Below are 72,089 nucleotides of genomic sequence, written 5' to 3'. Positions count from 1 at the left end.
GGAGCTTGCTTAAAGTGATACAAATCCTTTTTAATGATGCACACCTTGTTTTCCTATCCTTTTTGAACGAACATGAGGCTGCACTACATACATTTCCTCATGCAAATCACCCTACCATTCGTAGCATTTATGCATTAATAGCTCATAATGGTTAAAATAAACTTTAGTTGGACATAAAGACTAAATTTTCGAATGGTGATTTGCATGAGGAAGTCTATGTGATGCAACGTCTTGGTTTTTCTCAAAAAGGGTAGGAAAACAAACATGTCCTAGATTAAAAAGGCATTGTATGGTTTGTAGCAAGCTCTATGTGCTTGGTATGAAAAGGTACATGCTTATTTAACTACACATGGTTCTCAAAGACTTTGCCTTGTGAGAAGTTTGAAACTTTTTGCACAGCATTGGGCTTACTCCACTTTGTGGATTGATCACATAACATTTGACACTTCCCTGCTAGTTCATGTTGGCAGCACTACTTCATGGGGGGATTTGTTACCATATTATGATAGTGATGTGTGTGAACCTACCTAAGACTACCTACGTACTTTTTTCCCTCACTAAGAGGTTTTTACCACTAGCTTGCATATATGCCTATCATTCTAGGGCAAGCCTTATCTTTGTACTAGCACACTCAATTATACTTTCCCATGTTGTGTGCTATTGAGATTTTCTTTTGTCTTCTCCAACATTGAGTTCATTCTTGCAGCCATTTTTCCAAAATCAATATCAATTTGTTCTTGTTAGGGCCAAGGAATACCTCATATGGTCATCATTTGCTGATTCTGAATCTTATTTGCAATCTGCTCCATGTTTCCTTCCTCATGGGTACAACCATTTTCATGCTTTTGTTTAAAAGACATGGCAAAAGTCATGAAACATTTTCTTAGCCTCGGATAAATGTTTAACAACTACTCAAGCTTATCTTGAGTGGAGAATTACTTTTATGACCCATTATTCAGCATTTTTACAACAAGAAACACTATGGGAGGTCTATTCTAGGTCGTTTTAATTGCAAAAAGGCTTACCAAAAACCTTAGAAAATCATCTAGTGTACTTTCAATTTTCCTAGACCCTTTTAGCATAGTGATAGTTTAGAGTTGACTTTTCCACTATTACAAGGTTAATTTTGGATAAACTATGATACTTTGACATCATTTTCTGTGAATAAACTTGATCTGAAATTGACTCCTACGACTCAATCTCAAGGCCTTAAACACCTCACCGGTGATAAGCTCTAGGGAGATTACGTAATAACTCAACTTAGAAAAGAGGAATACATGAGCACTAAGAAGTGATAAAACCTGTTCCATTGTTTATTAGCCAAGGAGACTTGTGCAAAAGAGAGAGAGAAGATGATTAGCCTTGAGAAGAGCATGGAGAATTTGCTTTAGATTGAGGATCATGTGGAGCTTCAAGAGCCAGGAAGGCAAAAGTACCCCTACTCTCTCCAATGCAGTCTCCCATAGAAAAACGAAAAAATCTCCCTTTTTGGTCCTAGAATTGAAAAACTATGAACATAAAAGTTGTTCATCTTGCCGTTTCTAGTACGATTTGTGATCCATATTTTCAAAAACAAATTATTTTTTTATTTGTTTAAAAAGCATTCACACTAAGTCCTTTGGATGCGGTTTTCTATATTTAGAACTAGTCCTTTTACCTTCTCTCTTGCATGGGAGGCTTGCGGACCATATTCCTTATTTCCACATAGATTTTGATTTGCATGTGTGAATAATAACACCTTGTCTCCCATTCCCACTTATAAAAAATTTAAACATTAAAGAAGAATGTGAGAGAACATATTTCAAAAGAGAGAATCTATATTCTTTAGTACAATTGCCATGGAATACATTGATGTAAACCCGCTAGGTTTTTGTGTGTAATTTATTGTAGGTATCTACAATGGTCAGGCTATCCGTTAATTGTGGCTCTTGCATCCATTTTACATCTTCAAAAGGATAATTTTTGAATTTAACTAAATTATTATGTAAACCTTACCATTACGTAGAATTTTGTCTTCATGGTGAAGGTTATGCTTAAATTGCAATATCTCCTTGGCCCTTTCAAATTTAAGAGAATCTTCTATTCCTGGCTCCTATGGTGGATCACCCTTATATGCTTTGACTAGACTTACAGGAATGCATTATGGATCGGGAAGCTTAAGTTGATAAGCCATTGCATTGATTGGCCTTTAATTTTGAAAAGGTCCATAATACCTATGTGCTAGTTTAGCATGGTACTTTTGATGACGTGTGCATCATGTTGCCAATTATTGCTGGTAGTGTGCCTTAAACTAGCTTTGGAAAATTTAAGGAGAACCCATTCATTTTCTTTGAGTTGGAGAGCTCATATATGCTTGTTAGTAGCAGCTTTATGCTTTTGTTGTGCTATGTATTTAACTTCTTTGAACTTAGCAAAAGCATCAAGTAAGTCATGACTATATTCATCAACAGCAAAAAAAAAATTCCCATGCATTTTTTATAATGGGGGAACCTTTTTTGCCTTCAATTACCTCAAAAGGTGTTTTACTCATAGAAGTATGATAAGTATTGTTATATGCATATTCTACTCAAGGAAAATATTTCTCCCATTGATTGCATTGTTCTACTTCTGTGACATAGGCTGGAGTTAACAATTTCACTTTGTCCATCCATTTGAGAGTGATAGGCCAAAGAAATTGAGCCTTGTTCAAAGTTTTTCAAAGAGTCCTTCGTAAATTATTGGTCATTATGGGATCCCTATTGGAAACAATACTTGTTGGCAAGCCATGATACTTGAGAGATGTAGTTGTGCCATATGTGGAGCTTTTGTAGTCTTTTTGATAGGGATAAACTAAGCTTGTTTGGTAAACATATCAATGACTGTCCATATTCTCGTGTCCTCGTGGATAGACTTTGGTAACCCAAAGATAAAATCCATAGGGATACTCTCCCATGGAGAATTGGGAATTGGAAGTGGCTGTAGCAAATCAAGTTTCTTTCCATGATCATATTTGATGTTTTAAATATAATGCATTGAGATAAATATTCTTGGATGTCCTTCTGTCAAAAATTTGGTAATACATAACCAAGAGCCATAAAGAAGGTAACTATCTTTAATCTTATTTGGTTTTTGTGTTCTCCCTAGAGCTAGGATTGACATAACATCTCAAAAATTTGGTTCAATAGCATACTCTACCATAGAGGTAAGATCATTTTGTCAGCGGCTACAAACAAAGCATTGCAACAAGGTCTTCATGATAGTGCATCAGCTACTTGAGTGTACTTGCTAGGAATGTGAGCCATATGAAAACAAAATTGTGAAAGAAAATGTCCCACCTCATGGTTGGTCAAATATCTTGGCTTATGCCATGAAGTACTTGAGGCTTTGATGATCCGTTTGTATGATGAAGGGCGTCCCAAGTAGATAATGCCTCCATGAATCCAAGGCATGTAAGACAGCTAAAAAAGAGCTTTTCCATAGATGCCAATGCTCATCTCATTAGAGTGCAATTGGTAACTCTCATATTCTATGGCATGCTCTTCTTGGAGAAGGACTGCTTTGAAGCAATTACCACAATCATCACAATGAACCTCAAATGGTTTAGAGAGGCTAGGTGTCACTAAAATAAGTTGAGACATGAGTATCCTTTTAAGTTTATCTAATGCTTCTTGCTCTTTATTAATACATACATATTTGATGTGCTTCTTGGTCAAATCATGTAATGGTCCTACTATAGCAGAGAGCTTTGCTTGGATCTTCTATAGTATGAGCACATTCCAATGAAACTTTATAGCTCACGTAGATTTCTTGGATCACCCCATACATTTATTATCTCAAGATTTTGTGGATCCATTTGGATTCCATCCTAGGAGATTATGTGACCTAGATATTGAATCTCTTGTAAGAATAGTTCACTCTTTTTGCAATTAATGTATAGCTTATTACCTCACAATCCTTGAAACACTACCTTGAGATGCTCTTCTTGTTCTTCCAAGGATTGAGAGTAGACTATGATATTAACAAAGTATACTCTTGCATAAGCCCTATGAAACACTACCTTGAGATGCTCTTTGTGTTCTTCCAAGGATTTAGAGTAGACTATGATATCAACAAAGAATATTCCAACATAAGCCCTATGTACACAGAAGATAAGTTTCATCATTTGATTGAATGTGGCTAGAGCATTTGTCTAGTCCAAAAAGGCATGACAAGTTAGTTATATAGCACAAAAGTTGTCTTGAAGGCTATCTTGTGAATATCTTCCAATATGATTTGTACTTGATGATAGCCACTTTTGAGGTCTATTCTACTAAAGTGGGTAGAACCTTGTAGCTTATCAAACAAATCCTCAATCCTTGGGACAAGAAATCTATTATATATTGTTAAATTATTTAACTCATGATAGTCTACACACATCCTATATGTACCATCCTTTTTGTGCATTAATAAAACAAGAGAACAAAATACAATGAAGAGCTAGGTCTTACCATCCCTTTTTGTATAAGCTCGTTAACTTGAATCATAATTTCCTCTTGTTGAGCTAGCAAGATTCAATAAAGAGGCTTATTAGGAGGCAATTATATCAATTTTGTGATCATCATCTGTCCTTTTAGGAGGAAACTCTCATGGGATGTCATCTATGATGAATTTAGCATGCTCATTTAGAAATGAATTAAGATCACTTTCTGCTTTTAATGAACCATGAGAACTGACGGAATTATTCATTGGAGCATCTTTGACAAATATCATATAAGTATGATGCAATTTTTTATTGAGTTGTCAAAGGAGTCATGAGATACGGTGGGGATAGTACACCCTTTTTCATTGAACGTAAGGCTGCCTTCGTCAAATTTCCTAAAAGGTTTATTAAATTTTAACATAAGGGCGGAGATATGACTCATCATAGTGCTCCTAGAAGACATCTTTGTTCTTTAATGGAGAGATTAGGAAATCCTCCTGATCCACATAATCTTGCACATGTAGCCTCAACTTTATAAACAATAAAGTGATTGGAGTCTCTGGGCTTTCAAAGGTTCCTTCTACTGGATGGAATTGTCCCATCTTATGAGCATGTATTCCCAATTTGATGCTAATCCCACAAATAGATGGCTGTGTGTGGAATTAGAATCAAATAGGATTAGTGCATCATACTCAAGCACTTTGCCCCATGTATAGCATAGAGGACTTCCAGGTGGTAAACCTTTCTCTTCTTGAGTTGTTTTACCATTGCAGCTCTAGGGGTTTCCTTCTTTTCATGCTTTTGAGGGCATGTGTGGTGAGAGTGACCATGTTGATTGCATTCAAACCATCGATTGTCTTTACAATAACGCTCTATATATTTAGGAGATAATCAATTTTTACCTTGGTATCTCAATTTGTCTTTGGGTTTGGATTTCTCCCTCTTTCCTCCAGCTTGTCTCTCCCATTCTTTGGCTTAGATGCAATCATAAGCCTAAGTACAAGATTAAATTGGTTGCTAAGGGGTCTAAGCAACCTAAGGGATTTGATTTTGATGAAATTTTATGTGGTCAAGATGACTACATTGTGTTTAGTACTTGGACTAGTAGCCATTGAGGACATGGAGATTTTCCAAATGGATGTGAAGACTACCTTTATTCATGGAGATCTTGAGGAGGATGTTTACATGAAGCAACCTGAAGGTTTTGATTAGCATAGTAGGGAGGAGCTTTATCATAAAATCTAATATCTAATACCTAACCAACCCAAATGATTTTCTCATATTAAATTGATCACTTAATGTGGGAGAATATACGGGAACAAGTGTTAAGATATAGACATGTGCTTATAGATCTATCTCAACACGGGGCCAATGGTAAAGGGGCCCAAATGAGAGATGGTCTATCAAAGAGCAAGGCTAACAAATGGAGCATAAGACCTTAGGGTTAGCTTCATTGAAGACCTCCAATAATGTGTGTAAAAGGCCTTTGACCTTAGGTAAGCTAGGGCTGAGCTTGAGGCGCGGGAACCCGACCCAGCTCGAGGTGCTTGTCATGCTTGATGACTAAGGTGTTTGAGGTCTTGGGACTGAGGCTTGGGATAGTTAAAGCTTTCTTCAAGTTTATGTTATGTTTGTGATGCATGAAGCTTTCCATCTTCATTGCATCACCTAGGTCACAAGGAACACAAAGATTGTATCGTAACAAGTCTCTCTTAATGGGAGAAATCATAATACAAATGCCTATTGGAGGGGGGACCGGCTCCACATAAATCCGGTCCTCAACTGTTGTCGTGTTCTCTAAATTCTCTCTCTTGCAAAAGTATTGTTCATGCCAAGTTAACTAATTGCTATGATTATGTTGCTATCTTCAATTATGTTCACCCGCTATGCTCACAAAGTCATTTCTCAAAAGTACTCTCATTAATTTACGCTACTCTCAAATTAAATAGGCCAATTCCATTACATTGGTATCAGAGCATTTGGTTTCTCTTTTCTTGCTTAAGAAGAGAGGTCCTTAAGTAGCCTATAAATGGTTGATGTTGTTAATTATATTAGGGTAAGTGGAACTGGGATCTATTATCAGTTTTGTTGAGCCCACTATGTGGGGGATGGTGCACACCTCGGGAGCTTTGGACTTAATAATGGAGTCTTTTTAGACTTGCCTACGGCTTTACCATTATTGAGCCATAAGAAGTCCGAAAGGAGCTAGCCCTCGGCAACTCAGCTATGTTAGACCTACTCCTCTACTCTCTATAATTAACCACTTCTAGCCGTGGGTGTAGATACTTAAGAGCCGATTTTCAAAGGCTAAGAGGAGTGGCAACTAAGGTTTTGAATTGCCAAAGCATACACTAAGTACATACATAAATTTTGTTAACATGGCTGACAATAATCAAGAGAGTAGAATGAACATTGATAGCTTTGATTTTGCACATGAAGGTGCTAATGATGATGCTCCCATGTTTGTGAATTATCTCGTCACTAGGTTGCAGCGAGCTATGGGCAACACTGCTTTGCAAGCCGAAGTTACTCGACAACTTCGTGCTTATGGAATTTCCCTTCCTCTCCAAGAGGAGAGAGAGCTTAGGAGGCCTCTTGAAGAGACCCCCAAAAAAAGACTCTCTCCCATTCGAGAGGAGGAATCCAAAGGGCAAGAAAGCAATGAAAGTTTAAGTTCCTCTGAAGATGTAGCTCCACGAAGACGGCGGTCTAGACGATCGCCCACTCCTCCCAAGAGGAAAAGATCAACACATAGTCCTTCTCCTCATCACTCTGAAAGGAAAGAGAGGAAACAAAGGAAGAAAAGGGCTAGGAAGAGGTCACCCTCTTCTCCTTCTTCTTCACCTTCCTCCTCTTCCGATGAAAGTTATGGCTATTCTCCTAGAGAATACAAGAGGGGAGGACATCACAAATCATTTCCTGCATGGCGAAGGTCACAAAAGCTAAAGAAGTTCAAGGAGGGAGGAAAGAGTATCTCTTTTCTCACCTATGATGACACCTTCGGTGCTACCGACAAAGTGTTGGCCTTCATCCAGAAATTTGATGTGGCCTTTGGAGATGAGGGCTTCACAGAGTCCTCCAAGCTACGCCATGTAGCTATGCACTTCCAAAAATCAGCTCGTCAATGGTGGGCTTGCCTTCATGGCAATGGGGAAGCCCCAAAGACATGGAAAACTCTACGAGTTTCCATCATGAAGCAATTCCTTGCAAGCGATGCAAAGGACAAAGTGCTTATCGAATGGTGCAGCTTGAAGCTCCTCTCCCATGAGTCTATCCACAAATATGTAGACAAGTTTTGGGATTTACATCTCAAGGCTACTGTCTTTCAAAAGATAGACTTTGCCGAGCAAAGGCAGCAATTCTGTGCGGGATTACCTGAAGAGATGGCCGAATACATCAACTCTCAACGGCTTGGTACTATTAGCGAAGTAATCCATCACACCATGGTTGCTTCATGCATCAATTTCCATCAAGGGGCTAGACGTAATGTCAAGCCCATGGAAAACAAAGACAAAAATGATGCAAAGGGGAAAACCAATGTTCAAAATACTTCCCAAGCCAATTCCAAAAACAACAACAATCGGTCCAAGGAGAAGGGAGTTTACAAAGGTAAAAACAAACTCTCTCTTGAAGAGCTTGAAGCTTTTCGCAAGGACCATAAGTGTTTCAAGTGTGGGGAGCAAGGACATGGCTATGGTTCTTGCCCCAGGAAGAATATTCGCAATGAGACTCCTAGGGCTTCCACCATCGAAGCTCCAAAAGAGGATGCTCATTGCAAAGGATCATCACTTTCCTATGCTTGGGGAAAGGTAAGAGAGCATGATGCCTTCATCTTGTTTGACCCTGGCTCTACTCTCAACTTCATATCAACGGAGTTGGCCACCAAGTTGGGCATTCAAGCTTTTGAGATGGGAGATATAGTAGTGGCTAATGCAGCTTTCAAGGGACAACAAGCCTCCGTTACTCCCTTGATTGGGAAGTTGAGGCTTCATGTCCAAAGCTATGTCGACAAAGAAGACTTCTTCATCTCTCCTCTCCAACATGAGGATGTTATCCTAGGGGCACCATGGTTTGATCGCATGGCTGCCAACATGAGTTCCCTGAAAGGAGAATCTACTTCACCTACAGGGAAAAGAACATGTATATAGATGCTAGTGAGCGTGGTCGCACTATTCCACTTGTAAATCCTCTTGCTTTTGATAAGTCAATGAAGAGCTCAATTTCTGCGTACATGATTTTTGTCAAAGAGTCTCTAAAAGATACTAATGTTTCATCAAATGTAAATGGTAGGAATCAAGAAGAGTTAGACTTGTCTAATTTTCTAAAAGGATTCCAAGATGTGTTCATCGATGATATCCCTATGGACTTACCTCCAAAATGAGGGGATGGTGACCATCGCATTGAGCTCCTTCCTGGAAGCTCACCACCTAACAAGCCTCCTTATCGAGTCTCGCAAGCTCAACAAGAGGAGATCATGAGGCAAGTACAAGAGCTGGTAGACAAAGGGATCTTTTGTTCTCCAGTCCTTTTAGTGCAAAAGAAAGATGGTACATACCGTATGTGTGTGGACTATCGAGCACTAAACCATATCACTATCAAAAACAAATTTTCCGTACCTCGAGTAGAAGATCTGTTTGATAAGCTACAAGCTCTACCTACTTCAGTAGGATTGACCTTAAGAGTGGCTATCATCAAATAAGGATAGTGGATGAAGATATCTTAAAGACCGCGTTTCGCACAACGTTTGGTCTTTATGAATATCTAGTCATGCCTTTTGGCTTGACTAATGTACCAGCTACGTTCAATCGTTTGATGGAGAAAATTTTTAGACCATACCGCAAATTCACTGGAGTGTTCTTTGATGATATCATCATCTAATCCAAGTCTTTGGAGGAACATAAGCAACATCTCCAAGTGATTTTTCAAGCATTGAGGGAGAACAAGCTTTTTCTCAACCAAAAGAAAAGCGAATTCTTCCTTCAAGAGATTCAATACCTAGGTCATATTATCTCTAAAGATGGTATCCAAATGGATCCATCAAAGTTAGAGGTAATAAAAGCATGGCCTAACCCAAGAAATCTACATGAGCTAAGAAGCTTTGTTGGTATGTGCGCATACTATAGACGCTTCATAGCAAAATTCTCTCAAGTAGCAGGACCACTACACGACTTAACTAAGAAGAACATTAAGTTTGTATGGACTGCTAAGGAGCAAAATGCTTTTGAAAATCTCAAAGAGAAGCTTACTTCCCAACCAATCCTCGTGCTTCTGGATCTCTCAAAGCCATTTGAGGTCCAATGTGATGCTTGTGGTGATTTCCTTGGAGCCGTTTTGCTTCAAGAAGGGCATGCCATAGCATATGAGAGCCGAAGGCTCAATATTGATGAGCGAGTTTTGGGCATTTATGAGAAAGAGCTTTTAGCTGTTCTACATGCCCTAGACACATGGAAGCACTACCTATTGGGGACTCCATTTATCCTACGAACCGACCACCAAAGTCTCAAGTATTTCATGACGCAAACCAAGCTTTCCGACAAACAAATGAGGTGGGCAAATTTTCTTTCGCAATTTAATTTCCATATTGCTCACATAGCTGGTAAGCACAATCAAGTGGCTGATGCAATTTCACGACGACCCAAAGTTAATGCGGTGTCTATAGCTACTCACAATGATCTATCCTCTATGATATATGAGTATGCTATTGACCCTGACTTTAGAGACATAATGTCAGCCCTTGCTTTGGGGAAGAAAGAGGGACCATTCACCTTGCATGATGGTTATCTTCTCCACGACAATAGGCTATGTGTTACCCATTCCCTTCATGAGAAAGTTATGTATGAATCCTATGCTCCTCCATATGCGGGGCATAGAGGTATTCAACCTACTCTCCGAGGAGTAGAGACATACTTCTATTGGCCTACCATGAAAGTGGACATACAAGAGTATGTTTCAAAATGTGTAGTATGCCAAAAGACCAAGTATGATAGAGGGAAGCAACTTGGATTACTCCAGCCATTTCCTATTCCAAATTCACCATGGGAGAGTATATCCATGGATTTCATCTTTGGATTACCCAAGTCTATCCATGGGAATACAGGAATATGGACAATAGTTGACAGGTATAGCAAGCAAGCATATTTTATTCCTTTAAAAAAGACTATTAAGGCACATCAAATGGCAACTCTCTTCATATCTCAGATTTTCAAGCACCATGGATTACCCACATCCATCGTGTCAGATAGAGATCCTAGAATGACAAGTAATTTTTGGAAAGGTCTCTTTGAAAATCTAGGAACAAGATTGAATTTCTCTTCGGCCTATCACCCACAAACGGATGGCCAAAGTGAGATAGCCAATCTTACGATACTCGATCTACTCAAAACTTATGTTACCGAAGTAGATCAACGCTCACAATGGGAAAAGTACATACCTCTTGTAGAGTATGCCTACAATAATACTGTACATACTTCTACGGGAAAAGCACCTTTTGAGATCATTGAGGGAAGACCTAAAAGTCCCTTGCTACTCAAAGTACATGGGAAGATCTTCGCCGCCGATGAGTATAGCCGTGACCTACAAGAATCTTTTCAAAAGATTAGGGAGGCTATATCCATCTCTCAACAAAGGCAAAAAGCTGCTGCTGATAAGCACAGAAGAGCCTTAATGTTCAAAGAAAATGATTGGGTCTTACTCAAGTTTCCTAAGGCTCGATTAAGGCAAACGACAGGCAAAAATCCTACGGGCCATCAAAAGTATTATGCTAAACTAGCAAAAAGATACTATGGTCCTTTCCAAATCTTGAAGCCCATCAATGAGACGGCTTATCAACTCAAGTTGCCCAACCATTGGCTCATACACAATGCCTTTCATGTAAGCCTACTTAAGCCCTACAAAGGAGAGCCACCAACTGAACCAATTATTGAAGACCCTCCCGAAGTTGAAGACCAAGAAGAGGTGCTACAACCCGAAGATGTCCTTCTGCATGAAGACAAGGTACTACGACATGGTAAGATTATCCGACGGTATCTTATTAAGTTCAAAAATTATACTTTTGAAGATGCTAGATGGATGCAAGGAATACAACTTAAGGATAATAAGAACGTCCTTGTCAATGCTTACAATGCTACATTAGAGTAAGCAAATGTACAAATTTATTTTAAATGACTCATGTTTTTGTCTTATAAGACTAGTCCTCTTTTTAATTGTGCACAAATTTAACTAGTATGCATGCTTAGAATCATGTTTGTGATGACGATGTCTCTCAAACACCAAGTAGAATTTGTCACTCTACTTTGGGAGAATGAAATGGACTAAAGAGCAGACATGCTTGCGGCAGCTATGTCTCCCAAGCACCAAATGGATTAGTCATCCATCTTGGAAAGATGTCGTAGGGTAAAAAGGGATCCTCTACCCGCTAAGTAAAATTGACTAATGACTAAGGCTTTATCTCTTCTACCTCATAGTCAAGGACGACTATGATTTCAAAAGAGAGGTAAATGTCATAAAATCTAATATCTAACCAACCCAAATGATTTTCTCATATTAAATTGATCACTTAATGTGGGAGAATAAACGGGAACAACTGTTAAGATATAGACATGTGCTTATAGATCTATCTCAACACGGGGCCAATGGTAAAGGGGCCCAAATGAGAGATGGTCTATCAAAGAGAAAGGCTAACAAATGGAGCATAAGACCTTAGGGTTAGCTTCATTGAAGACCTCCAATAATGTTGAAGGAGTACGAGCGGAAGTGCGACGCGAGAGAGAGTGTGAGAAGAAGAGCACGACAATATGGTGAACTCGCTCTACTGTAATGTGTAGAGCATAGTGAGTTCTTATTAGGTTTTTACAAAAGAATATGTGTACATACCTGGCGGTCCGCCCACTTACCTGGGCGACCACATTGGGCTTTATACCCCAACAACCTCCCACTTAAAGTCCAATGTGGTACTTTAAGTGTGAGAGAAGCTACTATACAAGCTAATATACAAGAGATGTAGAGAAGTGATGTACTACCCTACACCTAACTGCTTGCGAAAATGTGCAAAGCTCTCTGAGGGAAGTCCTTTTGTAAGTAGATCAGCAGGATTTTCTGAGGTGTGAACTTTGACAAGCTGAATTTGCTTATCCTCGAGCATTTCCCTGATGAAATGATACTTCACATCCACATGCTTTGTCTTTGAGTGATAAACTGGATTGCGAGCCAATTGTATAGCACTTTGACTATCACAATATAACACAGGCATCTCTTCTTTGATTCCCAAATCTGTTACTAGTCGATTAAGCCAAATTGATTCTTTGCATGCCTCTGATGCTGCAACATATTCAGCCTCTGTAGTAGACTGAGTAACACAATCTTGTAATCTAGAACGCCATGATACTGCTCCACCAGCCAATGTAAAGACATACCTTGACGTAGACCTTCGGTTGTCTAAGTCACCTGCATAATCTGAGTCTGTAAAACCCTTTACACTTAGCTCCTGACTCCCATAGCATATACGCATACTCTTTGTAGCTTTCAGGTCCTTCATTTGCACTGCTTCCTTGTAACATGAAGGCTCATTGCAATCAGTCAACATGACATAGTTCATAGATGGAACAAACCTATCAGGAGGTCGCGTGACACGTCCAGATCTACGCACAATAGGTGGCTCAGGCTCAGCCACAACCTGTGGTTCCACTCTATCCTGCCCTTGCTCCTCTTGAGCCCTGACATTTTGTCTTGCACGTGCAGGTCCATCTTCTTGGAAGACAACTCTTCTAATCTCCTCAACCCTCTCTGGTTTAGAATGATATTTGGATTCATTAAAGTGAACATCATTGCTGCGGACAACCTTTCTGGATTCGAGATCCCAAAGTCTGTACCCCATCTCACCAGAATTACCATAGCCTAGAAAGATGCACTTTCTACTCTTTGGCTCAAGTTTGTTCCTAAATTCCTTTGGAACGTGAGTATATGCCTCACAGCCAAAGACTCTAAGATGCTTGTATGAGGGCATTTTGCCTGACCATACCATCTCTGGCACTCAATAATTCTGAGAAACCTTGCTAGGAGATCTATTTACAAGATGAACAGCTGTTGATACAGCTTCAGCCCAAAACCCATTTGGCAGCTGTGCATTAGACAACATACTTCTAACCTTCTCTTGTATGGTCCTATTCATCCTCTCAGCAACACCATTTTGAGGAGGATTGTAAGGAGCAGTAAGTTCACGTTTTATACCTTTTGACTCACAAAAGTCCTGAAAGGCCTTTGAAACATACTCTCCACCATTGTCAGTGCGTAAGCATTTAAGCTTCTTGCCACTCTGATTCTCCACAAGTGTCACAAACGTTTTGAAAACACTAAACGCTTCATCCTTGTGCTTGAGAAAGTAAACCCATACTTTCCTCGAGTAATCATCTATAAATGTCATAAAGTAAGAAGCTGCCCCTAGAGATAGGTTAGGCATAGGTCCACACAAATCACTATGAACAAGTGCCAACTGTGTATCTCTTCTACTGCTTCTATGCTTATGTGGCTGCTGTGTTTGCTTACCATACAGACAATGTTCACAGAATTCAAAATCATTAAATGAAAAGCCAGGCAAATAACCAGAACGAGACAAGATTTCCATTCCCTTCTTGGACATATGTCCTAACCGGCTATGCCACAAAGAAACGTTCGGCTGCTCGGTTACATTGATTACATTTTTAGAGACATTTGATACATAAATCATGTAAAGTCCTCCAGACTTTACTCCATGTGCTACTGTCATAGAACCCTTGGATATCTTCCACATGTTCTGTCCAAAAGTGGTGACGTAGCCAGCATCATCAAGTAAACCTGTGTTGATCAAGCTCTTTGTAATTGCGGGAACATGTCTCACATTCTTCAGCGTGAAAGAAGAGCCATTCTGAAACTTCAATTGAACATCTCCAACACCTAAGATCTCACATGTGTGTCCATTGCCTAGCCGAACATGATCTTTAGTGGTCACATAAGAAGTAAACCACTCCTTGTTTGGAGACACATGAAGTGATGCCCCTGAGTCTATAATCCAGTCACTCAGTGCATTTCCATCAGATGCTGTAAGAAGAGCTGAGTCCATTGTATTCTTCAAGAAGTAGATGTCTCCTGACACTAGACTGTCATCCTCTTCAACAGTGTTTGTCACATTTCTTTCTTGAATCTTCACTGAGGACTTGTTCTTCTCACCATGGTCTTCAGCTTTCTCTTTGCCTTTTTCTGCTTTCCATTCTCTGCAGTCTCTTTTCATGTGACCCTTCTTGCCACAATGGTAGCATTCTATGTCACTCTTGCCTTTAGCACTGCGGGACTTGCTACGAGACTGATTCCTCTTTCCACCTTTGTACTTTTCTTTGGTCCTTCCCCTGACAACTAAGGCTGTTCCTTTGCCTTTGTCCATTGTCTTTCTATTGGTTTCTTCAGTAAGCAGACTTCCTTCTACACCTGCTATGTTCAAACCATCTGGAGGTGCAGAATTACTCAAAGCTGTGCGAAAAGTGTCCCAACTTTCCGGCAATGTGATCAACAGGAACATAGCTCTAACAGGTTCATCAAACTTGACACCTTGAGCTGACAACTGACTATAGATTGTGTTGAATTCATTCAGATGATTGGACATAGGTGTCCCTTCTTTCATCTTCAAGTCAACAAGCTTCTTAAGCCAGTATACCTGTGAAGCTGCACTCTGCTTCTCATAAAGATCACTCAGCTTTAACCATGCTTGATAAGCCGACATCTCGTCTGCTACATTGAAGTAAACGCTTTTTGCCAAAGTCAGCATAATGGTAGAAAGTGCCAATTCATCCATTTCGCTCCATTCATCTTCGTCCATATCTTCTGGTTTTATCCCTTTGAGCTTTATAGGTTTTATCTACTTCTTTTGTACCAACACGTGCCAAATCTGCTTCTTCCACAATGGGAAATTGGTTCCATCCAGCTTCTTGATATTGTAAAGAGCAGTGTCATGTGATCCAGCCATAGCTACGCTTCACAGTAGTTTACTTTCCTGGGAAAAGTTCGGCAGAGTTTCCCCTGTAAACTGACCTCTGAACCAATATCAACCTGTCAAATGAACCAAGAAAGCTTCAGATTCTGCATAAATTTCGCCAGAGTCTCCTTTGTAAAATGGCTCTGGTGTACTCAAAAACAGACAAAAAAAAACAGCTCAAAAACACTGTCTCTCTGACACTGTAAGCTGTGGGTAAACCTGTCCTGCACCTGTACTGTCTCTGACTGTTCTGTCACTGTCCTGTAAGCATAGACTGCGACAATGCCTCAACGGCAGTAAAGCAAAGATGCAATCCCAACTGTCTAACTCACAGTCAATACATCCTAGCTGCCTATCTAAGGGTGCTCGAGGGATCGCTCCAAGACCTGTATCACCGAAAGGATCTCAACATTCGAGAATCCCCCAGCTCAATAAAACCTCACTCGACCCTCAACAAAGGCTGCAGTAAATCTGACAGTACATAGACTTCCCACAAAGTCATACATCCACAAATTTCCCACTGTATGCTGTAACTGCTGCGGCGATTGTTTGCTGCGTGACTCACAGCCAGCAAACCCTCAACAGACATACATCATCTCTGACAATACATCCCATGTGGAAGTACCTGCAATGTTAGGATGAAATCTGGAATATCAAGCAGCAAACACAAGCTACCTGATGAACTAGTGGATGTCGCCTACAGTCTGTGTGTAGATGCGCCCGTGTCGTATGTGACACGCCTCCAAGAACTGTGAGCCATCCTTCGATGTGTAGACAGCCACAAATCAACACTCTAGGAGTGTCGATATCCTCAGCACCTGCAGTCGTAGGCTGAAAACCCCAAATTTGCAGAGTCGAATCTGCACCCGTCGAGACCACGTAGTCGAAAATGGCCTGCGCAGACCTTTGTCGAAGCCGAACAGTGGCCGAGATGACCTCAGACACGAGATTTGGGGCCGTGTCTTCGCCTGTCGAATTTCACTCCAATCTGAGTTGGTGACTCTAGCCTCCTGCAGTGCTGCCCCGAGCCTCGATCTGAGCTCTGATACCAGTTGAAGGAGTACGAGCGGAAGTGCGACGCGAGAGAGAGTGCGAGAAGAAGAGCACGACGATATGGTGAAATCGCTCTACTGTAATGTGTAGAGCATAGTGAGTTCTTATTAGGTTTTTACAAAAGAATATGTGTACATACCTGGCGGCCCGCCCACTTACCTGGGCGACCACATTGGGCTTTATACCCCAACAAATGTGTGTAAAAGGCCTTTGACCTTAGGTAAGCTAGGGCTGAGCTTGAGGCGTGGGAACCCGACCCAGCTCGAGGTGCTTGTCATGCTTGATGACTAAGGTGTTTGAGGTCTTGGGACTGAGGCTTGGGATAGTTAAAGCTTTCTTCATGTTTATGTTATGTTTGTGATGCATGAAGCTTTCCATCTTTATTGCATCACCTAGGTCACAAGGAACACAAAGATTGTATCGTAACAAGTCTCTCTTAATGGGAGAAATCATAATACAAATGCCTATTGGAGGGGGGACCGGCTCCACATAAATCCGGTCCTCAACTGTTGTCGTGTTCTCTAAATTCTCTCTCTTGCAAAAGTATTTTTCATGCCAAGTTAACTAATTGCTATGATTATGTTGCTATCTTCAATTATGTTCACCCGCTATGCTCACGAAGTCATTTCTCAAAAGTACTCTCATTAATTTCCGCTACTCTCAAATTAAATAGGCCAATTCCATTACAAAGAAAGCACTTTATGGCTTAAAGTAGGGGTCAAGGCAATGGTATCAAAAGTTTGAAACTTTTATGAGGTCCTAGGGGTTTAGAAGGAGTCATGTGGACCACTACTTGTATACATGAAAACTCAACGATGGTTTGCTACTCAACTTATATGTAGATGACATGCTCATTGTAGGAAAGTCCACTAAGGAGAGTTCCAAATTGAAGAAAATGTTGAGAATGTTTTTTCTATGAAGGATTTGTGAAAAGCAATTCATTTTCTTGGTATGCGTGTCAAGAGAGACATAAAAGAGGTATTCTTGAGTTGTCTTAGAATCTTATATCCAAAAGGTCTTGTAGCATTTCAATATGCAGGGGGGAAGCCAGTGAGTCCACTACCGTCTTACCATATTTGAAACTAAGCAAGGAAGATTCTCCCAACTCAAAGGTTGAGAGCGCAAAAATGGAAATTGTGCCATATTCTTCAGTTATAGGTAGTCGCATGTACCTATGAGGCTAGACATTGCATTTTGTAGTGGGAGTGGTTAGTCGGTATATGGCTACAGTATATGGCTAATCCTAGCAAGAAGCATTGGGAAGTAGTGAAACATATCCTAAAATACTTAAGGGGTACAATGAGAAACTGCTTACATTTTGGTAATAGAAATGCATCTATTTTTGGTTACAGAGATGCAAATTATGTATGTTGCAAAGACAACAAGAGGTCCACATCTAGGTACATAATCATATTTGCCGGGTTGAGCCATTTCTTGGAGGTCACCTCTCCAAAATTATACATCTCTTTCCACTCTACAGAGGTTGATTACTTATGGTTGCAATGCCAGATGCCAGCAAGGAAGCTATATGGTCGGCACGTTGAGTGGGAGACTTAAACATTCAACAGGTTCTAGTTTTGCATTGTGATAGTCAGTGTCATTGCTTTGGCAAGGAATCCTGCATTCACTCCAAGTCAAAGTACATTGAGGTGAGGTATCATCTCATCCGGGATATGTTAACACATAAGCGGTTGGAACTTATCAAGGTCCACACTGATGACAACCCAATGGAAGCTCTTACAAAGAGCCTAGCTACGGAGAAATTTATACATTGCATTGAGTTAATGGGTGTAGGATGAACATAGTTGTACAAGAGTGAAGCTTTTGTGCTTCAAGTTGTACATACTAACTTTAGTCATAGCCACTTATGACCACATTTGGCCTTTAAGTGGGATATTATTGTCATAAAGAGTCAACGTCCAACCCTTTGCTTACTAATTGTACACTAACTAACTCAATGATTATCACAAAGACTATGTTTTGAATGGTGGTTTGGATGAGGTAGTGTCTGCAATGAAACCTCATGGTTTTGTTCAAAAAGGGTAGAAAACTAAGCTGTGCATGCTTAAAATGTCTCTGTATGGTTTGAAGCAAGCTCCACGTGCTTGGTGTGAGAAGATACATGCTTATCTAGTTGCACATGGCTTTCAAAAAGGGTCACACTGAGAGTACTTTGTATGTAAAGCATGTAGATGATATGTTTTTTTAATTATTGTGCTCTATGTTGATGCTCTTGTTCCCTGGATCAAGAGAATGACATATTGTTATTTTAATACTGATTTGAATGCCTATTTTGAAATGTCAAATTTGGGGGTTTTGAATCAATATTTGGGCATACAATTAAGTGATGTGATAGAGGTATTGCATGGTAACAGACAAAGTACATTGAGATATTGTTGTGTGGATTTGCTTTTGAAGGTTTCAAGCCTATTATTACTCCTATGGAGCAAGGTTGGAGCATTAGTCTTCTTGATGCTGGAGCTTTGATGTCACCTTCTATCGACGACAAGTTATTGTTTGCTTTATTTATGTATGGAGTACGGGCCAAATATTAAATATACAATCGCATAGGTAATTTGATTTATGCATAGCCTAGGATCTATGCATTGCATGACAGTTAAGCAAATCTTTTCCTAGTTGAGTAGCAATGTAAATCTTGGGTTATTTTATCATAGGGGGGTCATTTTTGCCAAATTTACATTCTTTTACAAACTCATATTAGGCTGGTTTCTCTAACACACGTGTATTCTAGTGGTTTTTGTTTCATACTCACTAGTTCATGCATATGTTGGTCGAGCAAAAATCAACCTACAATGGGCTCTTCTAGTTGTGAGGTTCATTGTACGACAACTTTTTTAGCCAGAGAGTGTTTGGCTTAAATGTCATGGTGGAGACAACACTTTGTAAGCACTATCTTCATTGACAATTAGAGTGCTTTGGCAATCATGAGGAGCACATTGTACCATGCTTGCATGAAGCATGTTGAGGTGGATTAGCATTATTCCAGGATAGACTCTCTCTACATGAGGAGTCAGCTTTACTTATATGCCTATGTCGGACTATTGTTGGGTTTGGTTGTCCAACATGTACATCTGTGCAAAGTCAAACTATTGTGAGCATGTGCTCTATGGTGCACCTTTCTCAAATTGAATGAAAAAATGTTGCATAAAATGCAGAAGACATGTTATGAATTTGAGAGAGAATGTGTGTGGATTGCCCCTGTAACTACCTAAGGGGTTTGACTGGCTTGGCTGATCCAAACTAGCACGGTGCTTGGTGATGTGCTTCTATTGGTTAACGGGTTTACTCAATAACACTTGGCACACTCGATGGCTCTGTTGATCCAAACCATCAAGATGCCTGGTCATGTGCTTTTGTTGGTTAACATGTTTACCCAATACACTTGGCACTCTTGATAGATTCAAAGGGTATTTTGAAGACTTGAACCCTAATACATTTTGTTGGTTGGGTGTAAAATTTTCAGCAAGACAGTTAAGACATTTCTTAAATGAGCTTTAAATCTACTATACTTGAAAACTTGATACACAAGCAGACTTCAATTTTGCAATAACTTTTTTCTTCATTAAAATCATTTTTGGTACAATGGGTCTGTAAAAAATTTGTACATATCTCCATCCAAATCTACTTCTAACAACTTAATTTTTCATTTTGACAAAAGAATATATATTCTACAACACTATGCCAAAAAATGTGTATACTAGCCTTTTCTACTACACATAGTACATAATTCATTCCAGTGGGTCATCAACCTCTTCTCCTAGGTTGGGATTTGGTGCAGTCAGTGGTAATGGTGGAGATGGAGGTGGTTGTGGTTGCACTATTGCAAGTGATGGTTACGAAATCACTTGGATAGGTCAAGAAAAGTGAAAACCAAGGTTTGCTTTGTCGAGTATTAGTCAAGAGTTGCGTGCAAATAAGACGCCTTTCAATAATATCAGTGCAGTAACATGAATTGTAAACGTGTGTATTCTACAACACTATTCCAAAAAATGTGTATATTGGCGTTTTCTACTACACATGTTACATAATTCATTCCAGTGGGTCATCAACCTCTTCTCCTAGGTTGGGATTTGGTGCAACTGGTGGTAATGGTGGAGGTGGAGGTGAAGGTGGTTCCGGTTGCACTAGTGCCAGCAATGGTTGCAAAATCACTTGGATAGGTCAATTTTGAAGCGGCCATATTGAAGATGATATTATTCTCCAATAACGATTGAATCCTATTTTAGTGTCTCGGCTCCATTGATACATTGTAGACGAGGATGTCTTGACAAATTTCCTTGAGGTATTGTATTGCCAATGTAAATAGTTGTCGATATTGTTGAACATTCAAACTCGGTGAATTGTTGTTATGTAAGCTTCAACAACATTCAATAGAAAAGCTTCAATTTCTTCCTTTGCTTCTTGACAATCTCCAAAGACACCTCAAGAACTTGGGCTCTTGCTTGGTCAGCATCCTTCATCCCCATATCGATCTTCTACTCTCTTTTGTTGCATGTTTATGAAGCTTTGAAGAGTTCCACCCGTCTTTCCAGTTCCACTCTTTGATGTTGAAAACTTCTTAATTCTTCTCTTATTTTCTCTTTCTATTCATTTTGATTGACTATTGTTTCAGTGTGCTCACTGGCATCTGTTTTTTCTCGATGCAAGGATTGTTTATAGTGCTGCTTTATTGTTGCATGCACACAAGTGTGTTTTGTGTCAGTGCCTACATTTCTCACATGTGATCGAGTAGTTCGTATAGCAATTTCGAGGCACGTATTCATGGTTGTGATAGAAAGTCGGTGTTAATTTCATTGTCAGCATCATCTATCTGATTCAATCTACTATCTCATTGATCTTTTGTTTGCACGCATCATCTGATCAATGCAGACTTTGGATTATGATATTGCATGCATAATTTGATCATGTGTTTTCATCTCCCTTGTGAATTGCATTGTATATTGCTTCTCTTGTTGTTCATTGTCAGGTTGACTCTTGGCAGTTATTGGATTGGGCACAATGGCTAAAGCATTTTGTTGGTTTTCAACATCGTCGTCTTTGTCTTCTCCATCCTTCTTTAGTGCTTTCAAGACTTTGTGGGAGATGAAAATTCAAATTATTTGGAGATCAATTTAATGTACCTGCACATGTCTCTCTTTACCTTGATGGCGAGACGTGTTTGCACATTTTGCAAGAGTTTTGAGCCCATTGCTATAGCATTTTTAAATTTCTTAGTAAAGCCTCTTTCTCTCAGTATGTGGTTGTTGGCTTCAAGTTGCCCGACTTTCTTGGTGACCTCGGTAGTAAATTTGACATGTGTGCGTTTGCTTGTTGCGCTTGTTGAGCCACCCTCTCAGCCGTTTTTTTGGCATCTTCTATCTGCTCTTGCAGCTAGGAGTTTGGGAAGCAATTGTTGTCTTTCATCTATTTTCTTACTACTTTCCTTCATTCTTTCTCTTATTAGTGCTACAATTTGGCACTCGGCTTCATATCTTTGTTGGTCAAAGTGTGATTGTGCCGATTCTACCCAAAATGTGCTCGGCTTGCTAGTTCTATCGATGTTCTAGGGTGGTGATGTTGAACTTGGAGTCCTCTATATAAGCAATTTGAATTGCTTGCCTCTCTGCATTGCTTCCCACAACAATTGGGAATTTTTGTATTTGTTGGTGGGATAACATGCATTAGGGTGGGTTGATTGCCACTTGCATGGATAACAATTGTTAGCATTATAAATCGTTGCACTCTTCTCTACCTTCTTTAGCCTAGACACCACTGCATTGAGTCAAGAATCTTTTTTATTTGATTGTCCTTTTCCTTAGAATTTCTCTTTATCATTGCAAATTTGCTAATAGGTTTAGCTATTTTTAATAAGTTTTGCAAGCTTGAATATATTTTGCTTACCACTAGGGACGGTCAAGATTTTGTGTTGGGATCAAGATCGTCATTGTTTTTGTTGATTTGTTGGTTGTAGCTACGACAGATGCACTCCTTTCTTTTGGACAAGGGGACTGTCTTCCTCATAAGAGCTCTTGTTGGAGCTTCAAGAAACATCAATTTTTGCTTTTCCCTTGCTGTCTTCGGCTATTGTGCCTACAACTTTGCTAGGCTTCTCTTTGATGGCTTTTGAGGTGACCTCTGTCCTCGAAAATTCCTGAGCGAGCAAAAATTGTGAGCATCTATATGCAACAACAAGACTTCTTGCATGTGTTCGGTGCATGACGTAATAATATCTCTATGTCGCATTTCAACTAAATGAAGTAGTAAACCCTTTATGTCTAAAAATAAGAGACCTCCTTTGTTGTTTTGAAGCCTATAGTAATTGAATAGGGGGTGGCTGATGGCTTCGATGAGGCCCTATAAAAGGTTAAGTGGGAGAATTTTCTCTTTCAAATGAATTATTCCAGTCTAAAAACAACATATTTCTTACTTTTGGCTTTGAAAAGAAAGATGAGAAGTTTATTTGATATTATTTTTTAAACTTTAAACAAAAGAGATGTTGTTAGCATTCAACACTTGATCACTATAGACATCCAAAAGAAACTTAGCTTGGCATCACAATACTACAAAAACCTATGATTATGAGGGCAATTTGTCAATACAAAAGTAAATTATTAAGATCTTCAAGTCAATTGGAACATTTGGTTTAAAAACCAATGGTGAAGTATCGAGAAAAGCTCAAATATAGAGAATGATATTTGTACAATTTGTTTGTGGTTACAAGTATACAATTGTTGCAAAGTAGCTCATAGTAGTTCTTAGAGGTTTCTCCTTTCACTTGAAAAAAATGGTCCAAATTCCTATGAATTTCTGCTTTGAAGAATAATTTGAATGAAATGTGCAAGCAACCATGATGAGCTTAGTGTTTTGAGTCAAAATACAAATATCATTTACAAAAGTATGTATTGGGAAGTCAACGTGATTTTTGAGTAGTTACTTAGTGCTTGAGAAGATTGTGCTCACTTAATAGCTTCTTTACAAAATCCTTAGCCATTACAAACTTCAATGATGGTGTGGCACAACCCAACTTCCGTTCTCTGCTTAGGCATGCCTTGAGCACAAATTTTATATCGATAAAGGTCAATGATTAATCAATGCATATGGATTTTTTGATTACCAAACATTGAGTAGATGTTCTTGAAAATCAAGGAGGTACCCACACATGTGTGCTAATTAATCAGAAGGGAAGAGGGTCAAAACAGAGCCCAAATTAGTTGATCAAATGTTTTCAAGCTTCAAGGTTGTTTAGTAATGGCAAAAACAATGGTGCCTCCCAAGAGGATGAGAATCCATTACTAAAACATTGGCTCCTAGGGTGAATATTTATTTCCATTTGAAGGGATAATAGATCCCTAGTTCCCTTATTTTAGTTAACCAACAAGTGAAACCCTTAATGACCTACCTTGAACAATTCTCTTGTCATCCAAAAACAAAAACCTTGTGCTAATGCCAATAGAAGACACTTCAATTGTGTGCATGTAAAAACATCAAGCCTTTCTTCCACTTGAAAATATAATTTTCAAAATCCCTTACTTATAGTTATTATTCACATACAAAACATGTCAAAATTGTGAAGGATCAAGACATACCTTGAACAATTCTCTCGTCGTCCAAAAACAAAAACCTTGTGCTAATGCCAAGAGAAGACACTTCAATTGTGTGCATGTAAAAACATCAAGCCTTTCTTCCACTTGAAAATATAAATTGTGAAGGATCAAGACATTTAAACGATGCAAAAGATTACCGGATTTCTTGAGATCATGTCCCCCCCTCGCCCCCGCGTCGAAAAAAGAGGATTTTTTCATTAGCAAACCACCATAACATCATCACATCTCCTTTAGAGCCTTCTATGATCACATTGGAATGAAAAGTCTTTGTTCTTCTCAACCCAAAGGATTCTGAACCTCCAATGATAAAAACGTAACAATTAGAAGTCTTGATCTGAAGGCATATTGACTATGTGAGTTGTAAGCACTAGCATGGAGAAGCTTTGGAGAGGAGAATCAACCGAGAACACAAGTACATAGATAATGCCTTATTATCTAGTTAGAGACTCATTATGAAGAGCATAAACCCTCTTCATGACATCTCTATGGAAAGCAATGAAGGATAATTACCATAACCAACACTCATATCGAGAGGAAGAGGAGCTTGAGAGCTCACACATGTCACCTTAGGTACTATTCTACAATTCTTCTCAGGATCCACACATTCCCATACATGAGTAAGGCACCTAGATTAGCCTTTGGAGCTATGTTAGCCGGTAGAAATAGCCTTCATTACCCTTAGCATGACTTTTTGGTCACTTTTCATGCATATCCCTCTTATCTCCATCGACTTGGTATACCCATAAGTGCATAAAAATGGTGATTGAAAGCCATGAATATGTTTCCCAATCAAGGGGTAAATTCTTTTTTTGACAATTGGAAATAGGAGGACCTGAGCACCATCAACTGTTTTCCCCCCGCTACAAGAGTATTTATCGATTGAGAGTGCTAGAAAATATTTAAAAAAGTAGAAAGGTCAAAATGTAGCCAATCAATAAGGTGACGGTCACCTAATGCATAGTTATCAGGTATTTTTGCTGATTACTATGCGTTTGCTATGGTTGAGCGAGGGAAAGGGAGAGGCATGATTAAGCCAGCATGCTCTTGAATGTAACGACAACTGTGGGTGATGCCTCTAGTTGCATCGTTACTAGTAACGGATAACTATGCTCGTGTGACCACGTCCTAATACCAACGAGAGGACTCAAAAGTAAAAGGACACTAATCATAGGCAAAAGAGTCAATTTTACATCTTGTCGCGATTGCCACCGGCCCACCACCATCGTGTGGCAAGGCGTCACACTCTCGCTCGCCCAGCCTCTCTGTCTCTCTCTAGACTCTCTCTCCTCTCATCTGAGGCCTCCCACGCGCTGCGCACTTACACCTTTTGTAACCCAAGCGCTGCTGCCTGGCTTTCTTTACGTGGGCGTCAGCTGAGGATTTACTTTCCTTACAAATCAGAAACCACGGTGTCTTCTATAAATAAGAGCTCTGTCGCTCTGCGACTCTGCGTTTTCCAGCTGTGCTGTTGTGCGCCCGAGACGCCACACACATTAAGACTTGGGTTGCTGCCTTTCTGAGTCTAAGCGTTCATCAGCTCTGATCGACTATTTCCCGAGTAAGATTCAAAACATCGATCCATTTTACTGCAATTGTGTGCATGCCAGAAGAAGAAGAAGAAGAAGAAGAGAAATTTTAACATAAACGGAATATTCCCCACCCACACACACACACACACACAGAGAGAGAGAGAGAGAGAGAGAGAGAGAGAGAGAGAGAGAGAGAGAGAGAGAGAGAGAGAGAGAGAGAGAGAGAGATTAAACTCAATTAGTAATTATGTACACTATTTGTTTCAAGTATTCGGTACATTTCTGCACTCATGTTGGGCCTCTCGCAACAACCACAAAGAAGTTGATCATTTAAGGTAGTTTAAATTTTCCCTTAAGATCTTACCCTTTTTCTCTGCTCCTTGATGTTTGACAAAATAATGTCCAAGATGATACTTGGTGACGTTTAGGCTATGGAGAGATTCGGGGATGCCCCTTTCCTTAGAACATATGGGGGTTTGGTTGTTGCTCTTCTATTGTTTGTTGGCAATGTAAGGTACAACCCAGTTTTGAGGAAACATCCAACCTACAACTTGCCCTCAAGTGCTACAGAGGACATTCAGGCATCTCTTCAGGAAGAACATCTACGGGCCATTTAGAACTCTCCACACTTTTATCTCAAGAGCTCTGTAAGCATGATGAAGGGGGTCTAAAAACACTTGTTTTATAGGCATGCAGGCATTGCGTGTGCACGTTCACACATGTGGGCATGGTGGTAGAAAATCTCCCTAAACATTTTGAAGCTTAAGTACTGTGACCTAGAGACAACTAAATTTGGAGGTTTATGATATAGTGTCATCTAATGTCACCTTAGTGGAGGAAAGGTGTTGGCAGTTCGTGATATTTTTCTGTGATTTATTGGATCTGCCTCTGTGAGGTTGCTGTTGATTGAGTCTCTCTCATATGAAACATGTTGATTTGTTGTTTGAAAGAACAGGAGGCATGCCCTGAATGTGCAAACCTGTTTAGGTCCTGCAACAGCTAAGTAGAACGTTGGTACCATGTTGCTAATAAAAAAGAGCTTTTGCCATAGATTTCAAAGGTTCCCCACCTTTTTAGAAAGCAGGATGTGTGCTTGTTTTTTGTTTAGCTCTGAAGTCCCCTGCCTGAGGTTCACTTTGCTTTTTGAACTATGTAGCACTTCTTGTGTTTCCGTTTTTGTTGGTATTTGTTTATCGACTGCTGGATGCTTGTACCGCAAATTGAGAGGTCAATTTCTGATATGATTGTCGTGTTTCTACTTGCACAGAAAATGGCTATTGCTGCTGATGAAATATCTGCCCTCCCCTGTGAAGGCTTAAAAGATGGGGAGAAGATTCTTGAAAAATTTGTTGAAGGGGGCTGTCTGTCAATAATTGTATTTGGCGCATCTGGTGACCTTGCCAAGAAAAAGACATTTCCTGCTTTATTCAACTTGTTTCGCCAAGTAAATTCTTCTCACCCAGCCCTCACTCGTGTTTGCATGAGCATTGCATGCATTGGCTTTCAACACTTTCTCCTTTATTTTTGCAGGGCTTTCTTCCATCTGATCAAGTGCAGATCTTTGGTTATGCGCGATCGGCTCTTACAGATGGAGGTCTTAGAGATCGACTACGCGGGTTTGTTCTTGTTTAAATATCTTCCAGATGTTTCACATTCCATGATTATTTTGCTTAACAGGCAGTGTACTATCAAACTAAATACAGTCATGAGTATACAATAGAGAAATAGGCAAGTGTTACACTTATATATCTACTGCAAGATGTTATTCTATTCTGATATGTTGATGATGCAAAAGCATGAACCCTATTTGAGTATGAGTCTATGGGATTTTACTTTGTTGAGCTCCAGAAATGCCTAATTCTGCCATGCCGTATATTTGCATCCATTCTTTCAGAAATTTAAGAGTTTTGGTCATCTTAACAATTGTTGCTCAAGCATAATGTGGCTAGGAAAGATATGTTTTTTAGGCCTTCGAAACAATACATGATGCATGAAAATGCATTAAAAAACTGGCACTACCAAGTGTGTGCAGAATGCTGCTAAATTGTCTGATGACGGTCTGATTCTTGTCTAGCTTCTCAGGTTAGCTCAACAAGTATGGCATAAATATTTTATTATAAGGACTGGGATGCTTAACTAACAACACCTGAGTTGAGTAAGGTGAAGTTGCATTCTTGAAAGGCTGCGAGTCTTTAGTATTATTACTGAAACATCATCAGGTTATGATGCAGCTATGATGCTTTCGCAAGTAAGGCCCAGGCTTTCACAAGCATGGGCCCTACTTATTGCATATCATGTCTTGTAAACGGACGTAGCACGTCCTAGCCATCAATTATGGTTATGTCTTTTTAACATAGTCATGACTACTGAGATTGACAGTATTTGCCTAGGGATTTCTATGAGAAGAGTGGCTCCTGCATTATACATCAGCGACATCTGTGGAGAGGTAAACTCAGGCCGGATGTGATTGTGATTCTACTACACCAAAAACATCCCATCTAGAGGTCAGTGCGGCTTGGATGTGATGATTAGGTAGATCCAATGCGGGCGTAGCGTGACATCTAAAGTCCGATGCGGACCATGATGAGAATGTGAATGCAGAAAGTCATTTGAAATATGGCCTTGTATGTGAATTCTGTTATGATGCGTACGCCGTATTTGCATAAAGCCAGTGTCTACCGATCTTTGGTGCTATGTCAGTTTTGATTGGTGTAATAAAGGGTGATGGGCGATTACTCTTCTTTTAGGAAAAGTATGTCATACATTGGTGATGTGGTAGTAACTCGCTGTAGCAAAGATCAGAGAGCTAGAGGAAAAAAACAGACCGTGCACGGAGATTGCTATATAAACGCCCATAAAATTCGACGCCGTTTGTAATGCAATCCTTGGGGCTCTAGGGGCCAAATTGTGAAAAACAACCGCTTTTAGTAGCCTTTAGGCCCCCTTGGACTATAAATTAATGGCTAGGGCACTAAATGTTAACTTAGATTAGTTGACTGGTCTCACTCAGTGGTTGTAACATAGTTTGATGAAAAATACAACGAGGGGTGCCCAGCTTGTGGTTGAGAGGCATCTATGTCTTGACTCTAAATGTGATTGCTTATTTACTTTATTGTTTTCCTTTCAGTCCAGTGTTCTTGAAGTAATGTCACTGCGTGTTTAGTTAAACGGTCTATTCCAAGACATGCAACCAAGAATTGACATGATGTCTCGTGCCTTGAAACAAATTAAGCAAGAAACATGGAACACATTATGTCACAAACTGTTGACGTGTCAAGCCATTGAAGAACGGAGCCAACATGCAAATCCCGGCCGAGGAACCTAAACCCTAAGTGAAGAAGTAACAGAAGAAGCAAAAGCAGCAAAAGAAGTTTTTACCAACTTACAAAGTCTTGCCGAGTGGCCTATTTTTTAAAGAAGAGTTCCCACTTGCGTATGGGACCCCGTCCGATGGGACCCAAGTGACTTAGAGAGATTAAATATAGTAGGACCAGCACACACCTACTTGCGTAAAGACTGATGTTGTGGCAAATCTGTACGCACGCCTGCAATTTGCGCTGACATGTTGACGTGGCAGCCTGTACGGACTTCCGCGTTTTACGTTGATGGTTGATGACGACATGTTGACGTGGCAGCCTGTACGGACTTCCGCGTTTTACGTTGATGGTTGATGACGTGGCAACGTTGTACGGATTTTCCATTTTTTGCGTTGGTTGCTTTTGGGAGGCCAGATGCTTTTAGAACTTGAAGCTTTTCATGTAACTGCTTTTGAGAGGCCAAGGGCCTTCAAATATGAGCATTCTCTGGCACGCTCCTGCGTGGAGGTGCAGAGGATGGAGTACTAGCGTTGTACCTCGTTCAAGCAATATAAAGAAATATCAAAAGGGGTGCCAAGGTTTGGCTTACATTGGTATCAGAGCTTTGGTAGTGTTCTATATAACTCAAGGAAAAAACCACAAGAATCACAATTTTTTTTTTTTGCTTGTTGCGGTCGCACGAACCCAAGTTCGCTTGGGCGTGTCGATTCCTAATCGTGTTTTTGAAGAGTGACAGGAATCCCAAGAAAGAAGGGCTTGTCCAGCCTCCCCTTGTGCCTCTTTTCACTCATTGAGAGCGGATCGTACACTTAGCGGCCGGCCAATCGACGTGAGGTGGGAAAAAGCAACCTTAATGCGAGTGCAAGGCCGCCAAGGGGTGCGCCCGCGGAAAGGAGTAGAACTCGGGTGAAGAGAAGATCCTCTCAAACACGGTTTGCAAGCGAAAGAAAAACTCAAGAACCTCAAGAACCCAAGAACCAAGACCCCCAAGAACCTAAGTTCCTCGTGAACTTAAGAACCCAAGACCACAAGAACCCACAAGAACCCACGACTTTAGAATGATCATCACTCGAAGCGGAATGGATACTTCGCTTGGAGGTGATGAGCATGAGAGAGGCGAAGAAGAATTTTCCCCACCAGGAGGTTTTTCCGACCCTCCCCCTTTTCCATCTACGACAAGGATTGCACTAACTCCTATGGAGGCTTTCGACAAGAGGATGATAGAGAGGAAGTTAGAAAGCGAAGAAAGAATAGCAGCCATAGAGCGCAAATACCAAGAAAGAATGGCAGCCATAGCGCGTGAGAGCGAGCAAGCACGCTTGGAAGCCAAAGCAAGAGAAGCAGATTTTGATCGAGAGAACAAAGCAAGACAAGCAGAATTTGATCGCTAGAACAAAGCCCTCAAAGAAAAGAGCGACCAACACAACAAAGAGTTCTGGCGACTCTATTCTCAAGTTCAGGCACAGATGCAAGAGATTTGGGAAAAGGAGACTCTCTCAGTCTCTTCTTCTCCAAAGCGTGACACAGAGGATTTGCATGATTGTGAGCAGCATGATGATTTGGATGATGAAGACAAGCATGATGATTTGTATGATCAAGATGTGATTTCTCACAAGCATGATGCGCTGCATGAAGATGATGTTATTGTTCACAAGGATGATGTGTTAGTGGATGCTTTTTCTAACGAAGCTAACCTCGTTGTAGATTCGATCAATCACGAAGGGTCAATCTTGGCTCTCGAGCCTAGGTCCACAGAACCCTCACAGGAAGTATCATGTGTTCGCATGATTGATACGCACGCATTGTTCGAAGGTTTCATTTGTGATCGTTCCCTGTATTTTAGTCAGCATCGTTATGTGATCCCTTTTCCTAGGCATGACATATTGTATGTTGAGCACGTTTTTCTCATGAATAAGCACGAATGTATGCGGATTTCTCATGAAAAGCTGAAAAGTATGCATTCAAGGACGTCACATTCCATGTCTCTTCCTTGGCATGACACATTTGTAGAAAGAACACATAAAAGTATGAGCACCAAGCATGGGCATTTCCGTTGTGAATTGCCACAGTTGATTGCTTTAGATCATAAGAGAAAGATTCGATCTCATTGTTTGCGCGTATGTGGTGAACGGTTTAGCACTCCATCTTTTTGTTCATTTACATTGCATGCACAGTCTTTGAGGAACATCATGACACACAGAATTTGCATGATTATGAGAAGCATGATGATTTGAATGATAATGATTTGCATGATGATTTGGATGACAAAGATAAGCATGATGATTTGCATGATCAAGATGTGATTTCTCACAAGCATGATGAGTTGCATGATGATGATGTGATTGTTCACAAGGATGATGTGTTAGTGGATGCTTTTTCTAGCGAAGCTAACCTCGTTGCAGATTTGATCCATCACGAAGGATCGATCTTGGCTCTCGAGCCTAGGTCCAAAGAACCCTCACAAGAAGTATTATGTGTTCGCATGATTGATACGCACGCATCGTTCGAGTGTTTCATTCGTGATCGTTTCCTGTATTTTAGTCAGCATCGTTATGTGATCCCTTTTCCTACGCATGACATATTGTATATTGAACACGTTTCTCTCATGGATGAGCACGAATGTATGCGGATTTTTCGTGAAAAGCTGAAAAGTATGTATGTCAGGAAGTCGCATTCCATGTCTCTTCCTTGGCATGACACAGTTTTCGAACGAGCACATGAAAGTGTGAGCACCAAGCATGGGCATTTCCATTGTGAATTGCCACAGTTGATTGCTATAGATCCTAAGCGAAAGATTCGATCTCATTGTTTGCATGTGTTTTATGAACGGGTTGTCACTCCGTCTCTATGTTCATCTACATTGCATACACAGTCTTTAGAGAAGACAATATTTTTTCCCTTCACTTTCCATGGAATATGTATGTTCATGTTTTTGTGTTGGAAATGGTTTCAGGAATTTTCAGCCATGGAGATTCTTGAAGACGAAAGAAGCAGGTCTCTAGACGAAGTTGAAGCAAGGAAGGAGCCACAGAAAACTGTCGCTTTCGACGCGGCCCAAAGAAGCAAGCGTTGCAGACCTTTATGAAGTTCAAGTACCGCACGACCAACACATCAGAGTGGGTCGGCGAAGAGTCCCTTCTAGGATTCCGGATGCTATTGGCGATCTCCCTCGACGCCATACAGCTCGGTACCAGTTGCTCACTTTAAAAAGGAGGGGATGTCACGTGACACATCCAACCCTATGTGTCCGTGGACAAGCTACATCATGATAAGGGTTCAGTCTGTCCAGTTAGTCTAGATTAGAAGTGATCTGACACTTTTGTGAGTCTATTCGTAGACCGTGCATGCCCAGTCACTTAGCATAGATGCATATCCTCTGGTTGCACACAGCATGATCATCAGTATTCCCTTCAGAATCCATTAGATTCAGTCAGGGGAATTTTCCAGTGCATTTAGCCTATTTTCCCTATTTTTGGTATTTTACACTTATTATTTTTAAGTGACTTTCCAATAAAAGTAGGTAGGGCAATTTTGCTAAGTTAATATATAAGCAAACCCTAGTTAGCACTTTCTGGCAGAAGAGGCAGCAGGATCTCCCCTCTCAACAGGCACCTTCTTAGCAGGAACCCATCAAGAACCTAGCGTTTGCAGATTTCCCATCCTCGCCTACATTCAGCCCTAGCGTTTTTCACATAGCGCTAGCACCTCTCCACCAAGTTGGCGTTTTCATCTGTGCATGCATCGCCATCACCCCCCGGACCCCTGCGTTTTACTAACGCTACAATCAGCCATCAGCGTTTTTGGTTTTCAGCCCTGTTGTAGCAGATGCAGCAGCGTTTTCAGCATGCAGAATTAGCATCAGGTTCAGCCATAAAGACTTGCAAAAGACCCTCATTTTCAGCCTCGAAAACACAGCCAAAACAGTCATTTTCAGCCACCGAAACAGTCCCGAAATTCAGCAGATAGAAGACCACAGATTTCAGCCCTAAAATTGTCGTCGTCATCACTGTCGTTGTCATCGGCATAGTCCCAAGTTGCATCAGTCCATTGCATACGCATTGTACCACTTTGTGCAATCAAAAGTAGACCACTCTCGCCGACGAGAGTGGGGCCTTCGGAGGAGGGTTTTACAACGTCTCTGGTGTCGTATCTCTCTTCCCTCTCTATCTCTTAGTCTCATACACTTGCACGCACAGTGTCCATTCACTTTGTTTGTGATCATAGCACTTTCCATTAAGAACGGAAGGCTCTCCCTTCCATAAGAACTAAAAGGAACCTTGAGCACAGTTCGGAGCACTCATCTTGAGCAAAGCGCAACAATCATTCCGCTGCACCTAACATCTATGATCTTATCACATCTTGAGAGAGAAGACACAAGAAATTTCCTACTGAAAGAAGCTTGTTGAATGGTAAACATCACATCAAGGCACTCCTACGTGATGAGAGAGTCCATACCAGGAGCGAAGCCAGAAACCTCGAGAGGAGATTTTTGACTAACCTCTAGGCGGGCTCTCTCAACAAGAGAGACTAATCACATCATGCATACTGCCTGGATTAAACAATATGATAAAACGTTGACCCTTTACATGACCACAACACTTCATGAGAGACTCATCAATGTGTGTGTCAGAGTCATGAGAAGATTCAGCGTGGTGCGTTATAGTGCTTGTGGTTGATGTGGGTGCCTTTTGTTCTTTAGGTGGGGCTGTCTTAGGACAAGCCTTCTTAATGTGACCCTTGACGTGACATTGAAAACATCTACCTTCCTTAGCATAAATCACTTGTTCTTCAGCAGTGATGTATCCTCCTACAATTCCTTGTGCAGCTTTTTCATATGGGGTTAGCTTAGGTTTTGCAGGTGCTTTAGCTTTACCCTCATTGTTAGAGTTCTTTGCCGAGGAATTAGAGGAAGAAGGGCTAGAAGAATTACCATTCTTACCATTTTTACCGCTCTTACCATTTTTACCGTTCTTACCATTTTGCGTGGTCTGAGAATTTTGAGAGGTTCCTTGAGAAGTCTTGTTTTCCTTAGGCTTTCCCTTCTTGTGCTTCATCTCTTGGGAGAGAGCAATCGCTACCGCCTTGTTGAGATCCGCGGGGTCAAAGACTTCTACATCAAACTTGATGTATTCGTCTAACCCAAAGAGGAGAGCCTCTTTGCACTCATCATCCAATTTGCATAATTGAGTGCCGAGCTGCAAAACATGGTTAGAAAAAGACATGACTGGCATACCATGTTGCTTGAGATTGCGCCAATCTTCCTTCAATCGTGCGAGGTACTGAGGAGGCATAAACCGCGCCTTGAGCTTGTCTTGGAAATCAGCCCAACTAAAGGAAAGGGGCGTGAATTCGTTGGCTTCCTCTAGGTACGCGGCTAGCTGTGCCTCTTGCCATGCGTGGTACCAATTGATGGCATCACCGGCAAGGTACATGGCTGCCGTCAAGACTTTGCTATTTCCTGTCTTCTTAGTTGTCGCAAAATAAGCATTAAATTGATGCAACCAAAAATGAATAACCGTAGCATCCATCTTACCATCATACTTACTGAAAGTCAACTTCTCTGTGACTGGGTTGTTGGAATCCGCATCGTGGCTTGCGCCACTTGAGGAACTCCCGCGATCTTTGGTTGGGTCGGACTTCGAGGCAAGTACTTGTCGAACCAATTCTTGAGTGCGGAGTTCTCTTTGAGTCTCACGCTCGGCCTCCAAGGCCGCCCGTCTTGCGTCAGATTCCGCTTGTCTTTGTGCTTTCCTTTCTTTTCGTTCCTTGCGCTCATGTTCCCAGGCAATGCGAGTCACTTCTTGTTGTATGGCAATTCTTTCGTTGCGTTCTTTGCGCTCGCATTCCAAGGCAATGCGAGTCGCTTCTTGTTGTATTGCGGTTTTTTCGTTTCGTTCTTCGCGCTCGTGGTCCTTGGCTTCCTTTTGTTCTTCGCGCTCGCGGTCCTTGGCTTCCTATCGTTCTGCTTTTCTTTCTAGTTGTGCCATCAGCTCCATCATCGACTTGACCATCACCTCCATAGAATTTGGTACAACTCGTGGCGTAGATGGGGAAGGGGGAGGGTCGGGAAAGTCTCTTGGTGGGGAAAGCTCTTCTTCGCCTCTCCCATGCTCATCACCTGTATGCGAAGTATCCATTCCGCTTCGGGTGAGGACCATGCACTATGATCTTTGGTTCTTAAGTTCACGAGGAACTTGGGTTCTTGAGGGTCTTGGGGTTCTTGAGGTTTTCTTTCGCTTGCAAACCGTGTTTGAGAAGGATCTTCTCTTCACCCCAGCTCTTCTCTTTTCTGCGGGCGCACCCCTTGGCGGCCTTGCGCTCACACCAAGGTTGCTTTTTCCCACCTCACGTCGATTGGCCGGCCGCTAAGCGCACGGTCTACTCTCAATGAGTGAAAAGAGGAACAAGGGGAGGCTGGGCAAGCCCTTCTTTCCTGGGATTCCTGTCACTCTTCACAAACACGATTAGGAATCGACATGCCCAAGCGAACTTGGGTTCGTGCGACCACAACAAGCAAAAAAAATTTCTTGTGATTCTTGTGGTTCTTTCCTTGAGTGATACGAAACACTGCCAAAGCTATGATACCAATGTAAGGTGCAACGGAATGAATGTTGTTCTTTCTCAAGATGAGTGCTCCATAATGTGCTCAAGGTTCCTTTTTGTTCTTATGGAAGGGAGAGCCTTCCGTTCTTAATGAGAGAGTGCTATGAACGAACAAAGTGAGTGGATACTGTGCGTGCAAGTGTATGAGACTGAGAGATAGAGAGAGAAGAGAATACGACATCAAAGATTGCTGTAAAACCCTCCTCCCAAAGCCCCACTCTCGTTGGCGAGTGGTTTACGATTGATTGCACAAACTGGTATAATGATGATGCATGAAACTGATGCAATTCTAGACTATATCGACGACGACGACGGGGATGACGAGGCCGACACTAGGGCTGAAAACTGAATGTCTTTATCTGCTGTCCAAAAGCGCTCAAGGCTGAAATCTGCTGCGATTCAAAACGCTGATTTCGAGGCTGATTTTATGCTGCTGAAAAACGCTGATAGTGGCTGATGAAAACGCTGATGTTTTTGCTGCATTTTGGGCTGAAAACGCTGCCCTTTTGCTGCGGTTTGGTGCTGAAAACGCCAAGGCACAGAGGGCGATGATGGCTTTGGAAACGCTAGGTGCAGGCTGCTATGGCGATCTTTGGGTTGCTGAAAAACGCCAAGGGAATTGGTTGCTGGCGATGTTGAGGGAAAAACGCTAGGGATGCCTGCAGGGGGCAATCGCCCAAGGGAAATTGGGGAGTCTTGCTGAGAGAGAGGGAACCTGTCGCCAATGGCCTGCTGTTCTCCTTGCTCATTTGCCATTTAGTGATGAGCTTGGTTTGCTTATATATTATCTTACCCAATTTGCCCTACCTACTTTCCAACAAAAGTCACTTAAATTAACAAGTGAAAAATGTCAAAAATAGGTAAAATAGGCTAAATGCATTGGAAAATTCCCCTGAAGGATTCTGATGTATTCTGATGGGAATGCTTATGATCATGCTGTGTGCAACCAGAGGATATGCATCTATACTAAGTGACCGGGCATCCACGGACAAGCTATAGCATAACAAGGGTTCCGTCAGTCCAGTCAGTCTAGATTAGAAGTGATCTGGCACTTTTGTGAGTCTATTTGTAGATCGTGGATGCCCGGTCACTTAGTATAGATGCATATCCTCTGGTTGCACACAGCATGATCATAAGCATTCCCATCAGAATACATCAGAATCCTTCAGGGGAATTTTCCAGTGCATTTAGCCTATTTTACCTATTTTTGACATTTTTCACTTATTAATTTAAGTGACTTTTGTTGGAAAGTAGGTAGGGCAAATTGGGTAAGATAATATATAAGCAAACCAAGCTCAGCACTAAATGGCAGATGAGCAAGGAGAATAGCAGGCCATTGGCGACAGGTTCCCTCTCTCTCTCAGCAAGAATCCCCAATTTCCCTTGGGCGATTGCCCCCTGCAGGCATCCCTAGCGTTTTTCCCTCAACATCGCCAGCAGCCAATTCCCTTGGCGTTTTTCAGCAACCCAGAGATCGCCATAGCAGCCTGCAGAGATCGCCATAGCAGCCTGCACCTAGCGTTTCCAAAGCCATCATCGCCCTCTGTGCCTTGGTGTTTTCAGCACCAAACCGCAGCAGAAGGGCAGCGTTTTCAGCCCAAAATGCAGCAAGAACATCAGCGTTTTCCATCTCTTTGCATAGATCTCCTGTCACAAAGTGATGACGTGGCGGACAACAGAAACCCTAATTTCTGCCAGAAACCCTAAAATTCCTGCAAACCCTAATTTTTGCCAAAAACCCTAAATTCCGGAAATCGCGGAGGCGGATTATTAAAAAAAAATAAATAATATATATATATTTTTTTGGAAAATGATGACCGACGCGAATTTTGCTTTTGCTTTTTTTTATTAAAAAAAAAAAGAGAAAAGACTCTCTAAGAGAGAGAGAGAACTGATGCTTTTGATTTTAAAAGCTTTTGGGGCTCTGCTTTTGGGCATCCCTTGTAACCTTTAAATTAGTGGTGAGGGCCTCACTTCTCAGAGCATCTGGACGCAGAGTCTGAGAGTGAAACCCTAACCGCTCTCTTGTACTTTGATGATTGATTAATACAAAAAGAAATACCGAAAGGGGCGCCAGTCTTTGGGGCCAATATCTCTAGGCACGGAACTCCGCCGGGCCAGTGCAAATCTATTGTGATCTGTGAATTGTTTTGAAGTGGTTATTTGGTGCTGTCGCGGTTGATTCTTGACTTGGAGTGTCCAAGTTTGTTACAGTGGTATCAGAGCACGGCCGATTTCTCTTCTACGGGAAATCCGATCCCCGATTTTTTTTTTTTTCCGCGGCACCTATGGCTTCAGGCAATGATCAGTCGACTCCCTCTGCATCTGGAGATGCGGGCTGGGATCACAACGAAGATTCAGACAGAGAGTATGGCCCGCCTTGGCCTACTTAGGCGGAGCGGCGAGAGATAGAGCGTCGCCAGTTGATCAGCGATGCAACAATGATGATGCTCAATTTTGCCAAGGACCCGAAGATGGCAAAATATATGAACCAGACTTCTTTGAAAGAGCTACAGATGGAGTGGCAGAGAACCACAACACCACTCCCGAAACCCGCTCTCAAGAAACCTTCTGCCTCCAAGAAATATACGGAGAAGGAACTGGAGAACGTGGTTGACGCACGGATTGCTCAGCTTTTCGACGTGCAAAAGAAAGGCAAAAAGCACGGCAAAAAGCAGAACAAAGGTACTGACTTCCCGGGATATTTGGGTCGTCAGTCGACATTCGACAAAGCAAAGAAACGGAAGAAGCGTGTTCGATTTGAAGGAGTACCCAGTTCTTCTTCTTCTTCTTCTGACAGTTCTTCTAGCTCCTCGGATTAGAGCGAAGAAGACAGAAAAAAAGCAAAAAGCGAAGCAAGACACAAAGCTTCGGAACGGGCAAGAAAAAGGCAAAGAAGGCTACATCTCGCCCAGAGACTGACAGTTCTACTGAGGACTCGTCTACAGACAGCTCAGATTCCGATGACGGAAAGTTTTATGCGAACAAGAAGAATTTTTACAAAGCCAACCAGTATGACTTTCTCGAAGATAACAGCAAGAAAGTCCGAGAGTTTAAGGAAGGTGGCCACTCGATCAAGTTTGATACTTTTCAGGAGACTCAGATGCTTCGAAGGCTGTGTCTTTGACATCGCTTTCGCCAGAGGACGCTATTCAGAGCACTCCAAGATTCGGAGAGCTGCCTCTTACTTTAAGGGGAATGCTCGTACTTGGTAGTCCACGCTTCTATTAAGCAAGACTGTGCCAGTTACATGGCTGAAATTCAAGAGGCTTTTTATTTCTTCTTGGTTTACTCAAGAGTTTGAGCGAGATATACGAGCTGCTTGGAACCATCTCCGGATGACCAAGAGCGATACAGTGAATTCTTATTGTGAAAGATTCTGGAGCTCTTTTCTACCCGCCTCTTCATTCAAGAAGATCTCATTCAGAGAACAGATTGAGCAGTTTACCTTGGGTCTACCTACAGAGATCCGAAATCACTGCTTGGAACAGAAGTCAGCTTCTATTCAAGAGTTGATGAGTCATGCGAAGCGGGGCTTTGCCATTCACTCTGGCAGTCTGACCTACCCCACAGATGAGGCCATGACACAACGAGCCGAACAGACTTCTGGGAATGAAAGTAGAATGAAAAAGAGCAACCCAGAGAAAAAAAAGGATGCACGACCCAAGCTTACTCCTGAGGAGAGAGCTCGCTTCATCAGAGAGGGGAAGTGCTTTGGATGCGGGAAACATGGACATATTTCCGCAAAGTGCCCTGATAAGGCACAGAAAGAACAGAATGATAAAGACGACGACAGGTCTGAGAGTTCGAGAGCAGCTGAGGAATGTGGCAGAAAAGGCAGATAGAAAAGCAGAACTGGTACCACATGGCGTGGGACTTGCACCGAATCAAATGAATGAAAGTACAAACTTTGCCGTTTTTTTTTTGGGGCAAAGTGAAGGATCAAGAAGCTCTTTTGAAGGAGCCAAGGCCAACTTCTTTTCACTTGGAATTGGCGGCTCGATTTGGAACTGCGCCCGACAGACTGACGCCACTGGCGGAGGTAGTTCGACTGGCACCCGGATGGGATGTTGCCATTACACCGAGCATTGGCAAACTTCGTTTGCAATGACAGGGGTGTTCAGGGCACGTGAGTGACGTTCTACTCGGGATCCCTTGGTACCACAAGAACTACGCCGTGGTTGACTACCGGGCCGAGAAAGCGACTTTGATAAATGAAGGGCTTAGAGATTGTACTTGATGAACTTCAGTTTTCTTACTCATTCTTTTGGGAGAACTGAACGATGGATAAAGGTTGAATATGTTTTGACCTGAAGAAAAGAACGCCAAGATTTTTTTCTCCATGCTCATGCCGATTGCTTTTGAGAGGGCCTGAAGATCATACCATTGATCTGATATCTGGAAGCACACCACCGAATCGGCCACCTTATCGTGTGAGCCGAGTACAGAATGAAAAGATTATGAACTCAGTGAAAGACCTCTTGGAAAAGGGTCTTGTCCAGCTTAGTACTTCACCGTATTGCTCTCCAGTGTTGTTGGTTTTGAAGAAAGACAGATCTTGGAGAATGTGCATCGATTATAGCACTCTCAACGAAATCACCATCAAGAACAGATTTCCGATTCCTAGGATCGATGATATACTCGACAGGTTACAGGGATCCTCGTGCTTTAGCAGGATTGACTTGAAGAGTGGATATCATCAGATCAGGATAGCGCCAGGAGATGTCTACAAGACAGCTTTTCGGACGACTTTTGGGTTATTTGAGTTTTTGGAGATGCCTTTTGGCTTAACCAATGCTCCTGCGACATTTAACCGGATGATGGACAGGATTTTTCGAGAGTACAGGCTATTTGTTGGCACTTTCTTTGACGACATCATTGTTTTCTCGAAGAATGAGGCAGAACACAGAGATCATCTGCTTCAAGTCTTTTAGGCATTACGAGATCACACGCTAGTGATTAATGCAAAGAAAAGTGAATTTTTTCCTACCATGGATACACTTTTTGGGACACATTGTGTCAGCAACACAACAGGAGTGCAAATGGACCCGGCCAAGATAGAGACTATCCGTGATTGGCCCGATTTGAGGAATGTCCATGAAGTTAGAAGCTTCTTGGGACTATGTTCATACTACAGGCGGTTCATACGAAAGTTTGCAGAGGTTGCTTCCCCTTTGCATATCTTGACACAGAAAGGAGTACCTTTTTCGTGGGGACCCACAGAGGTGACTGCCTTTCAGACATTGAAAGAGAAATTGACTACGGGACCTATTTTGACTTTGCCGGACTTGCAGAAGTCATTCGAAGTATATTGTGATGCTTGTGGTCGTAGTTTGGGTGCGGTCTTGATGCAAGAAGGCCATGTCATAGCTTACGAGAGCCGTTTGTTCTCTAGGCCGGAGATGACAGCACAGATCTATGAGAAAGAGCTTTTGGCGGTTATCCATGCTCTTACTCAGTGGCGGCATTACCTACTCGGAGCGGATTTTACTGTCTTTACAGACCATCAGAGTTTGCGCTACTTCTTGTCACAGAAGCAGCTTTCGGAAAAACAGATGCGGTGGGCGAACATCTTGTCACAGTTCCACTTCCAGATTGTCCATGTGCAGGGACAGAAGAATGTGGTGGCAGATGCTTTGTCTCGGAAACCGTTGGTTCTGGCTATTTCCGCGATACATCATAGGAGCTTCGAGGATATGGTCGATCAGTATGCCACAGATACAGGTTTTGCAGATATTTTCACACGGATACGGGATGGGGAGACAGTAGCTGGATACACCCTTCGGGAAGGCTACTTGATGAAAAAGACTATGTTGTGCGTTACACAGCCGTTGAGGGAAAAGGTTATGATTGATTGCCACTGTCCACCTTTTACGGGTCACCGCGGCATTGCTACCACCATGAAAGGGGTAGAGAGAGATTTCTTTTGGCGGAGATTGAAGAAGGATATGGAAGAGTTTGTGCGCAGTTGCTTGGTATGCCAGAAGGTCAAGTTTGACAGGCATAAGGCACAGGGATTGTTACAGCCTTTACCCATACCCACCCGCCCCTGGGAAAATATTGAAATGGATTTCATTTTTTGATCTCCCGAGAATACAGAATGATCACGATGATTTTCCGATTACATGGCACGTCTGAGACGATTGTCTCCGACAGAGACCCCAGATTTATGAGTTTGTTTTGGAAGGCAATTTGGGAGAACATTGGCACGCGGTTGCAGTTCTCGTCATCGTTCCACTTGCAGACTGACGGGCAATTTGAGATTGCCAATTCAGTGATTTTAGATTTATTGAAGTCTTGTATCTCGCATCAGAAGACTCAATGGGAAAAGAACTTACCTTTGGTGGAATTGGCCTACAATAACACGATACACTCTTCGACGGGGAAGACGCCATGTGAGATTGTTGAAACTGCTGCGAAGGTTCCATCCTTCCTGAGCACGAAAGATTAGAAATTTGAAGCGGATGAATATTCGCGAGATTTGGATACGGCTTTTGCCAAGGTTCGCGAGACTTTGCAGGAGTCTCAAGAACGACAGAAAAAGGCAGCGGATCGCCATCGTCGCGACTGGAAATTGAAGGAGGATGATTGGGTGCTCTTACTTTTGAGAAGGCACGCCTAAGAAAGAAAAAGGGAAAGGAGAGGCTTTTTCCAAAGCTTAGTATGTGATACTACGGACCTTTCCAGATTACTGACAAGATAAATGATGTCTCCTTCCGATTGAAACTGCCAGATACTTGGAGGATTCACAATGCATTGCATGTGAGTCTCTTGAAACCTATTAAGGGTGATGTGCCTGATGATGGGGAGCCCGATGAGCAACCCAAAGTGGAAGAAAACGAGGAGATCCTTGTTCCTGAACAGATTTTGGCACATAATGATACGAAGAAAGGTAAAGTCCGAAGGCGGTTCTTGGTTAAGTTCAAGAACTTTCCTGCATTTGATGCGAAGTGGATGGAGGAGGAGGACCTAGCAGATACTCCTCGGATTGTGAAACTTTACCTCGATGTTTTGGTTTAGCATAGTCTACTCCAAACGGAACCCAGAACTCAGCTTGGCCGAAGATCTGGTGCAGTGGGATGCACAAGAGGGGAGTCACTCCACTCCTTTGTCAACAGATGCCTCGATTTTGATACTAAAGTCACTGATGTCTCTTTGAGCTTCAGGGATACTGAGAGCTGACAGTATTCTGCTGGATGACTTTATGAAATGGAATTCCTGATTATGATACTGATTTGTTCTTGACTTCTTGTGAGTGCAGGAACTGATAGCCGAAATGACTGCAGCATTTTGGTCTGATTGATCTCGAATAGACATGGTTGCAATAGGGGTTAGTCAATCGGACATCGATGAGGTCCCGATTGGACCTAGATGTGATTGCTAGCTACATTGCCGATAAATCATGGTCTAAGATCCGAATGAATGTTGAATGTCATGTGATGTCCTGTGATGTCTGGTGATGTCCTGTGATGTCGTGTGATGTGACTGTCGATTTTGTACATGTGCTAGATGTGTGTTCCTAGTACGTAGGTACTAACAGTCAGTGTCTGCTAAGACGGTTTATGGCTTTTGTCGGTTTTGCAGGCGTAATCGCGGTCGATTACAATGCTTTCAAGAGGGGGGTATGTCACAAAGTGATGACGTGGCGGACAACAGAAACCCTAAAATTCCTGCAAACCCTAATTTTTGCCAAAAACCCTAAATTCCGGAAATCGCGGAGGCGGATTATTAAAAAAAAAAAAAAAATAATTTTTTTTTTTTTTTGGAAAATGATGAGCGACGCGAATTTTGCTTTTGCTTTTTTTTATTAAAAAAAAAAAGAGAAAAGACTCTCTAAGAGAGAGAGAGAACTGATGCTTTTGATTTTAAAAGCTTTTGGGGCTCTGCTTTTGGGCATCCCTTGTAACCTTTAAATTAGTGGTGAGGGCCTCACTTCTCAGAGCATCTGGACGCAGAGTCTGAGAGTGAAACCCTAACCGCTCTCTTGTACTTTGATGATTGATTAATACAAAAAGAAATACCGAAAGGGGCGACAGTCTTTGGGGCCAATATCTCTAGGCACGGAACTCCGCCGGGCCAGTGCAAATCTATTGTGATCTGTGAATTGTTTTGAAGTGGTTATTTGGTGCTGTCGCGGTTGATTCTTGACTTGGAGTGTCCAAGTTTGTTACATCTCCACATCTACATTGAGAGATCTACCTCCCCATCACATTCTCTTTTCAAGAACCATCAATAATGCAAAGTCAAATTCACTAACTCAATGTCGACAAAAAGGATAATGTTAGTGTGATTGCTTGATTTCGTCTATTCTCTAAATTCTGTTGCATCTGTCATCCTGTTTTGGGAGCAGTGAAGTTGCTGTCAAGGTTTGAAGATTGTGCTTAAATTTGTAGAGTAATGCGTCAATCTAGGTCCTTATATTGTTGCATCTAATTACACTTTATAGCTTAAACTAGGAAGTAAGGAGTTGTACCGTCACTCTTTTAGGATTGTGTTAAAATTTGTCATGTAATGCATTGTTCCAGATCCTTACAATATAGAGTCTCATGTTGACTATTAGTTTGAAAATTGAAACTAATAAATTGCACTTTCGTCTCTTGTGTACGCTATTGTTATAATTCAAGAGTAAGAATTATTTCTTTCTTAATTCAACATGGAGTCTTCTTTCTTTTATAGGTGTATGTATCTCTTCCTTGTGTGTTTAATGCAAGCATTTTATCCCTTCTTTTACTGTGCAAGTTTAGACCTGATTGATAAAGTAGGAATTATTGTTTACTTAATTCAGTATAAGTCTTCTTCCTTTCATTAGTACAATCGTGTCTCTTGATCGTGTACTCTGTGCTAGAGTGCCCTTCTTACAGCTTAGAAGTTTAGATCTTATGGATGTTATTGAGGTAGATTTTTATGTTTTGGTTTCGTCATAAGCAATGTGAGAGCCGTTATCTGAAGATGATATATTGAATCCCTATGCTATATCTAGGGCACATGCCACAAACCTTGTTAAGATTGTTTATTTTGCAGAATTTGAGATTATAAAGAATTGATTTTTATTGAATGCGACAACAGATACCTGAAACCTGCAAAGACTGATCCGAGCAAGGATCCATCAAGTGTCGTGAAGGCTTTTCTGGATCTGGTACAGTCTCAACAAAAGTCTTGCACAGTCTCCGTTGCAGCACCTTCCTGTATCATGCTTGGCAAAGTTTTGTACACTCTTTTAGCATGGTGCTTGATAATGACTAGTTTCAGCCATCTTTCATGGAGAACAGATAACTTACATCTCTGGCCCTTATAACACTGAAGAAGGGTACCTGAAGCTAGAGGAGGCTGTTGCGCGACATGAAGAGCTCACAAGTGGCAAGAAAGGCGAGACAAGGAGGCTATTTTACCTTGCTTTGCCACCATCTGTTTATCCGGTGGTGAGTGGAATGATCAAGAAATGTTGCATGAACCAACGTAAGTTATTTTTCCTTGTGACCATAGGAATCAAAGACAGTGATGGGATTCATTCAAAATAAGTGTGGGATGCTATAGGTGGGTGGACTCGGGTGGTTATTGAGAAACCATTTGGAAAGGATATAGCCTCATCAGATAAATTGAGTAATCAGTTAGGTCAACTTTTTTCTGAGGAAGAGATTTATCGTATAGATCACTATCTCGGAAAGGAGGTTGTGCAGAATCTGGTCAGCTCTCTTTTTTGCAAGTGTTATTCTTCATTTCATGGGTATCATTTTGCTCACTGTATTTGTAATATGATTGCAGCTTGTGATGCGCTTTGCAAATCGATTTTTCTTGCCGTTATGGAACCGTGACAACATTGACAATGTGCAGGTATCTTCAAAAGCCCCAAATTAGTTGTTAAGTTTTACAAGCTGCTAGAGCTATTGTAGATTGGGAGCTTTTTATTTTTGTGAGGGTAAACAAGCCTTCATCTTCATGCTGCTAATAATGACTAGTGGGATGCAGATTGTGTTCAAAGAGGACTTTGGAACAGAAGGACGGGGAGGTTACTTTGATGAATACGGGTTAGTTCTTGTTAAAGGGATTGAATGTTTTGTTCAAGAAGTGTTCCCTCACTGGCTCTATAATCTCAAAGGCAAATACTAATTGTACCAATTTCCTATGATCCAGCATCATTCGCGATATTATTCAAAATCACTTGTCGCAGGTGATTTGGAAGAGTATTAAATTTGTGGTTAAGTCTTGTTGTGGGCTTCTACTCATTAGAGGGTTCTTTCACTTAGGTACTCTGTTTGGTGGCAATGGAGAAGCCAGTCTCATTAAACCCAGAAGACATTAGAGATGAGAAAGTCAAGGTATTACATCTTCACAGCATCTGGTCGCAGTCATCCTCGAAATGGTTTCTCTAATTTGTGAACTTTTCCTCGTGCTTCTCTATGCCACACATATGCACATTCCTTGTGCAATGGGGCCTTTAGGGGAGGTTACTTTATGAGGTCTTACAACTCAATTTCAATGAATTCTGAAACAAGAACAAGGAAGACTATGGACCAAATTTGTTCTCAAATGTATTTTCTCTCTTGCATAGTGATGAAAACTTGGTGCAACTCTCAAACAATTAGTGTGCTTTGAAATTCATTCCAGAAGCATCCAAAAACTAGAGAACTGGAAGATAACATAGCCCCTCTAAGGACGAGTTCAAAGAAAGAAAAGAAAGCATCAGTAACCTGATAAGACTTTGCAGTTTACAGGACCATTGATTTACTTTCGAGTGAGAGAACTATAGAGAGTTATTGAAGCTCTGCCTCCAGCTATATACCTCGAGAACCCCGTGCATCAGTGATAAGCTAGACTAAGATTTTGGGAAATGAGATGAAGGTGACTTTGAGAATCCTGCAAGCTTGCACCTTGGGTGTGGTTTCTGCTCACTGCCTTTTCTCGTGTTGTTCATGAGGTTTCTCTTTCTGCCCTTCTGCTTCGCCTCTAGGCTTTTTGGTTGTTGGAGTTTTTGTGGTGCAGGGCTCCTCCGTCTGCCTTTCCTGGCAAGACTTAGGAGGTTTCAACCAATTAAACAGAGAAAGACCTAAGAAGCAAGGACCGAATTTGCGCGCGCTATTTTGTGCGCTTTTGTACTCACTACAGATTCGATTTGCAGCAGCAGCCAGTGCATACACTTGAAACTAAGTATAGGTTTATTAAAGAGTTGGTTTCCCAGCTTTATTCACGAGGAAATTGCTGAGGACAGCAATTGTATATAAGGGAAAGTGTCACGTTCCTAGACATGAGCATGGGTTCCTGAGCTCTGTGGAACCAGTGTGAACGAGGCCCTTGGGTTAGGGCAGTTATGAAGTCCTATCTGGCTCATTTGCGTGCCATCTGGTATGACCACCATAGTTGGACAGAGAGTGTTGGCAGTGCTTGTCCTGACACCCAAGCTAGGGTGTGGACTGAAAATATGGGATGTCAATCCTTGAGGTGAGGCACTAGGCTAGAGTAGCTGTGGACCAGAATTGTATATTGGTAAATATTCCTCTGTTGCTGGATCTCTCTCATTGTGCCCCTCTTCAAGAGGTCCTCTCTGTGTTTGCGAATCTCCAGTAAGTATAATCCGAAAATCTCTGATCCTGGTATCTCATGACTCTAGAAAGTGGTCCAAAACCCTCTCTGAATAGACAGTGAAGCGGCCTCGTATCTCATAGTATACTGGGCAGTGACATATGTAATGTAGCTCTGTCTTTGGCTCTATCTGGCACACCTGACAAATCCTGGACTTAGTGGGTACTCCTCTAAATCTGCCTGTCTTGATCTCTAGCTGATGTGAGGATGTGCGTATATAACCAATAGCACATCGTATTCCGTGGGATAGATGAGTGTCCATGTATCCTGGTCTGATCACAAAACCATCCTCCGTGAGTTGGAGAAGATGCTCTCTATAGAAAGTCATCTTCCTACCTAGCTCATGTGTAGGTTGTATCCATGTCCTCTTCGTATCCAGCTGAATCAAGTCCTGTCTGATGAGCTTCGTAATCTCTGCCCTAGTGAGGGAGATGGAGGGTGCATCTAGAGAGTACTGAAATGGGCGTAGCCGATCCATACTAAAGCCATGTAACTATGGCCGTCCCGACAGAATGCCTACCTTAAAGGAAATTGAATCTCTATAGCCTTTTGGATACTGATGTATATGTTTATGATGCCTCGACTGTCAGAGCGCTCCATTGTATCAGCTCACACTTTGTATTCCCCTTGTATCAGCTTTCACCCCACCCCCCTACCCACTACTTTCTTACCCAGACCTGGTATTAGATTCACCACATGTAACCTTTTGGTCTCATAGGTTGAAGACGTTAATATCTCATCTCATCTCATCTCATCTCTCTCTCTCTCTCTCTCTCTCTCTCTCTCTCACTCTCTCACACACACACACACACACACACACACACACACACACACACACACACGCACACACGCGTGCGCGCGCACTGAAAAATCCCTGAAGATTCCCACACCGAACTCTTCAACCCCCTTGCTCCCTAAGGGTAACCGCCCTATCTCAGGAACCTCCGTTTCTTGTTCTAAAACTTGAGAAGTTGAATTCTCTGATCTAAGAAGCTAATAAGCCCAAATCTAAGGGCATGGCAACCATTTGGGCTGATTTGGCTAAGATAAAAGAGCCCACTTAAGCAATTGCGGTGACCTTCTCCTGCTCCTACTTCCTCCCAAGAGAAAAAACACCTGCAAACAAACAATCACGTAAGAAGTAATCCAATGCCAAAAGAGCTTTCTTTCAGTCACAGATAGAGGAGTCCGAGCAGCCCCAACAATATAACAACACCAGAGGCACCAGAGGCATACTGCTTGATCGGGCACACATACTCAGTATACCTTCACGAGGGAGATGGATCATGTGTACACTGATGAGATATACAGGCAGCTATGCACACGGGAGCCAAGACGACCACTAGATGAGCTCACCTAGATTCTGACAGAGACGCTACATGATGTAGTCTCAGAGGCATATCCCCACAGCCAGCCCACATGCAGACGATCTGGGAGCATGCCTCAGAACAGTTGGTATGATGAGGAGTGTAGAGAGATGAGGATCAGATTACGGAGAGAGGTGCTCATGGGTACTACTACACATAGACAGTCACGGATTATCTTCCGCCGCCTAGTGCGACGAAAGAAGAGGGCTTACCTATCTCAATTAGAGCGTGATCTATACCAACTGTTTATATGAGTCAGGACTCTAGTGAAGCATGGAGGCTTTTCAATGAGCACTCTCCACCGCCAGCCATCACTTCCACAGAGACATGGGGGAAATATGCTACATCTCTCTACATAGCATCGGGGCAGCCACTTCTGCCTGACCCTTCAGAGGCATGCCCAGAAACATGTACTTTCTTTACTGTTGAGAGGGTAAGAAAAGCCATTGACAAGATGAAGGCAGCAAGAGCACATGATCATGATGGTCTGGTAGCAAAGCACTTTATCCATGCCAGAGATATGCTTGCAGAGCCTTTTGCTATGATGTTTAATAGAGCCATGTATGAGGGTTTCCCTAAGACTTGGAGTATGTCCACTATTGTGCTTATCTTTAAGTCGAGAGATCCTATGCTTCTCGGGAATTACCGAACCATCATGGTTGGTTCACTCTAGCTAGGATATATGCATCAATTCTTGAGCATGAGCTGAGTGATGGGCAGAGAGAGGGCATACGGGCAGTAGGACATGCAGGGTTCAGGAGAGGTTTCTCCACTCTTGACCAGATTTTGACACTCAGAGCCATTATTGAGGAGGGGTAGACACCATGGCAGAATGATATATTGTAGCTTTGTGGATTTCCGCAAGGCCTTTGATACAGTGCCACGAGCCAGACTCATACGCAGATTGCAGGACATGGGGGTGCCCACAGAGCTGATCTGGGGGATCTTAGCTTTATACAGGTCAGTGGTAGGATAGGTATGCACTACTCAGGGCATGTCCGACATGGTTCACTCCACCATTGGGGTGAAGCAGGGTTGTCCCCTATCTCCGACTCTCTTTGGGATATATGTAGATGAGTTTTCAGATTATGTACATACAGAGGGTGATAGAGGTGCCCAGCTTGCAAGGACATGGATTATGTTGCTATTATATGCTGATGATATTGTGCTGATCTCTGATTCTCCAGAGAGGATGCAGCGTCATTTGGATGCATTGCATGTATTTGCACGGGACAGTGGATTGTCTGTGAACCTTGGTAAGACCAAGGTAACGGTGTTTAACACCACGGCGCAGTGGGCAAGGAGGTCCGTCCCCACTTTTACATATGATTGAGAGACTATAGAGTATGCAGATACATACACTTATCTTGGGGTGGTTTTCAGTGGTCCATTATTTTCCATGAAGCGTGTAGCAGATACGCGATTGACCAGAGCCTATGCAGCATTGTGAAGACGTGTGTGTGTGTGTGTGTGTGTGAGAGAGAGAGAGAGAGAGAGAGAGAGAGAGAGAGAGAGAGAGAGAGAGAGAGAGAGAGAGAGAGAGAGAGAGAGAGAGAGAGAGAGAGAGAGAGAGAGAGAGAGGGAGGAAGGTAAGCAGAAGGAGAAGGAGGAGGAGAAGAAGGAGAAGGAGAAGGAGAAGGAGAAGGAGAAGAAGGAGAAGGAGATCGACATAGTATTGGGGACCAGAAGATGGGCTGGTCCCCCCCCGTCAAGAGTATCTTTATTCAGGGAAAGTTCGTATACAAGCACAAGAACTGGAGAAAACCCCTCCGTTCTTTAGTCTTACACCTGAAGGGTAGTTCCTTCCCGTGAGGGACTTAGGCACAAAGGCCGTACTTCCCGTGAGGGACTTGGGCGCAAAGGCTGTACTTCCCGTGAGGGACTTAGGCGCAAAGGCAGTACTTCCCGTGAGGGAGAATTCCTGTAAAACAATCACAAAAAGCAACAACTCGCAATGCGTATCGACAAATTATACCTGTCGCTCCTCGCTCGAAAAAGTGACCTCCGTACTCCGTCGTCACGAACACTTGCAGAGTTCTGTCGCCAACGTCTGCTCCAAAATCCCAGGGCTGCTCTTTCTGCTGCTCCTTGCGTGTAGAAAACTGTAACGCTAGCTGCCTTTTTATAGGCCCTTGCACTCGGCGGAAATAAGGCACAAAAATAAAAGCTCTGGCGCTTCTAGAGAGAGGAGAGAGAGGGATCGCTGTTTTAGCCTGTCCGTACCATGCTTTTGCGTAGGATTTTGGGGCCTCTGCTTTATTTTATTAATAAAGGGCTGCCCACTTAAAAGTGGGCGGCCAAACTTTAAAATAAAGTGTGAACCTGTTCAAACTTAAAAATCCACTCAGTAAGTTAAAATCGATGCTACACAAACACATTCTAGGCGTCCCCGGGTGCAGTACATGGGCATAAATGCAATGCAGACACAGGTTCCTCGCGGGAAAGCATCTACCCTCCCGCGAATGTCCTGCTTTTCGTAAAAAGCTTCTTTGAACCCATATTTATTCTTGTGCTTGCGTTCTTACGCGTATTCTTCTTACTTAGCTCGGATTTCCTCCTTGACCTACGGAATGCCCCCTTTCTGATGCACCCGTCACCCATCATGTGACGCATTAGGGGCACCCGTAACCCGGTCTCTTCCACCGAACTTACCTAAACTCCTTCGCGATGTTTTCTCGTCACCCATCAAATGACACATTAGAGTTGTCCGTTCCTGATGGCTTCTCTTGTAGCTACAATATTCCAACTTTTAACAGTTCTAGTGTACACATTAAAATGTCCTAATTTCATTAAAAGAAATTAATCATTAAAAATAAAGAAATAGTCCAATTAGCAACACCCCTCAGGTCAACTGTAGTGCTTGGACGTATACCTCCAGTATCTTGGGATAAGCTTCTAATTCCTCCAGAGTCATCCACTGAGCATCTAAATTCGAATAGTTCTTAAACTTAACCAAATACTTCCGTGTTATCTTTCTGGACTTGAGGGGCCGCTCCCGATGACTTACTAGCTGCTCTGGTTGGAGTATTTCTTCTGTTTCCTCAACCTCAGGAGGTTCCTCAGCACTAGGCTGACTCGGAGGCGGTCCCACATACGACCGGAGTAAACTGACATGGAAAGCATTATGGATCCTCCAATTAGGCGGTAGCTCTAATCGGAATGTGACATCATTCACTTGCTTAGTGATCTTAAACGGCCCATAATAACGGGTAGAAAGTTTTACCACCTTCCCCTTATGAGACACTTGTTTCTTAAGTCTTGCCTTCTCAAACTTGAGTAAGACTAACTGTCCGACTGTTAAGTCTAGATTCCTCCTGTGCTTGTCTGCAGCTTTCTTATGCTTTTCCTGAGAGCGTAGAATAGCTCTCCTAACTTGCCCGTGGGCTGTGTCAAAATCCCGGACAAATTCATCTGCTGCAAAGATCTTATCCTTAGTTAAAAGGATCGGTGGAAGCAAAGGCTTACCATAGAGAATCTCAAAAGGTGCTTTCCCCGTCGATGAGTGTATGGTATTGTTATACACATACTCGACAAGGGGCAAATACTTCTCCCAGTCAGATTGCCGGTCTGACACATAAGCTTTTAACATATCCAATATTGTGGAATTGGCTACCTCACTTTGCCCGTCCGTTTGAGGATGGTAGGCATACGAAAAATTCAACTTCGTACCAAGATTATCCATCAAGGCACGCCAAAAATTTCCTGTCATGCGAGGATCTCGATCACTCACAATAGACTTAGGCATTCCATGATGCTTAAAGATCTGTGCTAGAAAGACCCTAGCCATATGATCTGCTTTGATCGTTTTCTTGACTGGTATAAAGTGTGCTTGCTTGCTAAACCTGTCCACAATGGTCCAGATCGCGTCATTTCCAGTCTGAGTCCATGATGAAGTCCATGATGAAGTCCATGGCAATACTTTCCCAAGGTTCATTAGGCACAATCAAAGGTTGTAGCAACCCAGGCGTCTTATGCCGATCATAATTCACTTTTTGGCAAACCAAGCATTCCCTGGCATACTTATCAATGTCTGCTTTAAGGCTAGGCCAAAAGAAATATCTTTCCATTGCTAAGGTCGTAGGGAGAATACCCCGATGACCCGCATAAGGCAAAGCATGTGCTTCATTCATGATCTTCTTTCTTAATGGTTCTGCAACACAAATGGCCTGATGGTGGTAGAGATAACCATCCCGAATGGAATAAGGGAACTCATTCTCTCCACGCTGTAGCTTTCCCCAGTTGGTGGAGAAGTTTGGATCATTCGGATACAAATCCGGTAGTGATTCTAATTCTTGGTGATACACCGAAGTGATAGCGTTCACCCTTGGTCGCCGAGACAGTGCGTCTGCAACCACATTCTTACTCCCAGCCGTGTGAAGGATCTGGAAGTGAAACATAGACAAAAAGTTTGCCAATCTCATTTGCTTCTCAGATAGTTTCCTTTGCGTAAGAAAATACCGCAAACTTTGGTGATCAGTCTTGATCACAAAATCCGCTCCTAGAAGATAGTCCTTCCAGTGGATAAGGCGTGAATCACAGCCGTAAGTTCCTTTTCGTAGATTGATGCATGCAACTCTGCATCCTTAAGCCGTTTGCTTTCATAAGCCTCTGCATGGCCTTCTTGGTTTAACATTGCTCCGATGCAATCGCCTGAAGCATCGCAGTGAACCTCAAATGGTTTCCTTAAGTCAGGCACTATCAAAATAGGTCCATGGCTTAGCAAGTACTTGAGCCGATCAAAAGCTTCTTGTTGTCTCGATCCCCATCTGAAAGGGATCTTCTTCTTTGTCAAATCATGAAGTGGTCCTGCTACATGGGCAAATCTTCGGACAAACCTTCGATAATACGAACATAATCCCAAGAAGCTACGTACATCATGTACTGTAGTGGGAATAGACCAATCTTCTGCCACTCGGATCTTGGCAGGATCTATACTCACTTGATTGTGAGAGACTATATGACCGAGATAGTGTATCTCTGAGAGAAAGAACTCGCTCTTGCATTCACATGCAACTCATGCTTTCGCAATTCTTGAAACATTAGGTCCAAGTGCTTGCGATGTTCCTCTTCTGACTTAGAGAAGATGAGTATGTCGTCAAAGAATACTCCCGTCAAAGCTCTATACGGGCTGAAAATGCGGTCCATCATGCGATTAAACGTCGCAGGAGCATTGATCAAGCTGAAAGGCATTACCAAAAATTCATATAGTCCAAAGGTTGTGTGGAAAGCAGTCTTATGGACATCCTCAGGGGCGATCCGTATCTGATGATACCCACTCTTTAAGTCTATGCGACTAAAGACACTTGCACCCTGCAACTTATCAAGTATATCATCAATCCGAGGGATCGGAAAGCGATTCTTGACCGTGATCTTGTTTAAAGACCTGTAGTCTATGCACATTCGAAACGTGCCATCTTTCTTGTGCACCAGTAGAACTAGAGAGCAGTAGGGTGAAGTACTTGGCCGTACTAACCCTTTCTCTAGAAGCTCGTTGACTTGCTTCAAAATTTCCTCTTGCTGAGCAAGACTCACCCGATAAGGGGGTTGATTGGGAGGCGAGCTACCCGGTATGAGATCTATGCGGTGATCTTCTGGGCGTACCGGAGGTAGTTCATCAGGGAGTGTTTCTGTGAAACAATCTTTGTACTTTTCAATAAATTGAAAACGCTTAATTTCCAAACTAGAGAGTGAATCCCCACTAGTTTTATCCTTCTCACGTGCAAAAATCAAGTAAGTAGAAACACACTTCTTCATTTCTTTCTTAATGGAGATACGACTTACAATTGGGAATTGCCAATCTCCTACATCGGCATGAATCTTTATTTTCTTACCCCCATGATCAAAAGTGAGGGTCTTTTCCATATAATCGGGGACAGGTGTCGTGGAAGTGCCATGGCATACCCAAGATGATATCACATCCCTCGATGGGTGCCATCAAAAATGATTTGCGGTCCTTGTACTCGCCAATCCGAAGATTGAGCTGTCCTTGCACGGGAGTTGCATTGGTTGTCAACCCCTCGAATGCCGATCCGGATGTAACCGGTGTGCCAAGCTGAGCCGGTGTGAGGCACAAACGTTCTACAATATCCAGGGAGATGAAGTTATCCGTGGATCCTGGATCATAAAGAATCAATACTCGCTGGTTGTTCAAAGACCCCCAGCCCTTCAAAAGCTGACGCTTCCCTTTCTCCGTTTCTATGTTTCCTTGAACATCTGGAATAGAGTTCGAGCTTGGTGGAGCGGGTTCCTTCCTTGCTTTATCCTCGTAGGGGCGTGTTCTTGCCGTTGCTGCTTTAACGGGCAATCCGGTTTCATATGTCCTTTCTCGCCACAATAGAAGCATCTTCCTTCCTCTCTGAAGGGTTGAAGTTGAGTAGGAGAGAGATACTTAGTTCGCTTGCCATTGCCCTCTGGCTCCTTAGAATGATCATAGTCCCTAGATGGAGGATGTTTTCTTCCTTGGCCCCCTTGGTCATCGTAGACCCCTCTTTGTCTCGCACGGTAAGTGCTATGCTCCATTTTTCTGGGCGTCCCAATTGAGTGCAAATCCTCAGCAATGATTGCTGACTCCATCATCCTCTGAAGAGTGTCATGCGGATACACTTTCATACTCTTTCGAAGCTGCGGTTGGAGACCCGCTTCGAACTTTCGTTTCTTTTCCTCGTCGGCAATCTTCATGAAGGGAGTGACCTTCAGAAGAACCGACCAATACTTGTCCACATAGGTCGTTACTCTCTCATGTTCCTTCTGGGCGAGCCAGTCCCATTCCTTCCGTATGTCCTGCTCGAAGTCAGCGGGAAGAAACTGTTCATAAAATTCAGATTTGAATCTCTCCCAAGTTCTGGCCTGAGAACCTTCCAGAATCTTGGCTAACCACCAATTACTTGCCGTTTCCTTGAGGTGCATCCCCACATGGCGCAATTTGGATCTTTCTGTGAAGTGGCCATTGGTAAAGGCGACTTCAAACTGCCTGATGAAGGACAGTGCTTTGGAGATATCTCTCCGTCCGTTGTAGGTTTCGAACTAGATGTCCTTGTCGTCCGATTTGAAGACTCTCATGCGATGATGAGACTTGCGACCATGCTTCTTGAATCGAGGCTTATCTTTAGATTGATGTAGGGTAGTAGTAGTAGCGGCTTCCTTCTTCTTGCGAGAAGATTGAGAAGTAGAAGTATAATCAGGAGAGTAAGATGGAGATGAGATAGAGATGTCCTTGCTCTCGTCTAGCAAAGAGAGCGCTTTTTCCAGCGCTTTTTCCTGGCCTTTCCTTGGAGTAGGCCGTTCATTCCGATCCGAAGATCCTTTGTGCATCTCGGCACGTTCCCGATCCGAAGATCCTTTGTGAATATCGACACGTTCTTCTTCTCTATCCTCCTGTGGTCTCACGCCAACAGTGTGGTCTTGATGCCCGGCGGCATCGGTTCCATTCGTTCTCTTCATTCCGTCCAAGAGCTTTTGGACATCTGGCAACAATAGGACTTGTTGCAAATCTGCAAGCTGAGCTCGCACTTGTTGAAGCTCCTCTTCAACGCTTCTCCCTTGGTTCGACATGCTTCTTCCCGTTCTTCCCGGAATCGTCCTTCTTTGGAGAGAAAGAGAGGAGTCCGGGCTCTGATACCACTGTCACAAAACGGGAGCGTACACGAGCACTTAGAAATCTGAAAAATAAAGTACTTTGCAAATGTGAGAGAAGGGAGAAGATCGACTCAGTATTGGGGACTAGAAGATGGGCTGGTCTCCCCCCCGTCAAGAGTATCTTTATTCAGAGAGAGTTCATATACAAGCACAAGATCCGGAGAAAACCCCTCCGTTCTTTAGTCTTACACCCAAAGGGTCGTTGCTTCCTGAGAGGGACTTAGGCACAAAGGCCATACTTCCCGTGAGGGAGAATTCTTGTAAAACAATCACAAAAAGCAACAACTCGCAATGCGTATCGACAAATTATACCTGTCGCTCCTCGCTCGGAAAAGTGACCTCCGTACTCCGTCGTCATGAACACTTGCAGAGTTCTGTCGCCAACGTCTGCTCCAAAATCCCGGGGCTGGCTCTTTCTGCTGCTCCTTGCGTGTAGAAAATTGTAACGCTAGCTGCCTTTTTATAGGCCCTTGCACCCGGCGGAAATAAGGCACAAAAACAAAAGCTCTGGCGCTTCTAGAGAGAGGAGAGAGGGATCGTTGTTTCAGCCTGTCCGTACCATGCTTTTGCGTAGGATTTTGGGGCCTCTGCTTTATTTTATTAATAAAGGGCTGCCCACTTAAAAGTGGGCGGCCAAACTTTAAAATAAAGTGTGAACCTGTTCAAACTTAAAAATCCACTCAGTGAGTTAAAATCGATGCTACACAAACACATTCCAGGCGTCCCCGGGTGCAGTACACGGGCACAGATGCAATGCAAACACAGATTCCTCGCGGGAAAGCATCTACCCTCCCGCGAATGTCCTGCTTTTCGTCCTGCTTTTCGTAAAAAGCTTCTTTGAACCCATCTTTATTCTTGTGCTTGCGTTCTTACGCGTATTCTTCTTACTTAGCTCGGATTTCCTCCTTGACCTACAGAATGCCCCTTTCTGATGCACCCGTCACCCATCATGTGACGCATTAGGGGCACCCGTAACCCGGTCTCTTCCACCGAACTTACGGAAACTCCTTCGCGATGTTTTCTCGTCACCCATCAAATGACACATTAGAGTTGTCCGTTCTTGATGGCTTTTCTTGTAGCTACAATATTCCAACTTTTAACAGTTCTAGTGTACACATTAAAATGTCCTAATTTCATTAAAAGAAATTAATCATTAAAAATAAAGAAATAGTCCAGCTAGCAACAAGAAGGAGAAGGAGAAGCAGAAGCAGAAGCAGAAGCAGAAGCAGAAGGAGAAGGAGAAGGAGAAGGAGAAGAAGAAGAAGAAGCAGAAGGAGAAGCAGAAGAAGCAAAAGGAGAAGACGAAGAAGAAGGAGAAGAAGGAGAAGGAGAAGCAGAAGAAGGAGAAGAAGAAGAAGGAGAAGGAGGAGGAGAAGGAGAAGGAGAAGGAGAAGAAAGAAGAAGAAGAACTTCAATAACAACCGAACTGAGAGAGAGAGAGAGAGCACGACACTAGACGGGGGTGGCGAAGTTCCACCCCAAGAGAGCACTGGCCCCAAACGCTTTCTTTATTATTGCTGATTCGCAAAGTACAACAGCCGAGGAGCACCTCGTCTGTAATCTGTACACTGAAGAGTGCCAGAGAAGGCCCACAAGGCTCATATTTAAAGGCCCAAAGCCTAAAAGCATCAAATATGAAAAGCTGATCCCAAAAAAACACTTTCCTAAAATTTCGGGATTTTCCAAAAAATTAGCCGCGAAGTGTGGAATGTCCGTACAGGTGCCACGTCATCATATTTTGCTGTGCAAAGTCTTTTGAGTGTGTTCTGCTTATTTTGTAATGCCTTTATGTCACTTGGGCCCCATCAGACGGGGTCCCGTAAGTTGGTGGGAACTCTTCTTTAAAAATAGGCCACTCGTCAAGACTTTGTAAGTTTGTAAAACTTCTTCTTCTTCTTCTTCTGCTTCTCCTTAGGGTTTTGGCCCCTTGGATGGGATTTACATTTTGGCTCCGTTCTTCAATGGCTTGACTTCCCGATCAGAACTCTTGATATTCCGGCGTAGTAAAATTAGCCATCACACCCAGACCGCACTGATCTTCCACAGGTGTCTTGATGCACTAAAATTACATACCCAGGCAATCTCATACAATTAGGAATATTTAGTAGTTGGCACATCACAATGCAACACAAATGCTCACATATGCATGTTACATGACATAGAAACATAAAGTCGCCAATGAACACTCCTCTCGCATAACCTAACAAGGTCCGGGCCGGGAGGTATTCATCGAGTCCCTCATCACTGCTCTCGCATAACCAAAAAAGGTCCGGGCCGAGAGATATAGAGGCCTCTTACAACCAAACGACGTCCCCCAGACCGTAGCTTGCGTCGTTTGGAGGTGTTGAAAGTAACCATTGCTCAAACTCACAAAATGGTGACGTGGCAAACCCTAACACATAGACACACTCCCAAAATGGTGCAGCAGGGCAGCCCTGTGAAATGCAGAAGATCTGCTGACGTAGCATTCTGTACAACTGCTGACATGGCAGCCCGCAAATCGCGGCGGAAATTACGGAGGCTAAATTCAGCGGCAGATTTGCTTTTTGGACAGCTTTTGGATACTGTTGTAATTTACGCAAATTGAAAGAGAGAGGAGAACTCTTTTGCTTTATTTTTAGGGCAAGAGAGAGAGAATTTGAGAGAGAAAAAAAAAGCACAAGCTTTTAATTTTTAGCTTTTGAAGCTTTTGGGGCTCTGCTTTTAGCATCCCTTGTACTCTTTAAATAAGTGGGTAGGCCACTCACAACGTAGAGCATCTGGACACAGAGGCCGAGTGTGCGCACTCTTGTACTTTGAACACAGATTAATACAAAAAGAAATATCGAAAGGGGCGCCAGTCTTTGGGGCCAATAACTCTAGGCACGGAACTCCGCCGGGCCAGTGTCAAATCAATTGTGAACTGTGAACTGTTTTGAAGTGTTTATTTGTGCTTTCGCAGTAGATTCTCGACTTGGAGTGTCCAAGTCTGTTACAGTGGTATCAGAGCACTGCTGATTTCTCTTCTACAAGAAACCCGTTCCCTAATTTTTTTTTTTTTGCGGCACTTATGGCTTCTGGCAAAGATCAGTCAACTCCCTCTGCATCCGGAGATGCGGGAAGGGATCACAACAAAGATTCAGACAAGGAGTACTGCCCGCCTCGGCCTACTCATGCAGAGCGTCAAGAGATGGAGCGTCGACAACAAAGATGATGCTCAATTTTGCGAAGGACCCAAAATTTGCAAATTATATGAGCGAGACTTCTTTTGAGGAGGTGACACGCAGCGGCAGAAGACCACAAAACCACCCCGAAAACCCGCTCTCAAGAAACCTCCTACTCCCAAGAGGTATACTGAGAAAGAATTAGAAGGGATGGTTGATGCCCGGATTGCTCAGCTTTTTGACGCGTAGAACAAAGCTAAAAAACACGGCAAAAAGCAGAAGAAAGGCATTGACTTCCCGGGTTATTTGGGTCGTCAGTCTACTTTTGAAAAGACAAGAAAGCAGAAGAAGCGTGTTCGATTTGAAGGATTACCCAGTTCTTCTTTTTCTTCTTCTTCTTCTTCTGACAGGTCTTCTAGCTCATCTGACTGGAGCAAAGAAGACAGAAAGGGCAAAAAGTGAAGCAAAAAGCAACGCTTCGGAAAGGGCAAGAAAAAGGCAAAGAAGTCTAAATCTTGTTCCGTGATTGATAGTTCTACAGAGGACTCGTCTACAGAGAGTTCGGAATCTGATGACAACAGCTTTTACGCAAAGAAGAAGAATTTTTACAAAGCCAACAAGTATGGCTTTCTGGAAGACAAAAGCAAGAAAGTCCGAGAGTTTAAGGAAGGTGGACAATCAATCAAATTTGACACGTTTTCTGGTTATAGAGATGCTTCGAAGGCTTTGTATTTTGTACAACAGTTTGACATTGCTTTTGCGGGAGGGTGTTACTCAGAGCACTTTAAGATTCGGAGAGCTGCCTCTTACTTTAAGGGGAATGCTCGAACCTGGTGGTTCACGCTTCTATTAAACAAGACTACGCCAGTGATATGGCTGAAATTCAAGAGGCTTTTATTTCTTCTTGGCTGACTCGAGAGTATGAACGTGATATACGAACTGCTTGGAACCATCTTTGGATGGCCAAGAAGGATACAGTGGACGCTTATTGCAAGAGATCTGGAACTCTTTTCTACCCGCCTCTTCATTTAAGAAGATCTTGTTCAAGGAACAGATTGAGCGGTTTACCTTGGATCTTCTTACAGAGATTCGAGATCACTGCTTAGAACAAAAGTCAGCTTCCATTTAGGAGTTGATGAGTCATGCGAAATGGGGTTTTGCCATTCACTCTGGCAGTTTGACCTACCCCACCGATGAGATCATGACACAAAGAGCCGAACAGACTTCGACAAATGAAAGTAGAAAGAGGAAGATGCAACCCAGAAAAGAGATGCACGACCCAAGCTCACTCCTCAGGAGAGAGCTCGCTTCATCAAGGAAGGAAAGTGCTTTGGATGTGGGGAAATTGGACATATCTCCGCGAAGTGCCCTAAAAAGGCACAGAAAGAACAGAACGACAAGGACGACAAAAGGCCTGAGAGTTCGAGAGCAGCTGAGGAACGTGGAAGAAAAGGCAAGATGAAAACAAGACTGGTTCCGGATTGCGTGGGTACCGATCCCAGCTCGATGAACGAGAGTATAGAACTTTGCCGAGCTTGGGGCAAAGTGAAAGACCAAGAAGCCCCGATCTTTTTTGATGGAGGAGCCAAGGCCAACTTCATTTCACCGGAATTGGCGGCACGGATCAAGATCACTCCCGATTGGATGGGACCACTTGTCAGGGGTATTTGGGGCATGAGGACTTTTACATAATGCCTTTGGAAGGTTGTGATGTTCTCTTAGGAATTCCCTGGTACCACAAGAACAACGCCGTAGTCGACTATCGGGCGAGGAAAGCGACATTGACCACAGAGAAGGATAGAACCATTGTACTTGATATTAAACTATCAGCTTCGACCATTTCCAAATTAATGAAATACAGTCTGTTTGTTTACTCGATCTTTATGAAAGAGTTGAGTGATGAGGATAGGACAAATATGTTTGAACTTGATAAAGAACGCCAAGATTTTTTCCACTCTCATATCGATTGCTTCTCAGAGGACTTGCCAGGCGAGTTACCACTTGCTCGTCCTGAAGATCATTCTATTGATCTTATTCCTGGAAGCACACCACCTAACCGGCCACCTTACCGTGTGAGCCGAGCCCAAAACGAAGAGATAATGAACCAAGTGAAAGACCTCTTGGAAAAGGGTCTTGTCCAACCTAGTACTTCATTGTATTGCTCTCCAGTGTTGTTGGTTTTGAAGAAAGACAGATCTTGGAGAATGTGCATCGATTATAGAGCTCTCAACAAAATCACCATCAAGAACACATTTCCGATTCCTAGGATCGATGATATACTCGACAGATTACAGGGATCCTCGTGTTTTAGTAGGATTGATTTGAAGAGTGGATATTATTAGATCCGAATCGCGTCGGGAGACGTCTACAAGACAGCCTTTCGGACGACTTTTGGGTTATTTGAGTTTTTGGTGATGCCTTTTGGCTTAACCAATGCTCCTGCGACATTTAACGGGATGATGGACATGATTTTTCAAGAGTACAGGCTATTTGTTGGCACTTTCTTTGACGATATCATTGTTTTCTCCAAGGATGAGGCAGAACACAGAGATCATCTGCTTCAAGTCTTTCAGACATTACGAGATTACAAGTTAGTGACTAATGCGAGAAAAGTGAATTTTTCCTACCAGAGACACTTTTTGGGACACATTGTGTCAGCAACAGGAGTGCAAATGGATCCGGCCAAGATAGAGACTATCCGTGATTGGCCCGATTTGAAGAATGTCCATGAAGTTAGAAGCTTCTTGGGATTGTGTTCGTACTACGGGTGGTTCATTCGAAAGTTTAAAGAGCTTGCTTCCCCTTTGCATATCTTGACACAGAAAGGAGTCCCTTTCTTGTGGGGACCCACAGAGGTGACTGCCTTTCAGACTTTGGAAGAGAAATTGACTACAGGACTAGTTTTGACTTTGCCGGACTTGCAGAAGTCATTTGAAGTATACTGTGATGCTTGTGGTCGTAGTCTAGGTGCGGTCTTAATGCAAGAAGGCCATGTCATTGCTTACAAGAGTCGATTGTTCTCAAGGCCGGAATTGACAGCACAGATTTATGAGAAAGAGCTTTTGGCGATTATCCATGCTCTTACTCAGTGGCGGCACTACCTACTCAGAGCGGATTTTACTGTCTTTACAAACCATAAGAGTTTACGCTACTTCTTGTCACAGAAGCAGCTATCGGAAAAGCAGATGCGGTGGGCAAACATCTTGTCACAGTTTCACTTCCAGATTGTCCATGTGCAAGGACATAAGAATTTGGTGGCAGATGCTTTGTCTCGGAAGCCGTTGGTTTTGGCTATTTCCGCGATTCACTATAGGAGCTTCGAGAATATGGTCAATCAATATGCCACGGATACGGATTTTGCAGATATCTTTACACGGATACAGGATGGGGAGACAATAGCGGGATATTCCATTCGGGATGGCTACTTGATGAGGAAAACCATGTTGTGGGTTACACAGCCGTTGAGGGAAAAGGTTATGATTGAATGCTATTGTCCGCCTTTTACGGGTCACCGCGGCATTGCTACCACCATGAAAGGGGTAGAGAGATACTTCTTTTGGCCGAGACTCAAGAAGGATGTGGATGAGTTTGTGCGTAGTTGCTTGGTATGCCAGAAGGTCAAGTTTGACAGGCATAAAGCACAGGGATTGTTACAGCCTTTGCCCATACCCACCCGCCCCTGGGAAAGTATTGCAATGGATTTTATTTTTGATCTCTCGAGAACACAAAGTGGTCACAATGGTATCTGGACTGTTATTAACAGATTTAGCAGGCAGGCTCATTTCATTCCAGTAAGAAAACATTCAAGCCGGATCACTTAGCGAGACTGTTTGTGGCCCAGATTTTCATATTACATGGCATGTACGAGACGATCGTCTCTGACAGGGACCCTAGATTTACGAGTTTGTTTTGGAAGGCAATTTGGGAGAACATTGGCACGCTGTTGCAGTTCTCGTCATCTTTCCACCCGTAGACTAACGGGCAATTTGAGATTGCCAATTTAGTGGTTTTTGATTTATTGAAGTCTTATATCTCGAATCAGAAGACTCAATGGGAAAAGTATCTATCTTTGGTGGAATTTGCCTACAATAACATGATACACTCTTCGACAGGGAAGGCGCCATTTGAGATTATTGAAGGTACTGTGAAGGTTTCACCCTTCCTAAGCATGGAAGATAATTTTTTGCGTGACTTGGACACGGCTTTTGCCAAGGTCCGCGAGGCTTTGCAGAAATCTCAGGAAAGACAGAAAAAGGCAGCAGATCCCCATCATCGTGATTTGAAATGAAGGAGGTTGATTGGGTGCTCTTACGTTTTGAGAAGGCACGCCTGAGAAAGAAGAAGGGAAAGGAGAGGCTTTTTCCAAAGCTTAGTATGAGATAATACAGACCTTTCCAAATCTCCGAAAAGATCAACGATGTCTCCTTCCGATTGAAATTGCCTGACACTTGGAGGATTCACAATGCATTTCATGTGAGTCTCTTGAAACCTTTCAAAGGTGATGTGCCTGATGATGGGGAGCCACGAGCAACCCGAAGTGGAGGAAAACGAGGAGATCCTTGTTCCTGAACAGATTTTGGCACATAAGGACACAAAGAATAAGGGTAAAGTAAGAAGGTGGTTCTTGGTTAAAATAACTCCATATGCCATCTAGTCACAGAAGTCGGTGATTTCAGAGTCGACAAAGCACGAAGTGATGCCAACACGACAACTATCCTGCATTGGATGCGAAGTGGATGAAGGAGGAGGACCTAGCAAATACTCCTCATATTGTGAACCTTTACCTTGAAGCTTTTGGTGTAGCATAGTCTATTCCAAATGGAACCCTGAATTCAGCTTTGGCCAGAGATCTGTTGCAGTGGGTTGCACAAGAGGGGAGTTACTCTGCTCCTTTGTCAATAGATGCCTTGATTTTTAGAATACTAGAGTCACTGATGTCTCTTTGAGCTTCAGGGATACTGAGATCTGACAGTATTCTGCTGTATGACTTCATGAAATGGAATTCCTGAATATAAAACTGATTTGTTCTCGACTTGTTTTTAAGTGCAGGAATTGATAGACGAAATGACTGCAGCATTTTGGTCTGAATAGACATGGTTGCAATAGGGGTTAGTCAATCGGGCATCTATGAGGTCCTGAGTGGATCTAGATGCCATTGCTAACTGCATTGCCGATAAATCATGGTCTAAGATCCGAATGAATGTTGAATGTGATTTTTCATGTGATGTCTTGTGATGTCAAGTGATGTCGTGTGATGTGACTGTCGATTGGTACATGTGCTAGATGTGTGTTCCTAGTGCGTCGGTACTAACAATTAGTGTTTGCTAAGGCAGTTTATGGCTTCTGTCTGTTTCACAGGTGTAATTGAGGGCGATTACAATGCTTTCAGGAGGGGGGTATGTCACAAAATGGTGACGTGGCAAACCCTAACACACACAGACACACTCCCAAAATGGTGCAGCAAGGCAGCCTCGTGAAATGCGGAAGATCTGTTGTTGTGGCATACCGTACAACTGCTGACGTGGCAGCCCGCAAATCGTGGCGGAAATTAGGGAGGCTGAATTCTACGGCAGATTTGATTTTTGGACAGAATTTGGATACTGCTTTAATTTACGCAAATTGAAAGAGAGGGAAGGAGAACTCTTTTGCTTTATTTTTAGGGCAAGAGAGAGAGAGAGAACTTGAGAGAGAAAAAAAAAGCACAAGCTTTTAATTTTCAGCTTTTGAAGCTTCTGGGGCTTTGCTTTTGGCATCCCTTGTACTCTTTAAATAAGTGGGTTGGCCACTCACAACGCAGAGCATCTGGACGTAGAGTCTGAGTGTGAGCACCTGCCCGCACTTTTGTACTTTGAACACAAATTAATACAAAAAGAAATACCGAAAGGGGCGCCAGTCTTTGGGGCCAATAACTCTAGGCACAGAACTCCGGCGGGCCAGTGTTGAATCAATTGTAAACTATGAACTGTTTTGAAGTGTTTATTTGTGCTGTCGCGGTAGATTGTCGACTTGGAGTGTCCAAGTCTGTTACATCTTTGGAGTACTTGACAACCTTTTCACACCCTTGTCAACCTGCAGTTGACGCTTGGACTTTGCTTTGGCAAACTTCTCCGTTGAAAAATTTGCCCAAAACTTCATTCGTTTCTTCAGTTCCCGCGCCTGATTTCAACTAGGAGGTGTTATCTCTGTCAGATACGAGAACCCATGTGTAATTTGGGATTCTTTATAGCTTTACCTTGTAAGACAGAGTGATGAAGACCGAAGCGCGCGCGATGCGCGATGTACGAAGGGTGGGAATGACTAATAAATCCGGGTCAGGGCACGAAGATTCTTTAGTATCAATATCAAACCGGGGTCAGGGCACGAAGATTCTTTGATATCAATATCAAATTCCAGTAATTGCCCAAGTGCCCTAGCTTGGTGTGTAGCTGTTGAAGTATGCCTCTTGTGTATCTCATTTGTGCATGTCTTCTCTGTTGTTTTGCGTAAGCATACCTTCTTGATGGTCATGCAAAACAATGTTTATTTAGTATAGTCAGGTTTCTTTTTCTGGGCAGTGCTGTGTTTGCTGGTCAAGCCCCGGGGTGGGGGGGGGGGGGGGGGGGGAAGATAAGACTCGTATCTGTACAAATGAAAGAGAGATTAACATTGCCTTCTCTTTGATAGGACCGATATGCTTTTGAGAAAAGCACACGCCTGATGCTCTGATACCATTGTAACAAACTTGGACACCCCAAGTCTAGATTCTTTCGCAACACAACAGATTCACTTCAAAACAATTCACAAATCAAGAGAGTCGACACGGCCCGACGTAGTTCCGTGCCAAGAGAGATTTGCCCCAAAGACTGGCGCCCCTTTCGGTATTTCTTTTATATTAATCTTTGAGCAAAGTATAACTCCCGCGGGTGCTCGCTCTCAGACTCTGCGTCCAGATCCTCTGAGAAGTGAGTCCCCTTGGGTCACTTATAAACATTACAAGGGGTGCTAAAAGCAAAGCCCCAAAAGCCTGTAAACTCAAAAGCAGTTGGTCAAAAATATACCATTAAAAGCGGAATTTCCGTACAGTTATGTCACGTCATCCTATCAATGTGAAAAGCGGAATTTTCCTACGTTGTGCCACGTCAGCTTGTCAACGCGATTTGCAGCGTCCGTACAGTCAGCTTGCCAACACACTTTTTTGGGCGTTTGTACGGTCAGCCACGTCATCACTTTTGTCCGGTCACAGCCTACAGGTGGTCATGCCACGTCATTTTTTTGTGACAACCAAAGCAAAAATCAGGAAAAAAACAACAAGCTTCTTCTCTCTCAATCATGTCCAAAACCACACCGGATCAGCCACATCCGAGCATCCAGGTAATCGTATCACCATAGGGCTTTGGTCATACCAAACTGCGTTCCAGGCATTCAAAATTGGCCATAGGCACCCTAAAAACCTGGTTGGACACCCATGTTTTCATACATAGGGTTAACCATACCTGTTTGCGTTGTCCCAAACACATTCCCTGGCATATAACCTGTGGAAGGTCCAGCCATAGCTTGAAACATTGAACCACCTCCAAAATAACGAGGGTGTGAAGTAGGTAACGGAAGGGTCTGATGCATAGCCTGCACATTGCTCCCTTGACCATTCACAAACGGTTCCTATCCAGGTAAAGCAAATTGCTTGGGATCAATGGACACCGATGGTTGCTCAATCACATGGGCTTTCCCTCGAGATCACGAGATCTCTGTGCATTTGAAACCTCCTTTTCTTGCAACTGTTCAGTCATGCCTTGTGTCGGAGCCTCAAATTCATGTGTAGGAGCCTGTAAGACTTCTTGCATCCTTGGGTTGTTAGCCAACCGCTTAAACATTTCCATGTAGCTACGCAATTGAACTTTGGACAACCTATCCTCTTCTTAAAGAGTTGAAGGAACTTTCTCTGTGCTATGTGAGGAAGGTTCCTCTTCAGGTACTTGGTCTCTCTTCTCTGCCATATTGACTAACTCTGTGTTGCTTTCACCCACAACAGTCCACGCTGCACTTTTTTGAAGAAAAAGTGACTATCCTGTGGATGGAACCATATAACCGGCCTGTATACGGTAGAGGGTGGTACTAATTCAATTACTTGCTAACTTTACACAAAGCACTGAGAAGAAAAGCGAGCACAGATGCGTCCAACGACTAGAATGTCACTGCGCACACGAAGTCCGACACCCTGTAGGCCCCAAAGATTGGCGCCCCTTCCGGTATTTCTTCTTTCAATTGAAAATGGAGGATCTGAACACTTCGATCAAACTCTCACCAAGCTGTCCAATCCTGTCAAGGGCCGAAAACGTAGGTTTTCGACTTGGTTTCGGCAGCATAATGGCGCCGAAACCTTGCAGGTCAAAAGTACACCTCTAGGACGGATTCCCTCGCATTTTAGAAGTTTTTCGGTGAGCTGTAACAAAATTTCAGCATACTATAATTCCCTGTTTTGTCATTGCCAGGTGCCCAAAGCCTTGTCTAAGCATGCCAAGGCCTTCCCGAGGCTCCCTTGGCGTTCTCTTGCAGTTTATGTGCGAAACCCTAAACCTGCAAAAAAACACAGCAGGCTGTAATTCTCTGTTTTGGATGGTTTTCAGCGGAACGAACACGTCTACACGTGTCCCAAGGGCTCCCGCATGCAATGGGACAGTCCCCTTGTGATTTGGACAAGTAGAAAACTCTCCAAATTTGCAATCTTTCGCGATGGAACTGTGCGTACTTGTGGGGGATTAGCAATTAGGTAATCCGGTACTTGTTCAGAAGGCTCTTGCCTTGGCAAACGCGCATAAAACTTTCAGAATTGTACATGATCGTCTGAGTAGCCCAACTAGTGGGGCATTACGATATGTGCAAAGGGGAGAGAGAGATGTGTGAGAGAAAATACCTGCACCCACTACTCATACACACTATATAATTCATAGTGAAGACCAAAAATCAGTCTCCACCCTCATTTGGGCGCCCCCTCTTGCTGAGGTGTTCTGCAGGTTCACCTCCTACTGCCATGTGTCCAATTTGGCCCCTTCGGTTTAAATTCCTAGTGCCCACCAACTTATAAAGCTGTAAGTGACTTGCCGAGTGGCCCAAACTCCATTTGGCGCACACAGGCTTTTATACTCATCAGAATTCAGTGCTAAGTGGCCCGACCAGTCCCAAATTGACCGACCTAGACTCTCGATGTGAGAAACCTGTCCGGCCGCAGCCGTTTCACATTGGCCATGCAATGTTCACTCGCAGCTTTGCAAGAGTTTTGGGGAAAACATTAAAAAATAAATTAATACAATAATGTAGCACCCATCACTCTAGGGCTATCTTATCTTTCATTGTGCACTAAGCAATACATACTCTCTGTTGCGTGCCTTGAGCTTCTTCGTCTTCTCCAAGCTGTGTGTGTTTCCCTGCAACCCTGTTTCCAACACCTCCAATCAGAGAGGTATACAAGTGCAGGGATCCACCTCTTCAGGCTTGCTCTTCATTGGTAGAGGTACCACCCGTTTCTCCTAAGCTCACTAGGTGGTTCCTAGGATATTGATGTACCTTCATGTAGTTTTGATAGAGATGTTCCTCTTGCTGTACTCATGACACAATATGAGGAGAGCTTTGCCCTCTTGGATCACAGAAGAATGTATTTGTTGGAGAGATGCGAGAGACTTTATTTGAAAACCAAGAATTCATTGCGAGCATTTATTGTATAGCTTATGGACATTTTTTGACATCACAACTATGTAATAATTGGCTTTATACATTTATCTTGAGGCTGTGCACCTGGAGACTTTTATTGTAATAGAGTATTTTTGAGAGAGAGAGACTTGGTCATTTATTGTTATGGACACTTTTTGGGATCACACTCTGTGATGACCAACTTTGTCCTCGAGATGTTTGTTCTACTTGAAGCTTTTTTTTTTTTTTAGAGAGAGAGAGAGAGAGAGAGAGAGAGAGAGAGAGAGAGAGAGAGAGAGAGAGAGAGAGAGAGAGAGAGAGAGAGAGCATATTTATGAAGGTGTTGAAAGCTATTGAACCCATTAAGGATGATGAAGTCGTCCTAGGACAGTATGATGGTTATTTGGATGATCCCACCGTCCCCAAAGACTCCAATACACCAACTTTTGCGACGATTGTGTTGCGAATACATAATGAACGCTGGGATGGTATTACCAGTCGGTCTGTAAGCTACTGATTTGTATTGATTGAAGCCATTGAAGTCTCCTCTTTGTTGTAATCCAGGTGTTCCTTTCATAATGAAGGCTGGAAAAGCATTAGACAGCAGGAAGGCCGAAATTCGGGTGCAGTTTAAGGATGTGCCAGGGGATATATATAGATGTAACAATTTGAGCTTTTTCTCTGTTTCATGCGATTCTGGGATGAAATGACTATGGTGGTTAGTATTTTTGTAAGAATAATGCCATTTTGCCAGGCCAAAAGCAAGGGAGAAATGAGTTTGTTATGAGATTACAACCGTCTGAGGCCATGTACATGAAACTTACGGTATTCCATCAAGCCTTAGGCTCAACAATGATGTCAGGTCACTGTGTGCTCTATTTTGATGATGTTTTTTGATGAACCAGGTCAAGCAGCCCGGACTGGAGATGTCCGCCACTCAAAGTGAACTCGACTTGTCTTATCGCCAACGATATCAAGATATTGTCATCCCGGAGGCCTATGAACGGCTGCTCCTTGATACGTAAGTCTGTGTAGGGGAACATTACTTGTTTGCTTGAAGTTATGTTGCAAGTTTTCAATAAGATTTCTGTTGTTTCCAAAGTGGATTTGGATTCAATGCATCTTCCATAAACTGCAAGATGGTAGTACACAAGATGGGTGTCCTAATTGAAAGCAATTCATTGTGTCAAAACAGAATTCGTGGAGACCAGCAGCATTTTGTTCGAAGGGATGAATTGAGAGTGAGTGCCTTCCAACTTTGATAGCTGACATGTGGCTTCTTCAGTCTCTGATTGTTTTCATTCAATTTTGGGTATGCTTACCAGGCGGCATGGGAGATATTTACCCCACTTCTACATCGAATCGACAGGGGAGAGTTCAAGTCAGTAAAATACCCAGAGGGGAGTAGAGGGCCACCGGAAGCAGATCGGCTTACAGAGCAAGTTGGATATGTTCGAACTCATGGCTACATCTGGATCCCTCCTTCATTGCAAGCTGGAAGATGAATGACATGTTGCTGCTGCCATGTTTTGGTAGGGATGTGGTTGTGATGTAAATAAGTGAGGTGAGGCTATCATAAGTTTAATGAGCGGGCATTTATGTCTTCCTCGATCCTGTATTCTAAAATAAATTCATTTTATATCGAGCAAAAGGAAAAAAAAAATATGCTTGTATATAGTTCATGACATGATATCAGTCTTGTCCATCATCAGTCGTTTGTGCTTGTCTTGCTGTGAATTCTCCTTCCGATGTTTGAAGGTGTTTTATCTGATTATATTAGAACGGAGAACTATACCATAGTGCTTATCATCACCCTTATACCAATCAACACCCTTATACATACCCTTACTTTGTTGAGCGTTTGCCATAGCATTGCAATATGAATTCAATGACCTTACATTCGCCAAAAATTGAAAACTGTTTGTCACGGGGCTTAAATAAGATGATGTGAAGGTAATGGGTGAAGGGCTCTAGTATGCTTGCCATGGTTCAACCCACGTGACGTGGGTGTGGCACGGTTGCAAAAAAACCAAAAAAGATGATGCCAAGTTTATGCCCGTCGCTAATGGTGTAACCTACCATGTACTTCAACATTGTGCTTAATAGGTAGGATAGTTTCGTGGATCTTTCTCCTTTGTCAAGAGGAAGACAACTACCTAGATTCATTTAGGTGCCTTGTTTTTTTGGAAAGACCTTTATTGCTTTTTCTTATGCTACAAGCAAAACCATCGAAGCTAAAAGCACTATCTAACCAAAAAAGGGTGGGTAGTATCAAGGGAATTCTCAAAAGATATACAAATTTGAATAGGGAAGTGACGTTCTAGTCATGAAAACGTTTGCAAATATAGGATTTTACAAGTACCCCATACACATGCATGATGATTTAGGTTTGATATAAAGCACTCAACAACCTTGCTTCTCGTGGCCAAAACCTCATTCTTCACCTTGATGCCATATTGCAGCTCTCTCTCTCTCTCTCTCTCTCTCTCTCTCTCTCAAGCCAATGGTGGCTTCAATTTAAGTGACCATCGAAACCATCATAAGAGATATAAAGGCTTACCTACAACACCATATAGATGCTAAAAGATCTATGTACTATCGTGAGCATTGATAAACACAACTTCGCTGAAGAAGCAAAATGAGTTTTTTTCTTATAGCTCTCCTACATGCCATTCTTTTTTATCAAAATCAATAATAAGTTATGGTACAAGATGTTGTGATATGGTTGATTGGAAAATTGATAGTGTCGCATGACACCTCATGAGGTGGTAGATTGCTGTGCATGTAGTGAAAAGCAATCGCCATTCAAGAAATTGGTGCAGATACGAGTATTGCAAGTGAGGCATTATGGAAAAAGTGTGGAAAAGGAGCACTAAGGAAAAAATGCGTAGTGCTATAGCTTGTAGTGAAAATTCTGGACGCCTCTAGGACAAATTGAGTGCTTAGTAGTGACAATTTGTGGCAGATTATTAGTAGTGACAAATTGTGGTAGACTATGAGCATACTTTGGCCATAGTTGAATTTAATAAGTATACCCACTATGAAGTCATTCCAAGAAGGCCCTTCATGCACCTCGGTCATGAGGTTGTCACTCCACTAGTGAATGTATCTACTCGACTACCAAGACAAAGCAAAGACTACCTAAAGCCAAACTTGAATTT

The 72,089-nt window shown here is 42.6% G+C and overlaps 1 protein-coding gene across 2 annotated transcripts; it reads left to right on the top strand.

Moving 5' to 3' along the window:
* Positions 1-25,407: 25,407 nt before the first annotated feature.
* On the top strand, positions 25,408-70,651 carry LOC147449829 (glucose-6-phosphate 1-dehydrogenase 6, cytoplasmic-like). Of its 2 annotated transcripts, XM_086522187.1 has the most exons (17): positions 25,408-25,652; positions 25,892-25,958; positions 26,891-27,067; positions 27,154-27,239; positions 44,610-44,679; positions 44,813-44,999; positions 45,078-45,226; positions 45,306-45,374; positions 45,510-45,568; positions 45,675-45,711; positions 45,788-45,859; positions 69,269-69,416; positions 69,493-69,588; positions 69,683-69,753; positions 69,834-69,949; positions 70,124-70,169; positions 70,254-70,651. In XM_086522187.1, exons 3-17 carry the CDS (start codon positions 26,894-26,896, stop codon positions 70,431-70,433), a joined length of 1,560 nt encoding a protein of 519 aa, XP_086378313.1. In that variant the 5' UTR covers positions 25,408-25,652; positions 25,892-25,958; positions 26,891-26,893; the 3' UTR covers positions 70,434-70,651. The 2 variants fall into 2 exon arrangements, with proteins under 2 accessions (XP_086378313.1, XP_086378312.1); XM_086522186.1 differs by lacking the exon at positions 25,892-25,958 and having other exon boundaries at positions 25,409-25,652.
* The last annotated feature ends 1,438 nt before the right edge of the window (positions 70,652-72,089 follow it).

Source organism: Adiantum capillus-veneris, chromosome 10 (assembly GCF_014529385.1).
Source record: "Adiantum capillus-veneris isolate H3 chromosome 10, ASM1452938v2, whole genome shotgun sequence".
Classification (NCBI taxonomy): domain Eukaryota; kingdom Viridiplantae; phylum Streptophyta; class Polypodiopsida; order Polypodiales; family Pteridaceae; genus Adiantum; species Adiantum capillus-veneris.
The sequence above is the reverse complement of the archived record's forward strand: the minus strand, read 5'-3'. Positions and strand labels throughout refer to the sequence as shown.

Bases quoted from the DNA above. Each gene is read 5' to 3' on its own strand.
- LOC147449829 (XM_086522187.1), top strand. From the start codon at position 26,894: ATGGCTATTGCTGCTGATGAAATATCTGCCCTCCCCTGTGAAGGCTTA. The intron at 45,569-45,674 runs GTTAGTTCTTGT...CCTATGATCCAG, and splicing joins GGTTACTTTGATGAATACGG to CATCATTCGCGATATTATTC. The intron at 45,712-45,787 runs GTGATTTGGAAG...TCTTTCACTTAG, and splicing joins TTCAAAATCACTTGTCGCAG to GTACTCTGTTTGGTGGCAAT.